The sequence below is a fragment of the Anomalospiza imberbis genome, unplaced genomic scaffold (assembly GCF_031753505.1).
Source record: "Anomalospiza imberbis isolate Cuckoo-Finch-1a 21T00152 unplaced genomic scaffold, ASM3175350v1 scaffold_57, whole genome shotgun sequence".
Lineage (NCBI taxonomy): Eukaryota > Metazoa > Chordata > Aves > Passeriformes > Viduidae > Anomalospiza > Anomalospiza imberbis.
In genome coordinates this window covers 6,402-78,009 of record NW_027100181.1, presented here as the reverse complement: position 1 = coordinate 78,009, position 71,608 = coordinate 6,402, and the positions used below count along the sequence as shown (strand labels likewise).

The 71,608-nt window shown below is 46.2% G+C and overlaps 1 protein-coding gene across 1 annotated transcript; it reads right to left on the bottom strand.

Moving 5' to 3' along the window:
• Positions 1-33,400: 33,400 nt before the first annotated feature.
• On the bottom strand, positions 33,401-55,204 carry LOC137467293 (leucyl-cystinyl aminopeptidase-like; the record flags this gene model as incomplete). Its single annotated transcript, XM_068178789.1, has 11 exons — positions 33,401-34,078; positions 34,930-35,011; positions 35,995-36,135; positions 36,964-37,125; positions 37,816-38,000; positions 39,374-39,534; positions 40,591-40,769; positions 41,472-41,558; positions 44,085-44,245; positions 45,372-45,503; positions 55,073-55,204. Coding segments are annotated over 11 exons (1,554 nt in total), but the record flags the coding sequence as incomplete, so codon positions are not given.
• Positions 55,205-71,608: the final 16,404 nt, after the last annotated feature.

Below are 71,608 nucleotides of genomic sequence, written 5' to 3'. Positions count from 1 at the left end.
GCCTCCTTACCTGATGATGACCTCCCGCACGGTACGCTGCAACTACTCTCAGATACTGCTGTCACTCTGACAAAATCTGCTCCCATTCTTCTGCTTGGGAAGCTTGCTAGCAGCTGAAAATGACGGGTTCCAGGCTGCATAGTCTCTCGTGCTTCTTGTCCAGATTATCCCCTTGGCATTTGATCACGAACTGCACCAAAACCTCACGATGCCTTTTGCTTGATGGAAGCTTTGCCTAAGGGAGCAGTGAGCAGTGCTGAGCTGCATTTGATGGAATAATCCTTGGAAATAGTAGAGTTAGATAAAAGTCTGTCTTCCGCATCGCCTGTAGAGCTGGTGTCAGTGCTCAGAGAAGCAAAGGGTGCTTTTGCTGATGGAGTTGCTCCTAATTCCATCAGCCAATGAAATCAGGGGCCAAGGCAAGAGCCTTTGCATATTGGACTGGCTATGGCTGCCTCGGGCTTTGGGTTCTTTTAGTAGGGGCAGGAAAGGTATCTGCCACCCTCGGGCAGGGAGTAAAGAGCCACTGGAGAGCGGAGCTTGTCCGGTGGGGTCTGTGTGAGCAGTTTGGGGTGTGAAAGAGGCAGGTAGAGCGTGGCATTTCCTTCTGCTCTAGGTTCAACAGCTGATAAGCACCAGGGGCAGCCCGAAGCTGCAGAACCCCAGGCAACAGTCCGCTTGGTTGCGAGACTTTCTGCACTGCTGCCTGGAGACGGACGAGGACAGGCGCTGGTCTGCCCAGGAACTTCTGCAGGTAAAAGGCAAAGCGGCTGCCGGATGCGCCAGCCACCCACTGCCAGGGGCTCCTCATCTGCTCAAGTCCAAGGCCTCGGATGGGCCCCGCTCCTAAGAATCTCCAGTCTGGGGGGCTTTTCAAAGGAAAAGAGAGGAGAATCCTGGCCTAGGATGGGTTGGAAGGAGCCTTTCAAGGTCACCTAGACCAAATCTCCTTCAGCTGAAGACATCTGAATTAATGGATTTGTGGGATTGGGAGCCATGTTGGCCCCATGTAGCAAGGTCCTGGATGTGGAGACAGAGGTGCACAGAATGCCCTCCTTTCTGTATCTTTCTTGTTGCCAGAGAAAGCCTGTTTCAGCCTGGGAGGTAAGTAGAAATTAATTTCTTCTTTTTCTCTTTGGGCAGCATCCGTTTGTAACCTCCGCCGAGCCGACCTCCAGCCTGACGCCTCTGATCGTGGCAACGCAGCAGTTTATGGCCGAGAGGAGATACTAGCCCTGGAAGAGGCCGTAGTTGTTTATTCTAGTTCCTAGTTCCTAGTTTCTAGCTCGTAGTTTGTAGTTTGTTTAGACTGATAGTGGAAATAAATAGGATAATAAATAAAACCTTCACTGTGTTGGAAGCTTCCCTTTGTTCTCACCCTGTCATTAAGGTCTAAATTTGCTTCGGAATGGTCAGGTGTTTCTTAAATGTGGGAAGAGCCATAGATGGGGTTTGTGGCATGGATTGGAAGCGGGCAGAAGTCTTGTGGCTTTGTTGCCGCCAGGCACAACCTGTTGTGGAGAGACAGGCTTGCAGCTGTGACTAGAGGAGCAGAGTGGGGCAAAACGGAGCAGAGCAGTGGTGTCACTGCTGGGGTTGCTGCTGTGGCTGTGGTTGCGCTGCAGCTCTTGGGAAAGGTTGGGAGTGTCTGTGTTGCTGTGGGCAGAGGGGGAGGGAGCCTGGCTTCTCCACAGGCTCAGGCACAGGTGAGTGTCCAGTGGGAAGGCGAGTTCTGCCACGGGAACTAAGGCCTACATGAGGGAGTGAAAACTGGTGCAGTTTGGATCTGCGTGAGCCACTGTGGAGGCCTGTGGGCCTGCTGGGGGACTTCTTGGGTCTATGCTCTGGAAGAACGTCCCCTAGACTTTAACCTTTCCCATGGACTCCTGTTTTTTGTCTCAATGTACGTTTGATACCTTATTAGTGATATCCAGTGATCATATAGGGATTATTGAAAATCATTTACTTTGCGATGTTTGGTGGTAATTGAGGGTATATTTGACGATCACTTAAATTTAAATTTTAGTTGCACAATATTTAACCGATTTCCTTTCCCAGTTCTCGTATTCCATCCCCCGCTTCCCTGAACCCACTATCCCTGAGAAGGACAGGACTGGAGATGGAACCTGCTCAAGAGCACAGGCCAGCCACCAGCCATCTGCCATCTCCCCTCCTTTTCTGTGCCCTTGCCAGGACGGTAGCGGCCATGCCTCCCCGGATTCTACCCTAACCCACTTTGCAACAGCCCCCAACCCTGCTCCCGCTTTCCTATTGTATTAGCAGTCCCCGATTTTTGTTGTAATTCATGTTTCAGAGATTACGGACGTAGGCGACCCCCAGAAGCCAGTCGACCCAGTTATTTTATTTATTTAGGCAGGAGAGCCGGCAGCCTCCGTACAGCCGGAGGAAGGGCTCTGTTGCCCCCACAGGAGACCCGTGCCCAGCCCCGCCGTAAGGTCCCCCACAGGCTAGTCCCCCACAAAACCTCTCCTTTTGATTTGTGTAGTTGGTGAAGGGCACCAGGGGAGGGTGCCACCACAAGTCCTTTTGATTTTCTGTTCTCTTTTGTTTTGTGGGTAAGTGAGGGGGAATGAAGTGACGGAGAGCTGCCTGGGACTCGGGCCCTCAGAAGTGAGGGGAAATGAAAATTGGATTTACTTATTGTTTAGTTATGCTCCGCAATATCAACCCGCCTGTTTCTTTAATTCTCAAGTTTAGTTAATGTCTATCAAGTATTGTGTTGTTTTTAGTTAGAACAAGGTTATTATTTTTACTACGATTGTTAGACCTTTCATTTTAAATAAAACCAAAAAGGGGGCAGTTGTGGGAGCTTGTCCTGGAGGGGATGGGCCATGCAGTGGCCACACATCAGACAATCAACGACCAACACGAAGACTCGGGAGAAGAGAAGCCACAACGGATGACACCCAGAGAACTTATGGTGAGCATATCATGAAGAGTAAAGGACTCTGGGACTGACTGGGAGTGGCCATGCAGATCAACAGCCGGTGATTGGCCAGAAGGCTTCTGGAACTTGCCATGAAAGACTATATAGATGTATGTATATCTCTATCTCTATCTCTATCTCTATCTCTATCTCTATCTCTACTTATAGCTGAATCTATAGCTATAGCTATCGCTATAGCTATCTATATCTATGTAATCTATATCTCTATCTCTATCTCTATCTCTATCATCTATATCTATATCTATATCTATATCTGTCTACCTGTGTTGACCTCACTTTGGCATCTTCTGAAGCAGCCTCTTTATGTTTTGTTTTGCACCCTTGTTTGTGCCCTTTTATTTATGAAATATCTTCAGTTTTGGCACTTCAGTTGTACCCGTCTCTTCTCTGTTGCTCTGCCATGGAGCACACCACAGTTATGCTGCCGAGACCGGAGAGTTTCCCCTCGCGCCCCACGGATGCCCGGGGTGTTGTTGCTGATTCTTCTCTGGCCGCCCCACTGCTAGCTGGGTCGTGTGGGGCAGAGAAGGGAACCGGCACCCAGAGAGGGATCATTTCAGTGCCTTTCAGAAAATGACAGCAGAGCAACCTTTCTCAATAAAGCCATCTGAAATGACTTCATTGTCCTAGTAGTCTGGATTGTCTCAGGGCTGGGGATCAAAGATATAACAAAACTCAAGAGGCTCCAACCTCCCCAGCATCTCATTTCAGTCAAGGCTGCTGACCAAATACCTTCCTGACTTTACCTAATGCTTCAGTGGTTCTCAAACCCAAACTCTTTCTTTCTTCTTGTCTTCCGTCAGCTTTACCACTTATGCCTTCTTGGTCTACAGCTGGAGAGAGTTTTCCAGCTGCCACCTCTGCTCCTCTGTCAGCCCCTTTTCCTCCTACTTCCAGGAAGCTCCCTTCCTTCCTTCCAGGGGCCACCCACAGTTCCACATGCCTTTCTTGTGCACAATCATGCTCTACACACCACCTACCATTATTACACCTACTTGCCTTGGTGGAGTAATTTTGTGCTTTGCTCTCAGGAGACGGGAAGAGGTCTAAAAATTTGCCTAAGATAAATGTAGGGAGGAATTGTCTCTCCCCACTGTGGCAACCAGAGAGAAGATACAAAACTTTTAAAATATTGCTTGCAACAAACGTATCTAAAACCTATGCACGTAAATGTCTTAAAAGGTAGCAAGATAAAAACATGTAAACACTCAATGCGGTGAAGAAGAGCAATTCTTCAGTCCTGTCACCACTTCATCTTTCCGTGAAACACCTCTAGGAGGAGAAAACTCAGTCCCATTTGAACCTGCTTCAGACCGAGGAACTATCCCCTTGGTATTCTTTTGTCTTCTCTGCCACAGAAAGTTTTGGTGATCCTTTCATTAAACCAACAAAAAAAGCCTGTAAAAAGAAACTGAGAAGACATCAAGAAAGCAACAATCGCCAATAAGCCTTATTTGGCAAAAGTTATCTTATTTAAATTATCCACTGCCGTAACAATACTGATGAGGATTCTTAGCACCATGTAGGCAAACCGAAGTTAGAGGAGCCAACCATCCTTTTGAGACCTTTTCAGTTTTAGGTAACATGGGCTTTTGGTCGGATCTACACGTTCTGTTCCATTCTATTTTGCAAATTTAGACTGCAGTCCATAAGCCAAAATTTCTTTTCCACGGGTCAGGTAGTATTTGTTCTAGGTGTGTGATGTTAGAGTGGTCCTCAGGGAAAAGGACATGGCTCTCTTTTCTTTCTTGTTCTCTTACCCCTCTGGCACTCAAAGCCATACTTGCTATTATAGACACTAGGTACAAGCTCCTGCTAGCATGGTTAACTAATTCAGGAGCAAACAGCCATGCTGCCATACTAGGGACATTGCTCTGGAAATGGGCAGAAAGATAAACCATGGAATGCTTTTCACTTCAGAAATGTTCCATTGCAGCTTTATCTGCAGCGGAGTTCCATTTACTGTACTGTCCAGTACAATTCCGTGCCTCCAGAGCTAACGTTAAGCACATAATTTGGGAGTCTCGAGCTGTAAATCTCACAGCCCTGGCATCAAAAGTCCTTTCGCTTCTGGTGAAGCGGCTCTGTATTCCAGGTCTGGACATACACCCAGTCTCCTGCCTGGTGAGGATATACTTGAACATTCAGGGTTATTAGTGAGACCAAAACAACCAACTTGCATGAGGAGAAAAGCATTTTCTCCTAAGGATTCTCCTACAGAGTCTCTAGTGGCAGCATTTCGGCCTCCAGCCTCTGGTGGCAGACAAGGCTCAATACCCACTGCTGCCAGAAGGAGACGCTGCAGGAGCAGTCTGCAAAGCTTCTTTAAGAATACAAGGAAACGGACTCTCCATTTAGTCCCCATTTTATTTCCAGAAAGCCTCTTAGGATGGCTGAATTCACCACCCTCTCGCAACCCAATTTTGGAGGTGGTCCCGAGATTTTGTTTTCTTAATCTTGATCCTTAAGTTTTGAACTAAATTACAATAACCCAGAAGAAGGGAAACGGGACATCAGCTGTTTCTCATGCATTGCTTGGGGCTTCTCCCCCGCTCCAAGGGGTCCAAACTCTTCACGCAACAGATTGTTCCCCGGGCAAAAGACCAGGGCTTTTCACCATGCGCTTCTTTCCCAAAAGGATTTATTTCATTCCCCCCCGCCCCCCGCCCCCATTAGCAAAATTCTCAAAACATTCTCCATTTCTCTTTCTTTGGGATCATTGCTAATTTTCCCGTGTAATTCAACCACTTCTGTTGCAGAGGGAGGTACCACTACCCTACACTGCCTCCTGATAAGCAAATTGCTTCTTTATCAGCAGGCAGGGCTTGGGATGAGAAGGAGGGAAGAAGATTGGCTTTGCTGAGTCGAACCTCGCCTCCAGAGAGCGGAGGAAGGTGACATCATCTTCGGGGCACCCCCCTCTGTATGTTTTAGGGGCGGGCGGAGTTTAGGCTGAAGGGCAGCGTTTGACTCGGAGGCATTAAACCCCTCGCAAGGGCTGCGGGGGTAACCTTGCAGTCAGGGAGGCCTGGCTGTTCCTCGAGTCTAGAAAACGCTGGTTCCAGGCCTTCCCCAGCCGTGTTCAGTTGCAAGTCTAAAGCTCTTTGGCTTTGGACCAGCGCGTTTAACTGGCTTCTCAGGTTTTGGGGGCTGGCTTCATCCCTGCATTCACTTCCTGCTCCGGCGGCCTGAGGCTGGCTAAGGCTCTAAGGCAATTTGCAACTGATTCAGCTCCTTTTCTAGCTGTTGGCAACTTACAGCTCTCTGAGTCAAATCTCCATGCATATGGATACCAGGCATGGTCCTTTCCTGGGATTTTAAATTTTTCTTCTACCAAAATTCATGTTTTCTCCACAAGTAACTATGGATGGTGCTGGCTTTTCTCAGTCTCCATCTCTCTTTAGGGCTGGACAAGCTTTATATATAAGCTTTTAGCAGGTCTGCCAGTGGAGAGCAGTTGAGATCAGCTTCTGCGTGGGATTCTATTACTTTTCTGCCAGAAAATAGCAGCTTTGACTGCAAATTTATTTCTCCTTTATTATGTCATGAGCAGTTACTGCTGTATAAAATGGCCATGTCACCTCAAGAACAGCCTGCTCATTGTGCCAGTTAAAATGTAAGGCCCCAAAAACGTTGCTCTATGGGACACTTTAAAAGGACTTAAACTTGTTCACGTACTCGGACGTAGAAAAGCAGGAGAAATACTGACAAGACGTTCTCAAGAGGTCGGAATGACAAAAATAATCTTCACTGGCAACTTCTGAAAATCAGAGGACTTTGGCAGAAAATTTAGAGCGGGATTCAATCCACATGAAACATTCCATCAAGCATTAACTTAGCCCATTCAACTTCACAAACTCCAAGCCTGTTAGATTTTAAGTTACTCAAAAATCTGAGAGGATGGAATTGGAAGAATAAAGGGGAAGAGAGAAGGAGAGAAAATACCTAGAAAAGAACCAACATAGCTACCAATCCTGGTTCCAGTGGTGTTCAGCTGATAGAATTCCAAGAGGAGGTAGGGCCAAGACATGTGGTTGCCATGTCTCGGGAGTTAAATACCCTTTGGCTTTCCTGGGGCCTTCCCCAACATGGGGCTCCCACTCACCTGGCCTTTTAGGAGCTGAGTTAGGGGTTCCAGACACAGGTGTGGAGCATTGCCTCTGCTGTGCCAGGGATCAGCGGCCACTGCTGGGCTGGGATACAGGCCTGGCAGTGTGGGGTGGGCAGAGTAGGGCAACACCTCACCAGAGCAAGGCTTGGTCTGCCCCTTTCCCCGCATACAAGCACCTGAAAGGTTTTGAGCCAGCAATCTCTAGCCTCTCACCACAAGGTTTCCGGGTTCCTGTGCTTCTTGGCTGTCAAGACTCCAAAGATTTGTGGCTGGATATTAAGAAACCTGCACTTTTATTATCTTTATCCAAAAGAGGCAGCATGAGGCTTGTTTGTTCTTTCTAAGACCTTCCCTCCTTTCTGTGTCCTCATCCTGAGATAGTCCTTGTAACGCCTCTCCTCTCTCCCCTTCTCCACGACAATGGAGGGGAACAACGGAAAAACCAATCTATGAGAGGCAAAAAATGTTAGAGTTACAATGTAGTAAGGAAAAAAAAAAAAAAAAAAAAGCAGTATACAACAAGAAGAAGAAAATTGTGCAAAAGAGGTAATGGCTTAAGCGACAAAGGTGAAGTGTCACATGGGGCGCCTGGAACAAAGACAAGATGGCGAGGGCTTACAGAATGATTCTGATGGTAGATGGGGGCTGCTGGTGCTGCCTGGAGCAGCTGTGGACCTGCAGTGGCAGTTTCCTGCTCCCTCTCTGCAGCAGTGATGGTGGCAGCGGCGATGGTGACGGGTGTCTCTCCCTGCAGAGCTCTGTTTGGTACTGCCGCTACCATCAGTCCGCCATGCTGGGCGTGTGCATGGGAATCAGCTCTGCCGCTTCACTGCCTCTTCCTCCCACCCTGCTGGGCTCCGTTTGGCTTGGCTGGGCTCCCTTTTGGCTTGGCTGAACTCACTTGGTATCAGTGTCACCACTCTGGGTTGCCTTGTTCTGCTGGAGCGGAAATACAGTCCCAGATGCCACCCTGGCCCTGATGGTTTCAGCCATGTGTCAGAGCTGTCACTTCTGTGCCACCCATCTCAGCCCCGTGTCCTAAGAAATACTGTGGAAGGACAAAACTGGGGGGGCTGGGGCTGGGGGGGGGAAACGGTGGTGGTGCTTTGGTGCCAAGGCCTCTGTGCTAGAGGGAGCCAGACAGAAGGATCCCCCTTGCATTTCCGGTCATGGCATTTCCCTGCTGAAATCCTACTATGGCTATGATGTACAATGTTTGGAAGAAATAGTGCTGAAAGATCCATGACCTCGTCTCTGTAGCTAGGAGAAAGCTCTAAATGCAATTAAAGCAGTGCTTCTCCTTGTTTGCTGCTTTCAAGAGCTGAGGAAGGTCCAGGTGGAACATTATTGGCCAGAAGCATTGGTGGCCAAAGACCACTAGCGTGGTTCCTCACCTCCTGGTCCCTTCTCAGTGCTCAGCTTCTCGGTGTGGGCTACAGGGGCTTAGTGTGTTCTTGGAGTTACTCTTAGATGCCTTGAGCAGCAGGTTCTGGACTAGGAGGGCTTTTTGTGTTGCTTTGTAGCAGAGGAGAGCTTTGCAGGCTTTTTTTGGCCTGAGCTGTAGAGAAGGCCTGGTTCTATGCATGAATTCACAAACCAGCCTAGGGTGGCTGCTATTGTGATGTCAGCGGCCACATCCCAGCGTTGTCAAGGCAAAGTTGCTGTGCCGAGGCCTGGAAGGGCTCAGTGCGCAGAGCAGCTCTGTGGCACGCTCGCTGCAGGCGGAACCTGCTGATCGCCGAGGTCTCTGCCAGCAGGACTCTTGAGTATTTTTGTTTCTTCCCCACAGGCGTTGTCTGGTGCAGACTTGAGCAGCACTGCTCGAGCCATGGAGAGGGTGTGTGCTGCAGTTTGCACGGCTTTCTCCTTGGCTTATTCTGGGTACTTTTTCACCCACCTGGCACGTAAGTGGACTGTTTTGTTCAGTGCGGCATATGGAAACCAAAATGCCACCAAGAGGCCTTTAGTTGGGTAAAGCTGCTGTCAACAGCTGCAGCTAAGAAGGGGGTGTCTCTAGCCAGTGGGGCGTGGGGCAGCATTTGTAATGTAGCCTGCAGGGGTTCCGCTCCTCCCGTGGCATAGCCTGTGGCAATGGAGTCTGCAATCTCCCCAGTTTGCTGGCTCAAGCAAGACAACTTCCAAGATAGGAAGACTGGGAGAGCTTGACAGGAGTCCTTGTGAAAGCTGTGCGCTGCTCTCCAGGACTGAGGGAAAGTCCCTCAGTTCAAGTCTTCTTGTCTGCATTCCCTCATCCCAGGACGTGCCTGTGGAACTTGACACTTCCTGCGTGCTAGAAGAGCCATTTGTTCTGTGATGAAACCACAGACTCAGCTTGGAAAAGGCCTCTGAGATAGACATTTCAGAGGAGTTCTTGTGTGCTGCTGAACCCAGGAGCTGTTCCTGTGCTGTGTCACCACAGAACTGCCACCATGGTTAAGGGGGACTTGGGCAAAGCTATTTTGGGGAAAGGCTTTCAGTAAGCCCATGGCAATTGCTGCATGCAATCTCTTCAGAAAACTGAAGTACAGGAAAGAGAGGAGCTGTAGCTCCTGCTGGATGGGGTGGGGCAGAAGCTGTAATGCCTAGTACAGAACCACTCGGACTTTCTCAGTCTCAAGTTTCTATGGGTTGAGTGGCCAAAGAGGACAGAAGGTAGACACGAGGCAGTGGTTTGTGCTGTTGTCTTGCTTGCTGTGTGACACAAGGCTTGCTGCTGGAGTGACGTAGTGAAAACAGAATGATCTGTCTTTGGGTTGGTGACTTTCTGGTAGGCTTGCCCAGCACAGGCAGTTTTCTTACAGCATCTGGTTCTTTTTCCCTTGTGTGTTGCAGGTCACGTCACCCGTGCCTGGAGAGAATCCGGTCCTTGGGTGAGTGGGAAAGGAGCCTTTGGCGTTGGTAGCATTTGACAATTGTGGAGCAAGCTGTGAGCTGGGCCTGTTGCAGTCCAGCGCCAGCCTGCTTGGATGAATGGAAGTACAGTGCAGGCTCTTCGCAGAAGCAGCCGCAGCAGCAGCAGCAGTAGCAGCTGCAGGAGGAGTTGGATCCCGGGCTGTTTCCTCCAGTTCCTTTTCAGAGCTTTTAAGCAGCTGAAAGTGGGGTTGCTTGGTGCTTTAAGCCATGATGGAATTTCTCCTGTAGAAGAGAGTGCAGTCCCATCGAATTGGCCCATTCTACTTGAGTTTGAACAACTTAGAATGCCATTTCTGTGCAGATGATTTCTCCTTAGTGCATCTGGCTCTAGAGCTGAATATAAAGAAGGTTACCAGTCCCTCACACTGCTGTCTGTCTGCAGAGCCCAAAACCAACCTGTGAGCCTCCTCTGGCTGCACGTCTTCCTGAAGAAGAGGCCGAAGGGGAGGAAGATTCCCACCAAAGTGCACCTGCTGCCACTGCAGGGCCTGAGCATCCAGCATCAGTAAGTGGCACCTCTGGGTAGTCCTGTGGCTGGAACAAAGCATAGCTGCAAGTTTCTGGTCAGACAGCACCTCCCGTGCCTGGCTGAAGATGCTGAGGGCTGGAATCCTTCCAGCTCTTCCAGAGCACTTCCCCCAGCCTGTGAGGCCTGGAAAAGGGGTGTGGAACTTGGACGCTTAGGCATCGCTTTCCTACTGTTCTGACAGGGGCTGTGAATTTGTCTTAGCCAGAGACAAGAGGTAGCATTAGGATGTCTTGGGATGCTCCTGGGGTACAAGTGAAGCCCTTTGTGCCCAGTGGCTGTGCAGGCTCCTTGTCCCCAGTGAAGAGAGCAGTGCAAAGATGCAGTTCACAGCCTTGCAGGATATGGGGAGACACTGTCCCCAGGAGGGACCAGGCCCTCCCCACAGAACAGCTAAAGTCAGTCAGTAGCTAAAGGAACAGCTGAGTTGCAGCGGGGCCTGTAGCTGAATATACCGAAGGTTCTGAATGACAGGTTCTTTCCTGACCCTCATGCTGCTGTCTGCCCACAGAGCACAGGGGCAGCGTCAGCACCTGCTCTGGCTGCCTCTGCACCCGAGGAAGAGGCTGAAGAGGAGGAATCCGCTGCCAATGAACCTGCCCCTGCTGTCAGCCTGCGGCCTGAGCAGCCCACGTCAGTAAGTGCCTGTTTTGGCTAGCAGTGTCTTTGGTGTCATTTTGTCCATCATGTAAAAGCAGCCTTTGGATTTTGCGCCTTGAGCTGGAGAAGTGGGCTGCGAAAGCTGAGAGGTGAAGAGCCCTGGGTGTGGCCAGCAGCGTCTTCCTAGGAGCTTGCATTTGAAATGGGATCGGAGGGGCACCTCCGACGTGCAGGCATGTTTGTGACCCAAATGAATTTCTTGTCCCAGAGCTCCACCTCCTGTGTCCTGGTACCTGCACGAGCTGCAGCTGAAGGCCCTGAAGAAGCCTCCAGTCCCCAAGCTGGAAACTCAAGCCTGAGCAGCTCGTGCACCTGGAGCACGACTAGTTCCTCTGGCAGCAGCTGGAGCACGACTGGTTCCTCTGGCAGCAGAGAGCAGCTGGGAGAGAGGACAGAGGACAAGTGCCTGGCCATGCTGAGTATGTGCTTTGTGATCCTTGTCCGCCGGAGCAGTGCCTTGTGTGTGCGCGTGTCAGCAAGAGCTGTCCCACCTCCTGCTCCTCCTCAGCTGAGTGCCAGGTCCTGTGGCCTCCACACAGGACCTGCTGTTGTGCTTTGAGGTGGTGAGGGGTCCCTGGGGTGTTGCTCCTGCCTCTGAGGGCAGCTGGGCCTGGTTTGGCTTTGCCTGAGCTTCCCTCTATGCCAAAAAGAAAACAGAGGTTGTTTCTGGCTGAGCAGGAGGCTGTGACCTAGCGAATGAGTAGGCCTCAAGGAGCTCCTGTGGGGCCCAGCTCCTGTGGGGCACAGCCAAGGTCATCTTCAGAACTTAGCCTGGCCTAAAGGCTGAGGGACCTCATTCCTGAGGCCCATCACAGTAGGGTATAACATAAGCTGCTGCTCTTGAAAGGCAGAGGGGCATTGTTTAGGCAAAGTCCTGCTTAAAGCTGGAGATCTCGGCTCTGCTGGAAGCACTTTGCAATATTCTTCCTGTTCTGGAAAGGGCAGCTGTTGATAAGAATTGATTCCAGAACCCAAGATGCCTTGGATGTTTGCAAGGATGAAAGCTTTTGTTGAATGTCACAGAGTGTTCATGGCCAAGAACAGAAAGGTTTTGTTTTTCCTGCTGCCCTTAATGTTTGTAGACAACAATCACTTCTCCTGGTTGCAGTTTTCTGATCCCTGTCTCCTCTGACTGTTTCTCGATGTGCTTAGATTTTAGTGTAGACTTCTAGTTTTGGGCAGGCCATCTGTGCTGCAGGGCTGCTTGTCTTGCTGCTGTTGTTTTTGAGGTGGTGGTGGTGGTGGTGGTGGTTTTGGTTGTGGTGGTGGTGGTGTTTCCCAGCTGACTGAGTTGAAAGGGCAGAGTGTCCCAGACAGTGGGGCTGTCTTTCTGATCTGCTGCAGGGTGGGACCTCTTCTGAAGTGAACATCTTTCCTTGGGATTTTTACAGAGATGCTGGTGAGCGAGGGAGATCCTGAGGCTAAGTACACAGAACTGGAAACGATTGGCAAAGGGTGAGTGCAGCCACAGCTCCTTCTTCACAGCGGGGGGCGGTGCATTTTGCTGGTGTCACACCTCCCCAGAGTGACAGCAGGCAAGCTCCAAAGCTGTTCAGACACTGCGTTAAGATGATGCCTGATGATCTCTAAGTACTGGTCAGCATTTATAGCTGAAGTGGCCAGAAAAGTAGAGCCCTTCCTGTGTCTGGTGCACCAAAGAGAAGCAGCTGCCAATGGCTCTGGACCCAGAACACAGCCGTCTAAGGATCCTCTATTTTGAGTACTTCTCCATTTGTGTGCGCAACAGTGGAAGCCTTTGCCTGCTCCGGCTGTGGCTGCAGGCTGTGGCTGGACACTATTTTCCTTGGAAGCTGGAGAAAGGATCTGTGTCTGGAGGCTTTCCTCCAATGGCTCTTACATGGCTTCAGACTTCTCAGAAGGCCTCAGTGGTGGTGCTTGAATTTGGCAGATAGACTCCAAGGAGAGGTGGGAGAAGGCCGAACCGGCATGTGCCTGGAAAAATCCCACACATGCACAGATACAGAAAGAGAAAAGGGAGAAAAGACCCAGACGAGAATCTGTCGTGTTCCATTTACTCTTTGCCCCGGGACTTTTTTTCCGCGGTTGGACCGCGGTGTCCTGCACTTGCAGGGACTAAAGGACTTCTTCTTTCTCTGCTGCTCTTTTGTTTCTAGGGGTTTTGGCACGGTGTGCATGGCAGTGGAGACTGCCACAGGAGAAGAGGTAAGCGTCAAGCAGCGCCACAGCTTCTGCAGTGCTGTTTTAGGACGGCATTTTATCTGTCATGTCTGCAAGGGTTTGCTTTGTTCTTGTGCAATGGAGAATGCCAGTGGTTGCTGGAGTAATGATCAAGCCCCCCAGAAGTGCCAAAGGTTTCCCAGCAGTTTTGCTCCATTCTTACCGGCACAAAATGGCTTCCTGCTTGCAAGGGGTGTGTGAATGAAAATGGGGATGATAAAGTAAGGCCCTGGGGGAAGACTGTGGGCACAGCCTGTGTTGTTAGAGCTTTGCGGTGGAGAGCTTAGACCATGTTTCTCCCAGGTTTACAAGGCAAAGAGTATCTGGCTCTTTGTCCTGGGAGGTGCCCAAGCAAGCGGTCTGATGTCCAGCCACAAGGCGGTTTGGCCCAGCCCAGCTCCATCATCCCATAATCACTGTCTCCGTCTTCCCCTTGTGGTCCTGCGCCACAGACTTTGGTTCACGGTTTTCCATGTCGTTGTAGGTGGCCATAAAGAAAATTAGTCTCCTGGAAGAGAGCAGCAGTGAACTGTGCCTGAATGAAATCCAGGTCATGCGTGGCAATAAGAACGCCAATCTTGTGACCTTTCTAGACAGGTGAGTGGTTCTGCTGTTCTGCCATGAAAGGTCATCCACATCCTGCAAGGCAGCGGTTCAACCGCTGGCAGAGGATGGAGCTGACAGAGGATGGAGCTGTTAATTCCTGTTTCTGGACTGATCGACAGTGTCTTGGGAGGAGATTGCATTGGGGCTGCATTAATCTTTGCTGGCATACCTAGTTTGACGTGTGCTTTCAAAGAGCGGACTTGGCCCTGTCTTTCTTGAGCCAACAGCCTCAAAGTTCCTGTCCTCTCTCCACATTGTTTTGTTTGGTTTGGCATTTGATTTTTTTTCCCACGGGTCTTATGTGCTGACAAAACACTGTAGATTGAGTTCAAGCCCTGGAGAGCATAGCCAATGATTATTGACTTCCTCCTGTCTTCTTCTGAGAGAGACACAGGAAGGAGAATCCATCAGGAAGTGCACGCATTCATCTCCAGGCTGTTGTTTCCTCCCTTCAGCTACCTGGTGGACGAGGAAGTCTGGCTGGTGATGGAGTACATGGATGGAGGTTCTTTACACGATGTCATTAGGGAGATTCGTATGGCAGAAGGAGAGATAGCAGCTGTCTCTCGGGAGGTAAGGGATGGTGCTTGTGCTTCCCACGGCTTGGTCGGGATGGTCCTTCCAAATGGGTGATAAGGAGAGGAGAGATTTCACCTTCCGAGCTTCCTTTCTGCCTTTCTCTTATAACTGGCAGTAGCAAGAGCATCGGAAGTGCCTGCCAGTGTCCCTGCCCTTCTTCTAGGGTGTTTGTCTTTGCCTCTCTAAACACTTGCCTGGAGCCTGTGTGCGCTGCGTTCCTTCCCATTCCTTCTGCATTCCTTCCTAAGAGCAAAGGTGCTGCTGGCACCATGTCAAGCAAGTGGCAAAGACAAAGAGATACTCGCAGGACTCTCACAGAGCTCAGCCTGAAAGGAGAGCCTGGCAGCCAACGTGGTGTTGGCAAAAGCAGCCACTGTTGTCTGGCTGGAGAGAGTACAGCCACGGCAGCAGTGCTCCTTGAGTCTGTGTTTGCAGGACACTGGCCAGAGGAACAATTGCCCTTTCTCTTTCAAAAGCAAACACACCCGCACTTAGAAAAGCACTGCTGTCCTCGTGTTGGAGCAGCAGGCTCTGCTGCCTTTGCCAGCAGCCTGTCTTGCCATGGCTCACCATCCCCCAGGAAGTCAGCCTTGCAGATGTGCCACTTCCCTGCTTGTGGGACGAAATCCACTTAGGCTCGTGTTGCTTTTTCCTCTCTCAGTGCCTGCAAGGCCTGGATTTCCTTCACTCCAAGCAAGTGATCCACCGAGACGTCAAAAGCCACAACATTCTCCTGGGCTTGGACGGATCTGTCAAGTTGGGTGGGTGTTGTTGGCCAGGCTCAGCCGTGGCGGGCTGCGGTGTGGGGCTGCCTTTGGGTGACTGCCGGTTCCCTGATGCCCGTGGCAGTGCAGGCTGCCCTGCTGTGAGCGCAGAGCACAGCCACAAGGCGCAGGGAGGTGTTGCTGGGAAGAAGGGGTAGGGGGTGCCTTTGGCTTGTGTGTGATCCTTCCCAAGCAAGGCAGTTGCAGTCTAATAGCTTCAGGGGACTAAAAGCCACTGCCTGAAACTGGGGGCTTTTGCTAAGTGGCCAATTCCGTATTTCCTCGGCTGCAGGCCTGAGGAATGGCAGCAGGGCCCCTTTGCAGCTGGGATTCCACACTGCCTTCTTGGACATTGGTACCGTGGGGAATTCTTTTGTTGGCTTCCCTAATTCACGCTGGCTTGATCAGAATGGTTTTTTTCTCCTCAGCTGACTTTGGCCTTTCTGCTCAGCTCACCGCTGAGCAGAGCAAACGGAGATCGGCTGTTGGGACAACTTACTGGATGGCGCCAGAAATTTTCAGCAGGAAGCCCTATGGCCCCAAAGTGGACATCTGGTCCTTTGGCATTGTGGGGATGGAGATGGTGGAAGGAGCGCCTCCTTACCTGATGATGACCTCCCGCACGGTACGCTGCAACTACTCTCAGATACTGCTGTCACTCGGACAAAATCTGCTCCCATTCTTCTGCTTGGGAAGCTTGCTAGCAGCTGAAAATGACGGGTTCCAGGCTGCATAGTCTCTCGTGCTTCTTGTCCAGATTATCCCCTTGGCATTTGATCACGAACTGCACCAAAACCTCACGATGCCTTTTGCTTGATGGAAGCTTTGCCTAAGGGAGCAGTGAGCAGTGCTGAGCTGCATTTGATGGAATAATCCTTGGAAATAGTAGAGTTAGATAAAAGTCTGTCTTCCGCATCGCCTGTAGAGCTGGTGTCAGTGCTCAGAGAAGCAAAGGGTGCTTTTGCTGATGGAGTTGCTCCTAATTCCATCAGCCAATGAAATCAGGGGCCAAGGCAAGAGCCTTTGCATATTGGACTGGCTATGGCTGCCTCGGGCTTTGGGTTCTTTTAGTAGGGGCAGGAAAGGTATCTGCCACCCTCGGGCAGGGAGTAAAGAGCCACTGGAGAGCGGAGCTTGTCCGGTGGGGTCTGTGTGAGCAGTTTGGGGTGTGAAAGAGGCAGGTAGAGCGTGGCATTTCCTTCTGCTCTAGGTTCAACAGCTGATAAGCACCAGGGGCAGCCCGAAGCTGCAGAACCCCAGGCAACAGTCCGCTTGGTTGCGAGACTTTCTGCACTGCTGCCTGGAGACGGACGAGGACAGGCGCTGGTCTGCCCAGGAACTTCTGCAGGTAAAAGGCAAAGCGGCTGCCGGATGCGCCAGCCACCCACTGCCAGGGGCTCCTCATCTGCTCAAGTCCAAGGCCTCGGATGGGCCCCGCTCCTAAGAATCTCCAGTCTGGGGGGCTTTTCAAAGGAAAAGAGAGGAGAATCCTGGCCTAGGATGGGTTGGAAGGAGCCTTTCAAGGTCACCTAGACCAAATCTCCTTCAGCTGAAGACATCTGAATTAATGGATTTGTGGGATTGGGAGCCATGTTGGCCCCATGTAGCAAGGTCCTGGATGTGGAGACAGAGGTGCACAGAATGCCCTCCTTTCTGTATCTTTCTTGTTGCCAGAGAAAGCCTGTTTCAGCCTGGGAGGTAAGTAGAAATTAATTTCTTCTTTTTCTCTTTGGGCAGCATCCGTTTGTAACCTCCGCCAAGCCGACCTCCAGCCTGACGCCTCTGATCGTGGCAACGCAGCAGTTTATGGCCGAGAGGAGATACTAGCCCTGGAAGAGGCCATAGGTTTTTATTCTAGTTCCTAGTTCCTAGTTTCTAGCTCGTAGTTTGTAGTTTGTTTAGACTGATAGTGGAAATAAATAGGATAATAAATAAAACCTTCACTGTGTTGGAAGCTTCCCTTTGTTCTCACCCTGACATTAAGGTCTGAATTTGCTTCGGAATGATCAGGTGTTTCTTAAATGTGGGAAGAGCCATAGATGGGGTTTGTGGCATGGATTGGAAGCGGGCAGAAGTCTTGTGGCTTTGTTGCCGCCAGGCACAACCTGTTGTGGAGAGACAGGCTTGCAGCTGTGACTAGAGGAGCAGAGTGGGGCAAAACGGAGCAGAGCAGTGGTGTCACTGCTGGGGTTGCTGCTGTGGCTGTGGTTGCGCTGCAGCTCTTGGGAAAGGTTGGGAGTGTCTGTGTTGCTGTGGGCAGAGGGGGAGGGAGCCTGGCTTCTCCACAGGCTCAGGCACAGGTGAGTGTCCAGTGGGAAGGCGAGTTCTGCCACGGGAACTAAGGCCTACATGAGGGAGTGAAAACTGGTGCAGTTTGGATCTGCGTGAGCCAGTGTGGAGGCCTGTGGGCCTGCTAGGGGACTTCTTGGGTCTATGCTCTGGAAGAACGTCCCCTAGACTTTAACCTTTCCCATGGACTCCTGTTTTTTGTCTCAATGTACGTTTGATACCTTATTAGTGATATCCAGTGATCATATAGGGATTATTGAAAATCATTTACTTTGCGATGTTTGGTGGTAATTGAGGGTATATTTGATGATCACTTAAATTTAAATTTTAGTTGCACAATATTTAACCGATTTCCTTTCCCAGTTCTCGTATTCCATCCCCCGCTTCCCTGAACCCACTATCCCTGAGAAGGACAGGACTGGAGATGGAACCTGCTCAAGAGCACAGGCCAGCCACCAGCCATCTGCCATCTCCCCTCCTTTTCTGTGCCCTTGCCAGGACGGTAGCGGCCATGCCTCCCCGGATTCTACCCTAACCCACTTTGCGACAGCCCCCAACCCTGCTCCCGCTTTCCTATTGTATTAGCAGTCCCCGATTTTTGTTGTAATTCATGTTTCAGAGATTACGGACGTAGGCGACCCCCAGAAGCCAGTCGACCCAGTTATTTTATTTATTTAGGCAGGAGAGCCGGCAGCCTCCGTACAGCCGGAGGAAGGGCTCTGTTGCCCCCACAGGAGACCCGTGCCCAGCCCCGCCGTAAGGTCCCCCACAGGCTAGTCCCCCACAAAACCTCTCCTTCTGATTTGTGTGGTTGGTGAAGGGCACCAGGGGAGGGTGCCACCACAAGTCCTTTTGATTTTCTGTTCTCTTTTGTTTTGTGGGTAAGTGAGGGGGAATGAAGTGACGGAGAGCTGCCTGGGACTCGGGCCCTCAGAAGTGAGGGGAAATGAAAAGTGGATTTACTTATTGTTTAGTTATGCTCCGCAATATCAACCCGCCTGTTTCTTTAATTCTCAAGTTTAGTTAATGTCTATCAAGTATTGTGTTGTTTTTAGTTAGAACAAGGTTATTATTTTTACTATGATTGTTAGACCTTTCATTTTAAATAAAACCAAAAGGGGGCAGTTGTGGGAGCTTGTGCTGGAGGGGATGGGCCATGAAGTGGCCACACATCAGACAATCAACGACCAACACGAAGACTCAGGAGAAGAGAAGCCACAACGGTTGACACCCAGAGAACTTATGGTGAGCATATCATGAAGAGTAAAGGACTCTGGGACGGACTGGGAGTGGCCATGCAGATCAACAGCCGGTGATTGGCCAGAAGGCTTCTGGAACTTGCCATGAAAGACTATATAAATGTATGTATATATATATGTATTTTTATATCTGTATTTATATATTTCTTAGTATATCTATCTCTATCTCTATCTATCTCTATCTATAAGCTATATCTGTCTACCTGTGTTGACCTCACTTTGGCACCTTCTGAAGCAGCCTCTTTTATGTTTTGTTTTGCACCCTTGTTTGTGCCCTTTTATTTATGAAATATCTTCAGTTTTGGCACTTCAGTTGTACCCGTCTCTTCTCTGTTGCTCTGCCATGGAGCACACCACAGTTATGCTGCCGAGACCGGAGAGTTTCCCCTCGCGCCCCACGGATGCCCGGGGTGTTGTTGCTGATTCTTCTCTGGCCGCCCCACTGCTAGCTGGGTCGGAGATCACCAGCGGCCAGATGTGCACGATGCAACAAGCCACGGCGTCTCTCCGCTCAGTTCTGTGAGATGTAGCTGTCTTTTTGATAGAATTAAGAGGGGACAAAGTCTTTGAAGCAAAAAGTATTTGTTGATGTCAAAGAATCAGCTGAGTTGGGGGTGTGTCTCTCCTCTGAGAGGCACACACACACACTTTGTTGAAATGGCAACTTTTTACTACCCTTTTGCAGCCAGGGTGGTCCCTGTTACCTTTCCGATTGGTTGGGTACTCAGGAACTTAAACTCTCTCCCGACCACCTACCCTTCCCCTAGAACCTCCTTTTCCCTCTCCTCTCATCTTTCTCCCTTACTTGGCTGCATCTTCAACCATGCTTCTTTTTTTTGGTTCTGGACAATTGTCAGGGTCTGTCCGAAAATCCCTCCTGTTTGCCTCACGACTGTCTCCAAGGACTGGGACCCTAGACCCTGAAAGTAGCTCTAGCCTGGCTGAGGTGGAAAGTCTGACAAGCCTTAAGGACTGGTATGCAATGCCATGGGAACTCAGTGCGAGAACAATGGACTGGTCATGGTGGACTGAGTCCTAATCAGTTCGTCCTGTACCTTCGGTCCTGTACTCTTGGTCCTACACTGACGTGACGGCTACAACTGGTTCCCAAAACAATGAGTCCACACCCACCATGTAGCCAGGAGAGCTGCGGCTTTGGCCAGATGCCACCTGCTTTGAGGAACCCTATAAAAGACTCAAGGAGTTTTGAGGACTTTGTCCGGACCCCACCTGGAGAAGACAGCCTATGAGCATCTCGTCAAGCTCCGAGGGCCTCGTCTCTTCAGACTGGTAGCTATAATCCCCTTCCCCTCTTTCTCTATCTTTCACTCTATCTCTTTATTTCTCTCCCACTATCGCAGTTGTTGGCACTAAATAAAAGTGCATTTTTGTTTAAGCAAAGTGTTGTGTCCCCTGCTGTGTCTTTTGTGCTTTGAGATCTCCAAAAAGAACCTATCAGGGACCCTGCATGCATTTGCGGACCCTGACAACAATACTTAACAGGTGCGAGGAGCAGATCAAACAAACCCATCTAAACCATAGAAAACAGAATAGACAACAGAATTAACATTTTTCCTTCGCTTACTCCATATTCCTCCTTGACTGAAGCAAAATGCTTTTCTTTTTTTTTTTTTTTGCCATGTCTCATGGCACCCACCACAACTGAAGAAGGCACCAGACAGAGCTCCCCTGGGGTCACGCTGCATGAGAGGTTAGAAGGAGGCACAGCCAGGACAGGTGACCCAAACTGGCCAAAGAGATATTGCAGACCCTCTGACATCCTGCTCAGTATTCCAAGCTGTGTGCAAGAAGGAGGAAGGAGAGGATGTTTGGAGTGATGGCATTTGTCCTCCCAAGTCACTGTGAGGTGTGAGGTGGCCCTGCTGTCCTGGAGATGCAAAACACCTGCCTACCCATGGGAAATGGTGAATGAGTTCTTTGGGGCTTTTTGCTTGTGTGTGTAGCTTCTGCATTCCCTATGCAACTGAATTATTCTCCACCTGTGAGTTTTCCAGCTTTTACCCTTGCAATTGTCTGCCCAGTCCATCCTGCGGGTGGGTCATTGAGCGAGAATGACTGTGTGTGGTGCTTGGTTGCTGGCTGGGATTAAACCACAACATGAGAAATAGAGAAAAAGTGGTTTAAATGCAAGAGGAGGGAGAATGAAGCTTCCAAATTTTGGAATGGTGGTGGTTTTTCTGTTTTCCTAAGCCTTCCTTCCTATGGCCTGTCCAGCACCTGATGTGTGGTCTCTCTCACAGCTTCAAATTTGGCTGGGACTGGCCCAAATGGGCCCTCTGCTTTCCTCCTACCAGCACTTTGTGAGTTGTCTCACAGTGTGTTGGGGTGGGAATCCTTAAAATCCAAAGGTTTTGGGAAAGCTGCAAAAGGCAGGCCTCACAGACAGCAGAACTGCGATTAGAGCTAAGCAGTAGCCATAAGATCTGTCAGCAGAAAAATCATATAAGGAGTAGAAGAGTAAGGACAAATAGAACAATGCTCTGTGTATTAAACAGAATAACTCCCTAAGTTACAGAAAAGTGTATCTAGCGAGATGTTAGGAAATTCTAAGCTTAATGATGGAGCTCTGTGCAATGCATCTTAAGGCTTACAAGCAGGTATTGTATTTGAAATAAGCCAGCATTGTTTTAACCAAAGCTACATGTGCTTGCAGTGGTTGTGTAGAACTACTGTCAGTAGGCTTTGCTTGGTGTGATTGGTCAAAAAGTTTTTAAAGGAAGCTGTAACATTAAGTTCTTGGACAGCTGCCGGGGATGTGAACTGCAGGCATCTTCCCATTGTCGTAACTATGTAATGACACTGATGCTGGAAAATAAACAGCTCGAGACGCACCCCTCAGCAGTCCCGTCCCATCCGTGATTTCTACATTGTCCCCCAGCCGGCGATAGGATGCCAGGTGGGAGTCCCTCCCTGGGAGCCGGTGGAGCAGGAACTGGCCTCGGGGCTGTTGTCCTCCTTTCCAGCAGCATGGGAGCACAGCAGCCTCTTGGCCTCCTCACTGCATTGGCCCACAATGAAACTGACAGTGCCATCAACCAGCTGTTCTGTGTATTCCTTCAGGAGAGGCTGCAGCGTCGGGACCATGACCTCCCCATCTGGACCGCAGAGGCACGGGGCATACAAGATGCTGTTCTCTGCTCTCAATGCCAGCCACCCCTGGGACCCATACATTGCCTCCAGCCCCTGGCGCAGTCAGGGCAGCATAGGGTCAAGAACATGTTCTTCTTTTTGGAAAAGTTCTGCCCAGTCCCTGGGCAGCAGGCTACCCACAGCCTCTGTCCCTGCGGGCCTCGGCTCAGCCGGGGAGGGTGTTCCTTGCACAGGACCTGCTCCGGGGCGCTGGCAGCTGTTTCCATCCAGGAGGCCAAGAGATCTTTCTGCCTGGCTGCTGGTCTCTGGTGATTCTCCCTGGGGTGTGATGACACACTCTAGGTATTTTTGTTCCTGCAGAGAAAACCTGGGGGACTCTATCAATCTTCTGCAGAGTGGGCACTCTGGTTTCTTCTCTGCCCAACGCAGGATGCAGCCCATGCAGAACTCATGGCCACAGGGTATCACATAAGCGACACCCTCTTGCTCATCATGACAAATGGGGCAGCTCCACTCTGTCCCCATGGCTTTGTCTGTTCTCCATGGCAAGTTCAGGGAGTCCTGAGAAGCTGCTCCCCATCACAGGCACTACCAAAGAATCTCACACACTGCAACAAAACGGAGAAACCTTGGTCCCTTGCTGTCCCAAGGAGGAGATGAAGAAATACCCAATCCCCTGGAGAAGGATGCCCTCCTGACTCTTCAAGCCCTAGTGCCCTTCTCACTACCACTCTGGAGAGACTCAGCCCTCCAGATCTTACAGGCATGCTTGACAGGCTGTGTCTTTTCTGAGAGCCTGGGAAGGTGGTCTCTGGCAGCTGAAAGTATGTAGGATTGAGACACCTGTCTGTCATAAATAGATAGTGGGAATTAAGTGGTTCAATACCTTTGAGGTCCTGGATTTTTAATTAAATCTCAGGGCTGGAGGCTGGATTTTTCCTTTCTTTCTATATTTTTTGTTGTAAGATCACTCTTGAACGAGCAAATGTTCTTAATTGAATGCAGTTTTTGTAACAGGGAGGTTCTCTTCTTACAAAGTAAACACTGTGGACAAAAATCCAATGTGGCCCTACAAGGCCCTACGCACATCAGCTGGGTATGCTGGTCAAGCACCACCTGTGCAGGTGATCTCTAGTGAAGACTAGAATGAAGGCTTTGCTCCCTGCTCACGGATCTCAGGGGCTCTGAGAACCTGTGCACCCTTGATGACCAGAGCTGCATAAAATATTGTAGGAGACTTAAAGAGCACAATTGCCTTAAACACCAATCACAGAATCACAGAATCAACTAGGTTGGGAAAAACCTGAGATCATTGAGTCCAACCTATGACCAAAGATCACCTTGTCAACCAGATCACAGCACTAAGAGCCATGTCCAGTCTTTCCTTAAACACCTCCAGGGACAGTGACTCCACCACCTCCCTGGGAAGTCTATTCCGATGCCCAAAATCACCCTTTCTGTGAAGATTTTTTCCTAATGTCTAGCCTAAACCTCCCCAGTGCAGCTGAAGACTTTGTCTTCTTCTGTTGCTGGTTGCCTGATGGAAGAGACTCACCCCCACCTGGCTACACCCTCCTTTCAGGGAGTTGCTATGGGTTGATAATGTCACCCCTGAGCCTTCTCTTCTCCAGGCTAAACAACCCCAGCTCCCTCAGCTGCTCCGCATAGGACCTGTGTCCCAGACCACTCACCATACTTATTGCCCTCCTCTGGACACATATGAGCATCTCAACATCCTTCCTAAACTGAGAGTCCCAGAACTGGACACAGCACTCAAGGTGTGGCCTCACCAGTGCTGAGTACAGGGGAAGAATCACTGCCCCGGTCCTGCTGGCCACACCATTCCTGATACAGGCCAGGATGCTGTTGGCCCTCTTGGCCACCAGGCCATACTGCTGGCTCATGTTCAATCACCTGCTGACGAGCACCCTCAGGTCCCTTTCTGCCTGGGCACTGCCCAGCCACTCTGTCCCCAGCCTGTGGTGCTGCAGAGGGTTGTTGTGACTCAAGGGAAGGACCCGGCACCTGGACTTGTTAAACCTCATATCACTGGACTTAGCCCATCTACCCAGCCTGTCCAGGTCCCTCTGCAGAGCCTTCCTACCCTCTAAGAGATCAATACTTTCATCCAATTTGGTGTCATCTAGATTTGCTGATGGTGGACTCAGTCCACTCAGACTATTAATAAAGGCATTCAGCAGGACTGGCCCCAGCGCTGAGCCCTGGGGGGCTCCACTGGTGAATGCCCACCAAGTGGATGTGACACAATTCACTTCCACTCTCTGTGCCTGGCTATGCAGCCAGTTTCTAACCCAGCAAAGAGTGCTCCTGTCCAAGCCGTGGGCTGCCAGCTTTTCCAGGAGTGTCCTATGGGGAGATGGTGTCAAAGGCATTGCTGAAGGTCGAGTAGACAACATCCACAGCCTTCCCCTCATCCACCAGGTGGGTTATCTGGTTATAAAAGGAGATCAGATTGGTTAAGCACAACCTGCCGCTCCTAAATCCATGCTGGCTGGGTCTGATCCCTCAGCTGTCCTGTAGGTGCTGTGTCACCACATTGAAGGTGATCTGTGCCATAGCCTTACTAGGCACCAAGGTCAGGCTGACAGGCCTGCAGTTTCCTGTGTGCTCCTTAAGGCCCTTCTTATGGATGAGCATCACATTGGCCAACCCAGTCATCTGGCACCTCCCTGGTTACTCAGGACTGATGGTAAATGACGGAAAGCATCTTGGCAAGGTCTTCTGCCATCCCCCTCATCAACCTAGGATGGATCCTCTGCGGTCTCATAGACTTGACAGCATCTAAGTGGCTCAGCAGGTCTCTAACTGCTTCCTCCTGGATGACAGGGGAGGCTATTCTGTTTCCTGTCCCCATCTACCAGCTCAGGAGGCCAGTTGTCCTGAGGACAGCCTGTCCAATTGTTGAAAACTGAAGCAAAGAAGACGTTAGGTACCGCAGCCTTTTCCTCATCTTTGCTAACTGTATTCCCCCCTTGTCCAATAAAGAATGGAGGTTCTCCTTGCCCCTCCAAGATGTGTTAAGTTCACCAAAGGACTTTGCCCACCGTGGCAAATTCTCCAAAGAGGCAACTGCTCATCTGTGATGACTGAAGCTTCCCCGCTCTGAACATGTCTCTGTGAAACTGGGAAAGAGTTAACCCACTTGAGATGAACGTGAGATAAGATTGTCTGGGTGCTTTCTCAGACTAGTGGGAGGAAAACAGATACTGGAAGAGATCTGATACTGGACAGAAAGAATCCACAGAGAAAGCCAACCCAGCAACTGTGCTGAAAATCAACTCTGCGTGTAGCCAATGAGCGTTAATTCCTTTGTTTGCTAAAATGTAGAAAGAGTGAAAAGTTTTGAACACCTTGGGAACCACATCAGCAAGAAGACCAGGGTGAAGAGAGATGCAACAGGATGCTTTCTGGATCCAGGTGTGGTGATAGTTTTTCTTAAATTGTCTTGCTCTTTCTCTCCCTCTGGCCCTCCTTTTCTTTTTCTTTCCTATTCCTCCTCCTCTTTCCTATTTCTGTCTATCTATTTCACACTGACTGTTAAATAAAATCCATACTATTGACTTTGGCACATGGTGTTGTCTGCATCTTAATTCAGGTAGAGGCGTCTGTCAGTAATTGGATCATAACAGATGTGCTGACACAACAGATTGCTGCTGTGAGAGGGTGAGAGGTGCAGCTGATCCTTGGCCCAGGGACTGGCACTGGAGAAGGCAGGTGCAGCTCTTATCTTCCCTGGAGTGTTTGTGCATTGGTGTTACATTCCACCCCTATGTGGAAGGGAGCAAACAAGATTTGTAGATGTTCACAGGTGAAAAAGAATGGCAAAAATCAAAAGGGTCCAAAAAAACCTTACAAGTATTTATTAACAAACTACACACTCAGCATGGCAATTGGTGTGTGTTTTGCCACTATCTTCTCACAGTAAGTGAAACAAAGAATAAAAGTATAGAGGGAAGAAGGGAAAAAGAAATCAGGTAGGAGAGGAAAGAAGTTTGTGGTCCTTGGTCCAGCATTGATCCAGCCAACAGGTGTCCAGGGTCTTGAGAGGATGCCACCCAGCCTCTGTGGCGGTACATTTTTACAGGTAAGTTTTCCCCATTACGGGATTAGGTTCCTCACTCTTCATACAAATGAGTTAGCATGTGCAGCCCAGTATTCTGGACCTTTCTGGAAATGGGCGGGGGGGGGGGGGGGGGGGCTTTGTGGGTTTTTTGGTGGTTTTGATTCTCCCTCTATTGGTCTTGCTTGCTCCTTAACCCCACTCCTACACTTAAGTTGTCCTTTATGTTGTGTGGTCACCGTGGACTGGAACAGGAAATTCAGCTCCAGAATGGTGCTGCGTTACCTTCGTATGTGCCCTTTCCAGGCTCATCCTGTTATAACTTGGCTGCTTGATGGCTGTTGGTGTTCAGGGCATAGCAATGTGTTAACTCTTTACTGCCTAGGTTTCTACATTGGTAAAAAAACCCAGTCACCATCTGATAGGGACAAAAATCATCCTTAGGGCAGAGAAGGGCTTCACATTCCTTATGACAGGGCAACATCTGCACCCTTTTTTCCCCCTTTCTCTTGTTTTCCTAGTGTTGTGTTTCTTGCGCTTGTTGTTATTACAGACTTAAGGTGCCAGATGCTACTTTTCCACTGTAGATATATTAATATCTGTAGGGAAGGCATTGATCTGTACAAAAGGGAATGTGAAGCCAAATTCTTCCTAGATGAGGGTGAAGGGTTCCGTGAGTTGAGGGCTGCTTGGGCAATGATCAAGCCAGGAGGATTTTATAAAATTTGGATGGAGAATATTCTCAGAGCAGAAAATACAGTCTGTTGGTTTTTTATTTATTTATTTATTTATTTATTTATTTATTTTTGGCTTACAATTTAAAATTTAATTCAGTTTAATGAAATTCAAATTAATATAACTCAGAAGGAACGGGTTGTGGTCCACTATAGCCTGAACTGCTGGTGGTCCATTCTGCCGTTCAAAATAATTTTTTCTTTAGGTACCGCAAGATATCCTTCAGCAGATTAAAGAATTGCAGCAGCTTTTCAGGTGGGAATGGACAGGGTTGTGTTGGTCTTGGATTTACTGTCTGCAGGGGGGCTGCGGTATAGGTTGGCGCTGGTGCTGGTGCTGGAGTAACTGCTGGTGCTGGCCTTTTTCCCATTGTGGTCCAGATCCAGTTGTAATAGTACTGAGTGGAGCTGGAGACTGCAGGCCGTTTAGGTCTGGCACAGCCTACTCCCCAGCTGGTCACACCGATTTGCCAGAAAAAGCCAGCACGCTTATCTTGGCAGACAAGAGGCCCTCCACTGTCACCCTGAAGCAGAACAGAGAGGATTAAGGTGCTTTTGCATGCCCCTGTCAGAAGTTAGTTGGCTCTTTTACTCTCCCAGCCCCTGCCAGAACTGGATTCCTGGCAGAGCAAGGCTCTGTTCAAGTTCTGGGACCTGCAGAACCTTGACACCCTTGGGAGCAGGTGGGGGCCTGTAAGGTGAGACTCTCTGTCTCCCCTGCATGTGGATGGTTCAGGGTTGGCATCTGGACCTCAGTGAGCAAGGACACACAGATGGGAAAGGGGGTGGAAGCTCCAGCAGTGGTGCCGAGCTGGGGCTTTGAGAGCAACTGACCAGGGAAAGCAGATGCTGGGCTGTGCTTGGGTGGTGTGATGGGGCTGCCCACACTGCTGGGGGCTGGGGCTCTCATAGCACGCTCCTACCTGGCAGGTGCCAACACCGCCTTGCCCAGCACACACGTGGAAGTCATAGATGTTCCCTTGCAGCCACTCGCTACTGTTGCAGAGCTGCTTATCGACAACTTGGACCTTGGCCTGCTGCAGGACATCTCTACCTGATGCTGTGAGCAGGGAAAGGAATGAGTTCCCAGCAGCTCCTTGCCTATTCTTCTGGCCTGTCTCTGTGTTGAAGTCCTTCCCTAGGGCTTAGCTCTGCCTCTAGAGAGCTGCTGGATTGCTGTGTCACTGCCAGACAGCATTGGGCAGCAGGCCAGACCCATCTCTCCAGAGGCACATGTCCCATAGCCCAACTATCATTTTGCCTCTGCTGTCAGGAAGCCCCAGCCATCCCTCCCTTGTGTGTCAGCCTTGCCCTCAGGGCACAGGTCCTTTGTGGGAACTCACATTTGACAATTCTGTCTCCCCAGCCAGCAACGTAACAGTTTTTCAGCTCCGATACTTTCACCGAAGGACCAGGCAGGCAGGCAGTCTGAATGGAAGACCTACACCGGACTGGCCGGTCCAATTCCAGCAAGGCGATGTCGTTATACCCGAGTTCAGGAGTATATTTCTCGTGAACGATCAGCCGCTTAATCCGGCGCACTTCCACACCAGGGCCTGACTGGCCCAACGAGGTGGCCCCAAGCACGATGGCCCACTCGCTGAGGGGACTGGAAGGCAGATGGAGAGAGGGGTGAGAGGGAGTAGAATCATGTGCTGTGACAGACCAGCACTTCCCTGCCTTCTGCTTCCTGAGGCAGCAGAGAGGAAAACAGGACTACAGAGAGTGAAAGTAGACTCAAGATAAGTTAAGCTGGAGGCTGCTAGGAAGCAGTGGCATGAGCCCAGTCTTCTCCCTGAGCAGTCTCTCAGCTGGGCCCTGCAATGTCAAGGCACTAGGCACACTGCAAGGAAACGGGATGGGGAGAGCATGCACTGGTGGTATGGGGATATCCCTGTACCTAGGTCCTCCTTACTTTGTGATGTTGAGAAAGCAGTGGGCAGCTGTGAGGAGCCACTGCGCACTGACAAGGGTCCCTCCGCAGACATGCACAGATACCGGTGGGTTCCAGTAGCGACGGACACTGGCGATGCCTGCCCAGGCTCCAGTTCCTGGCATGACATCTGTGCCACCCACCACACGTGTTGAGCCGAAGGTAGCACCCATGGGCCGGAGCCCACAGGTCTGTCTGTAAGCAGAAGGTCATTACTGTCCTGTGAGAAGGCTTCCACAAGGCTTTGGTTGCAAAGCCAGCAGGGACAGGAAACTGCCTGGGGTGTGCATATGTCGGCCTGTTTCTGCTTGAGCCCCGTAGACAAGTGGTGCCAGCCACCTGGGTACTGGTGATGAACTGAGACTCCTGCCTAGGGCTTTGGAAACCGGTATGGATACAGGCGGCAAGTGGGCATCCTCAGGGAACCCCCTAAGCCTTAGCCTGGCTCCCCTCAGGTCAAGCCTGGGGCTACTTACCCACAGGTGCCATGTGCAGGCCTGCACAGAGCCAGAAGGATGAGGATGTACAGGAAAATCATTGTGGTCAGACACAGAAGTCAGCTGCAAGGAGAGAAGGCCTGTCACCTTCAGTGCAGCTGCCAACGTAGTGCCCACAGAATCTGCACTGCCACAGTGCCCTTGCTCCTGGAGCTGATGTCACAGAGGGACTGGTTCCATGTTCTGGGCATGGTGTTGGCCTCTGTAGGTGGGGGGAAGGGCAACACAGAACCACAGAAAGGTCTGGATTGGAAGGGCAACACAGAACCACAGAAAGGTCTGGATTGCAAAGTACCTTAAGGATCGACTAGTTTCAAACCCCAGCCATGCACATGGATGCCTTCCACTACACCAGGTTGCTGAGAGTCCCACCCAAGCTGGCCTCAAATGGTAACAGGAATGGGGCATCCACAGCTTCTCTGGGCAGGCAACTTGTGCCAGTACTTTGACAATGATACAAGATTTTACTTGTCATCAAAAAATCCTACAGAATTTGCAGCAACAACAATTAAAAGCAACACACATTCTGATTTTTAAAAACAATTTGTGAAATTGTTTTCACTTGCTTTGCTTGAGACAGAAAAATCAACTAAACAAACTTTAACTCAAGGCCTTAAAAAAAAGTCTCAATGCCTAAGCTCTTTTGGTGTTGTTTAGAAACTATGCCAAATTCTAATTAAAAGTCATGTTCCTTCAAGAAGCCAGAGCCCCTTTACAGTTGAGCCTGTTTATTTAGTCGTTTCCACTGGACTGCTGAACAGCTTACCCCTATTTCGAGAGGTACAGCAGAGGCTGTGCATTGGACTGCCATTTCAGTTACTGCCAATAAGCTCCTCTCTTTGATTACCACATTCCATTTTTCTTAGCTTTCCTTTGATGAAGTTCAGGGAAGACCAATGAGAGAGAAGGTTCCTGCCAAGATATCCAGAGTCCAGTTTCAAGTTCCCTAGTGTGCTGTACAGCACATACACAGATGGATCATGTGTCAGAAGCCTAAGACACTGCATTTCCAGCTGCTGTCCCCAAGAGCTGGAAGCCCCTAGGACCTGTCTTCCCTTAGTCCACTACTCCCTTGTCCTCCTCTTCAAGTGGGCAGTTCCAGCCCTTTGGAGGGACCTTTTCCCTTTGGGCTTGACTTGCCTGCCCACAGCTGCATTTTGCAAATCCCAGCTCAGGGAGGCCTTGGCTCACACAGCAGAATGAGGGGGACTGCACACATGGCTATCTGTGAAAATAGGCCACTATATTTCTACAGCAACATGAACTTTGCCAGCAAAGGCAGTCTGCCTTGCACCAGGTCTTAAGACATTTCAGTCTTCATCCATTCCCAATACACTCAAAAAAAGGAGAATTATATTTAAGCATTTCTCATGGAAGGAGGAATTGACTCCAGTACAACTTAATAATAGGACTGGAGACTCCCTAACAGAAAAACAATTTTAAAACCTCTACAACTGACATAACAAAAGTATGCATATGCGACAAATGGTAAAATGAAAAAAAAACTTCCCCAATTTTCCAGATTTTCTTGGTACACTTTCCTGTCTCAGCTCTATGTTATTGCTTCATAGTTGTCATTAAAACATTTTAATAGAATAGTGAACATTTTTAGAATTCCAGAGCAGAAATGAAAAGGAAGATGGGATCCTCTTCCGTGGTTTTGATTTTAAAGTTTTAAAGACATGATACTGTGACCAGGAATGAAATAAAACACAAGTGAGGGGACAGCAGAGATAGAAAGGTGGAAGTTTACTATTGTCTTCTAATTTAATTTAAGAAGTGACTAGGAAGAGAAAGATGGCATATATACATACACACACATACATACACACACACATATACATACACAAAAATATTCAAAGATGGAAATAGTATTTCTGTAGAATTTGAAAGATTTAAAGTAAAGGAGGAATCAAAGTAATAACACATAACAGTATAAAAACTCCAAGAATATACTTAATTGCAATTCTCATTCCATAATTTAACAGTTCTAAATCTGCTTGCATGAATCAACAGAAGATACACTGGTAGTGAAATGAAAAGATAAAAAAGTATGTTTACTCTTGCATGTAGTGTATATATATATATATATATATATATAACTCCAAAATGGCTTTTTTTCATCACTTCTGAAAGACACAGGTTGCACTGCAGGTATTGCATCTTTATAGTGTTGCACATTAGTGTTTTAGCTCCTATTCTTCAAAAGATATTGAGGATCTGTCTCACAAGATTTTTTACAATAGTAGAAAAACAAATCATTAAAATGTAAATTAGAAGCTTTCCTAAAACTAATGCCATAGAGAATAAGCCATGATGACAGATTACACTGTGATTTGCAAGTTATCAGGCAATGAAAGACCAGAAGCTTACAAAAAATGCAGTGACTGACTAATCTATCAACTGCAAATCCTCTGCAACAAGTGGTGAAATTGAAAGGCAGTAGTCAAAAGAGCACAAATCAGTATCAGTCTAACAGATGAACTAACCTGAAAAAAATACAGTTCTGTGCAGCTGGTCAGAGACCAATACCACAAAATCAGTTATAGTTTGACAATTAATGATGAGTGTCGTGGTTTGACATGGAAGTGATTTTTTTTTTTTCAGGAAGTTGGGTCAAACCAATCAGTGGTCAAGTTTGGATATTGGCACCTGAAGTGACCACTGAAGATAGGGATACGCCTCTGAGAACACAGGGGGTTAAAAGCAAGAACTCCCAAGAGCTCGCTCTCTTTGGTTCCAGTCAAGGTGCTGTGCAGACCTCCCCTGCCCAGCCATGGGGCTGGGTGGGGGAGGGGAAGCCATGAGGCCTGGTCGAGGTGAGCCGAGGGGTAGAAGGACTGGAACCGAGCCAGCTCCTGTGGACGGAAGGGTGGAGAGAAGCGGAGATGTCTTTGTCATTCCCCCCCCCAGAGGGAAGAGATAGAGAGTCCGGACGGCACCTGTAACTTTGCCGGCGCGGAGGAGAAGGAGGGGGGGGGGGAAGGCGCCCAGCCTTGGCCTTGGGAATCGGCTGCTGGGCAGAGATATCAGCTGTCCAGGGAGTCTGAGCTTTTAACCCTTTCCTGAGAAATGAAGGCTTTGTAAAATATTACTCCTCCTTGATTTGAAGTAGAAGAGAGACAGTCTGGGATCCGAGATGATGGAAGAAGAAATTCTCGAGTCGGAAGGAGATGATGGAGTGGCTTGTGGCTGGACTTCTCTTGTTAGCCATAGACTGAACCAAATTCTCCTAACAGAAGCTGCAATTAGGGTGGTGCGTTGGTGTGCCAGGAGACCTGTTTCAGTGATTACCAGCAGAGGAGTAGAGAGAAGGTGTGGAGAAGCCTTCTATCTTCAAGGAAGAAGAAGAGGAGAAGAAGACCTCTGTTCTTGGACCCTCAGCCCCAGGGGAAAATGGGGGGGACTGTAGTCCCAAAATGAGAAACTGAACTGTTGTCTCTTTTGGTCCATGGCAAAGCATCCTTAAAGGAGCCCTATGAGCAGTCTGTCCATGCACGGTGGTGAGAGCACTGTGACATGGAAAGGAGAGTTTCACCATGGCAAATTTCCTCCGGGCAGTTGCCATGTGTGACATGGAAACACAAGGGTGGCAACTGTGTTTCCTGGGGGGGGTCTGTGGCACAGGAGAGACTCCTGTCTCCCTTGAAAGACTGAGTATTTGAATATCTGAAGGGGAGCAACTTGATCAGGATCCTGGGTGGTGTCTCACTGTTAGGTTTGTTTAGAAATTAGGTGGGAGGAGGAGGGGTGTTTTGGAAAGTCTTCATCCAGGATTTAGTGTTTGTAGTTTTTTTCTAGTAGTAGTAGTTTAATAAAGTTCTTTCTTTGTTACTAAGATGGGCCTGCTCTGCTCTGTTCCTGATCACATCTCACAGCAATTATTTAAAAAAGTATATTTTCATGGGGGCGCTGGCATCGTGCCAGTGTCAAACCATGACAATGAGATTCTCAAAACTATCTGATAAATTCAGAGTACAAGTACCAAAGTCACACCACTGTTTCTGGAAATCCCACCTCTAAAACACTTGGTTTTGCTATCTGTTTTTTCTTTTCTGTATTACCATTCAGCCACTTTTATATATCAAATTGTATACGATTAGCATAAGATTTTTTTAACATGTAATTTCTAAAGAACACCATGAAAATAAAAAAATCCAAACTTAAATCAAATTGGAATTGTATTTATTTTGCCTCTTGAACTCGATAACATTCACTTCTGCTTACATATCTGAAATATAATTCTGTTTCACAACAGCTTCTATATCTACAAATGTGGAAACCACATACAGTTTTGCATTAAGAAAAAATCTACTGCTCAGTGAGCAGTTTGCAAAGAAGTAACAGCTCATGGTAACTCTTTCTTACCTGTATTAACCCACTTACCTGTATTAACGCACCAGTATTAACCCACTGCCAAGAAACGATAACACAACTCCAAAGGAAAGGGCTTAAGTTTCAAATATAAAATTATATTTAATCATTTGTGCAGATGTTTAGTCTATAGATGAAAACAGTTTCAGGGTAAATACTTACATATTGCTGAAAATGCTTCAAGGAAAATAAAAATTTATCTGAGACATGCCCTGAGCTATCTAGATTCCTTGATAGTGCAATGCTGCAGTGATGCCTGGTTTCACCCTGGCTTTTGCAAATGAAACACAGTAACTGCTCACAGAGCTCCTAAATGGCTGACACAGCACAGTATTATATGCACTACAGCAGTTCTTGTAGCTTTGCCAAGTTTCTCTCCATCCACTGGATATTGAGCTGAATTGTGTCAATTGCCGCTTTTACGCAATGCAGTTGAGAACTCTCCTCTGATTTTGACTCAAAAAATGACTTGACCTGCATAGCAAGAATAAAGAAAGAAAAAGAAAATCTTAATTAAAATCAACATTAGCCAGAAAAATAGGTTCAGCAGCAAAGGTTATACACACGTTGCAGGAAATCCGTTTTTGAGAACTGTTTGTATCTACGCAGTAAACAAACCTCTCCAAGGAGTTCCCAAAATGCAAGGAAAGCATTTTCATGGATACAGCAGCAATAACTCATTTGGTTTCAATATGTCATTTCACCAATAAACAGACACTCATTTACCATATCACAAAGCCTGCAGAGGATGCAGAGCTCTGGAAAAGGAGTCCTATTCTGTGACAAAGAATTGGTTGTTGCAAGCAATCCTCTTCAGCATTCTGGAACAGCCCCCACACCCAATCATCTTTATAACTGTCAATGGTAACACTTAAACTATTATAAACGAAACCATTAACACCTATCTCTACCAAATTATATGAATGAAAACATTAGACTAAACCGTAAAGAAGCCTTTTTAGGGAAGACAACAGAGCTTTCTAAAAGCTAGTAAACAACTCTTGGCTGATACTCAACTTCCACAATAACTCTTCGGGATTGATGACAGAAAAAAACCAGCAAAAAGCAATTTTTATGGCACAGTATCACATTTCAGAGATGCAGAACATGTATCTCATTTACAAAATCTAGAACAAAATTACATATAAATCAAGTCATTATTTTGTGAGACTGTGTGTTCCAGTGTACAGGAACTGTACATATACTCTCAACAGGGTGTCAAGGATATAAATAAGACGTGAACGTGTATTTTCCTCATCCTTCAACTAAATGAAAACAACACTGGCACTAGAAAATACCCCTTTCCGGTAGATAGTGCCACCAACCTCAAGCAGATGTGCCTTCGTTGCAAACTGAGAAGTTGACCAGGTAATGATATTCTGAATAGTATAGGAGCCTAGGTGAAACCTGTAAGACAAACAAATAATTTTCAGCTAGGAGACACTTTAGGATGCAGTTTTGGTGTATGTATCCATTCTTTTCTATTTTTGCTACTTTTTTGTTTAGTAGTTCAAAAATATTAAAAGCACTTAAATGCAATACCTTACATTATAATTACATCCCTTATTTTTCTAAAGAAATATATGTTCTTAGAAATCCAAGCCTCTGGCTCCCTATTCCCTCTAAAATGTAATATTAGAGAGAAAAGCCATGGAAAATTTTCAAACTATCACAGATCAAACAGTAAAGAACTGAGGACACCACACAGTGAATATCAAGATCTGTATTTGTGGTACCTATGTGTTCTAAAGCTCTACCAGAATTGAATTTGCAACCAAGTTTTCTTTCAAGTGAGGTAACTCTGTAATACTGGTTTATGAAGAGCTTGCTAGAGCAGAAGTTTTCATAGAGGAGAAACTTCTAAAGCAGCATGAAACTATTTAAAATCAAAACTGGGATTTAGAAACAGAGATTTCTAGTACTGCTGGCTTTTTGAAAACTTGGGGGGGCAGCTTTCCTGCTGGATACACTTCAAGGACAGTGAAAGATAACATATTTCTGAAGCAAGTGTATATTTTGGTTACTTGGTTTTAGGAGTGCTGTGGCAATTCAGAAAATATAAATGCTGAATTATTTCCCTGGATGTCCTTTTGAAACCATTTGATTCACATCAATATCTTGCAACTGAACCAATCATCTTAGAGACAGCAACCTTTCAAGAGAAATTAAGATCAAGATTGTTTAGAATTACTCTGGGGCTCTAGGACACTTGTTCAGAGTTCAAATTTTATGTAGCAAGTTGTATTTGTAAACTCTAATTTTAAAACATGATTTAGAATTTTAATATGAATCTTATATGAACGCTCCTATTTATTGTCTTGTTTGAAACAAAGAAACAGGTGCTTTTGCCACAGTGAGTTTGAAAGTTTCAGCTGCATCAAAAGCCTTACTTTCGTGTAAGCTTTTCCCAGTTTTCTTTGACGAAGTCCCAGGCCAGCAAATACCCAGGCAAACTCTGGCCAACGGTTGCTATGATATGTGAAAGCTCCTGTGACCTGATGATTTCTCCTTCAAGACTGTTCTGCATTAGCCTAGGAGACAAAGCATATGCAAAGAGACAGGAAAAAAACATCATTCCTATGTTCACATGGGTTTCCTGACAGTCCTCAATTAGATGGAAAAGATGATATAATACATCAAGCAAACAAATTCTGGCACATGGAAGAAATCAATGTTACATTTTATTACAACAACTGTATTTACTTAGCTTTAATTTCCAGAAGTCAGAATGACCTTAGCTCTAATCCAGGTACCTAAATTTTTACTGGCGTTGGAAAAGATCAAGTAAATTCTAATAACTTGTAAAAGAAAAACAACAGATTGAAGATGTAAGAGATGGAAGCTGAAGACTAAATTAGCAGGACAAGTTTGTGTTCTCCATGAAGTATTAAGATTTAGTCTACAGAGAGGAACATAATGTAAAGTCAAATTTTCACCCAAAGAAAGAAATGAAAAAAAGAAGAGGAAAAAAACCCAAACAAAATTATACTTCAACTAGTTATTATTTTGATTATATATATCAATCTTTTAAGATTCTATAGACCAGCTTACAATTTTGCTATCTGCACTGAAAAATCTGAAATTTTGTGTTACCAGTACTGCAAAAGCCTGTAAGTTCAATTATTTTCTCTTTATGCATATCCAGAATTTGGTTTTTTGTGCTGCTCTGTTACGTAAGTTATTTTTAAGTGAAAAATATAAGGTTCTTTGTGTGTATGGAAGCCTGTGCAAAACATTTGGATGGATTTTCTTTAGCAATCAGAAATTTTTTCAGCAATAGAAAAAAAGAAATGCGCTTTTCCAAGAAGATTTTATCACTTGTAATTTACACAGCATACAACGTCTCGATTCCTTCATACCAGATCAGCTTTCTGGCATCTTCTGTGCTGGCCAAGGCTTCAATCATTTTGCTCTTCTCTGCTTTGGAAACTGAAGAGAAATACATCTTCAGGAGGAATTCCCAGCCATCATCAGACTTGGCTCCAACTGCAAATATGGCTTTCATAACATCACTAGACAGACTACAAGGAAAAATAAAAACAACAAAACAAATAAACATAACGGGGTACAAAAATGCTCACCTGACGAAATAAGAAAGAATTCACAAAATTAAAATATTCACTTGAAGGAGATGCCTCTTTTTGGAGCAATTTGATTCTATAGCAATTGTTAAAATTTGGCATTACTGAACTCATGCCAATCTAATACTTTAGGTCACTAGGAAAAAGCAAATCATTTAGCCACATGAAAACAAAGTAAATTGTACACAAAATTGAGAATTTTCTATAGCTCAAAATGCACATGAATACACAGCAGAATGAGTGCTGCTTGATAAAAACACGTGCTTTGGCCTTGCCACTAAGTAATCTTTTTTCAGCATGCAGCTCAGGGAATTCAGATGAAAAAAAAATTAAGGCTGGTTTTGCAGTTAAACTAAATGAGACTGGAGACAAAGCCTAGCAGAGTCATCCTCTCATTGTGAAACAGCAATTACCTCTACATGTGGAACAGTTAAAGACAGAATCACATTCTTTATCAATACCAAGTCGGTGGTGGTGGTGTGGTGGTTTTTTTTTTTTTTTTTTTGGTTTTTTGGGTTTTTTTTTTTGATTGTTCTGTTTGCTGTTGGGGGGATTTTCCCAAGTACAATGGTGGCAATGTAACAGGAAAGCAGATGGGTAAAAGAAGTGGAAGCTCAGTTTCTGTGGTACCTTATTGTTCCATTAGACTTCATCCATGTCTCAAACATCTTAGCAGCAGTTGTTCTACAGTCTCCTATATCATGGGTGCAGGCAAAAGCCAGCAGTGTTGACCGGAGCTCTCGTTCAGACAAGGTCCCATCATCTGTCCAGTGCTGTTGATCCATTTTATCTCCAAGCAAGTGCTCTATCCTATGCTAAAGGAGGAAAAAGTTACTAGCAATAGCTAGTAATCCTTCCAAGAGGATTTTCTATATATAAAATTAGTTTAAAGTAAGAAAAATAAATAAAAGGTTGAGCTTTCAAACTATAGAAGCTAAACACAGTAGTTTTTCATCTATTTATTCTAACTTACACATCCTATTTCTTAACTGCAGAAAAAAGTATTAGATACCACATAAATCTGAAAGGTGGGCCAGGTTACATCTTAAACTGCACATGGAAACTGAAGACCCCTCTTTGAGTCATGCCTCAAACTTGTTTGTAATCAGCTTACAATCACAAAGTACTGTAACTTCTGTATGTTTAACTGCTTTTAACTTCACCAAGTCACAGTAAATACACCTTCATTTAGCACAAAGATATCACTTTTGTATGTCTATAGGCTGAACACCCTTCAGTTTTGTAGTTCCGTAGCTTGCCAAAACCACAGCAGGATGCCTGATCAGCTATCGTATCTCAGCTGAAAATTCTGAACTTAAATAAAACTGCATAGACACTGCATTGCAAACCAGAGCTTGGGCTGTTTATAGCAGATACATAACAACTTTGGGTAAATTAAAATACTGCTTTTTTTTCCTTATGTTTCCTTAAGCATTCACTAGTTATCCTTTCCTAGCATAAAGAAAAACCATGTTATTTTATCTAATCATTTAATAGTTTCCTTATAGACTAAATCCCTTTACTGATTTACACTGCGAAGCAGCAAAGGTCATTTTAAACCAGTAGATGATTATGGAGAAGAAACTCTATAATAAGAAGGTAAACACAGAAGTGAAAGACATATGCTCATCAAGAACTGAACCTACAATATTGATTTCACTGTCAAGTCTTTGTATTACTAGTATTACTCTATTACACAACTGGCACAGGACAATGACAACCATCCTTGTGTTTCTATTTCTACAGAAAACAGTTCCGTTTTTTTCTCTTGTCTCTCTATAAAGCAATTAGATCCACGATCTCTAGCCACTCTAACTTTTGAAAATAACGTTCCTGCGCAAGAAAAGTACATGGAATCTGTTTAATTACATATTTCTACTGACCTGTATGGCACTTTAAGATAGCCCCAGACACCACTGCACCACACTCCCTACAAAACATTTTGGGGCATATGGGTATGGTATGGAAACAGAGGAAGGAGAGGGGAAGAAGCTGGTCCAAAAAATGTAGCATTTTGGTAAGAGACCATTAGAAAAAGCTGGCAAGACTGGCAACTCTCTAGAGTCCCCATCAAACTTAGTGAATTTAATGAGTATGTTCAGCAGTCAACATGTAAAAAGAGAATGTAACTATAAAGAACATTATAGCTAATTATTTAAAATTATAATTTATGAAAACTAAGACATACCATGACTCGTGCTGCCAGCTGTTGTTCACCCTTTTTGTCTAAAAGGCTGTATATAAGACTCAGCTGAAACAAAGCTTGAGTAAGTGGTGCAGTGCTGTTCTCTTTGTTGAGGTAATCAATCAACTCAAAGGCCTTTTCCAGAGACTCTCTTCCTAGACTAGGGGTCAAATAACACAAACATTAAAATAGACTACAAAACAAAGGCACTCTCTGAAACAAATCAGAAGTGATGCTTTCCATTACACTAACAGAGAGATAAGTGAATAGAGGGGATGACATAAGAAACAATTTACATGTAGAAATTTTCATATTTTAACTTCAGCAAGATTACAACAAAGCAACAATGGCCACTAACATGCCTCCAGTTAATAAAAATTGAAAATGGGTAAGGAAGTGTAGCAAGGATGTCTGAAAATATTTATCATAAATAAGGGTACTCAGATAGAATAGCAGTTTCTGAAGAGACGATCTATAAAGTTCCACCTCGCCTGCTTCTGATTGTGGTGGTGAAACATGTGAGAGGGCACCAGCAAAAATTTAAGAGGGAAATAGCTTACTTTTCTACAGTGGAGCACTAGAGTACAGGAAAACAGCAGGCAGATCACTGGGCACTAAATAAAACAGGGTCTTCCAGAAATGGAAACTATCATGTGGCTCTCTGTGATCCAAACAAATAGATGATGCTATAAAGAAGAGGGAAATAACATCTAGAGCATCAGTGAACTGTTGCCCTGATTTTGAAAAGTGTTAAGTTTTCTTTTATAGCTCTTTGGAAAGTTTTAAAGTTCTCATAAAACTTCTTTAGCCTTCTGATAATGTTTATATATTTGAGAGTCAGAGTTCCCACAAAATTTCATGTATAAATAGAATAGTTTACATATTTCTCTGTGGGTGGAGAGAAATGATTGATTGATCTTTGGACCAGTATGGCTGGAGAGGTGGTAATTCCATCCTCCAATCCACAGTCACCTTTGGAATTATATAAATATCAGATGTTTGAATAAAACTTACTCTTTTTCTCTTTTGAACTTACCAAGTTTCTGTGTACTCATTTTGTGTCCAATAGTGACAGTGAACAGTTCCAACAAGGCTATTGAAGACTGAATTAAACTTCCTCTAAAGCAGCTGTCTCTAGAAACTAAATCTGATCTTCTCAGACTTGGAAAAAACTTGAAACACATATTAAATATCTTTCCCAGTACAGAAGTCTTATCGTGCAAGGTTGAAGATACTGTTGATCAAATTTGCTCCGTCTTTAGGACTCAGAGCAGTGTGGTTTTTTTTCAAGAGATCAATCAGTGTTTTCCAGTCTTCAGTATAGTGTACTATGTAATAGCCATTCATGTCCACATTGAATTTTATCCATTCCACCTCTTCTGGAAGTTCAGTGACAGCCAGTGGACAGACAATATGTTATCAGCTGAAACAAACATTTAACAACTGTTTGTTCAAATCAAAGTCTACAAAGTAGACTAGTACCAGAGAGACAGTAAATTCTTTCCCACTACTTCCCCCCACAATGACAAAGGAAAAGTCAGCACGAAGGTTTTGAAAGACAGCTCAAAAATTCCAGGTTGTACTTCTTCATCCTTCTTCCTACATCTGATTGAATGAACATTAACACAGTCCGCCCCAAGTTGCACCAGTAAATTTTTCTCCTTTTGTCCTGTTGTTCTTTCAAACAGCCCCATCTACTGTTCCAAATACAATATTTTTCCACACAATCAAATAAAATAAAGATTTCAGTGAAAAGTTACTTCCTAACATTTCAGCAAACTGGCAGATTGACTTTCACATAATTTGCTCTCTAAAGAACATATGAGAGATTGTGTGTATGCACTGTGATGAAAAGCATGGCTTTTACAAATTTCAAACTTGTGATTCTGTTCCAGTTGCTGTCATGTATTTATACACACAATGCTACAGGGAACCAGCTCTGTGATGATGACAACGCCAGCAGTGCTCTGCTCCGGAGCTCTGAAATTACTGTGTACCCTGTATGTCTTCAGCTTCACATCTTACTCAAGGGTGCTCTCAGAAAAATCATGGATCTGTAACCCTAAATTAACTTGCTACAAAAGCTTTTAGTTACATACCTGACTTCTGATCCAGTAAATATGCATTAGTGCAATGGGTGAAGTTGCACCTATTTGTTATGTAAGTGAGAGGAATATGCCACAGGTAACTGCAAAGGAAAACAAATGTTTACTAACATGTTCTATACATATTATCTCCCTTGAATGGTTTGTTTTAATTTAAGCACTTTTGTACACCAATAATACTAGAATCACTGAATGCTGTGTAGAATAATAAAGTATAAATCTCACTTCTATAATCAGAATATGATGAAAGAACACATGAACAGAATGCACAGAAATTGTTTTTTTAAATCCCATCATGTTGAGAAATGAGTAAATTTTATAGAACAGACTGGATTCAAAAAGACCTTTTAAGGTCATCTCTTTCAGGTCCCCTGCAATGAGCAGGAACATCTTCAACTAGATCGTGTTGCTCAGAGTCCTATTCAACCTGGCCCTGAATGCTTTCAGGGATGGTGCATCGACCACCTCTCTGGGCCACCAGTGCCACTGTTTTACTATCCTTATTGTAAAAACACTATTCCTTATATCTAGTCTAAATCTACCCTTTTTTATTTTAAAACCATTATTCTTTGTCCTATCACAACAGGACCTGCTAAAAAGTCTGTCCCCATCTTTCCTTTAAGTACTTGAAAGAATGTAGTAAGGTCTCCCCAGAGCCTTTTGTTCTCCAGGGTGAACAGCCCAAACTGTCTGTCTGTCCTTGTATAGGAGAGGTGTTATGTCCATGATTGTTTTTGTGAACCTACTCTGGACTCACTCCAACAGTTCCATGTCCTTCCTGTGCTGGGACCCCAGAGCTGGATGCAGGGTTCCAGGTGGGCTCTCACCAGAGCAGAGCAGAGGGGCAGAATCCCCTTCCTCCCCTGCTGCCCACGCTGCTTTGAATGCAGCCCAAGATACAGCTGGAATTCTGGGCTGTGAATGCACACTGCTGGCCTGTGTCCAGTACCCTGACTCTTCCCAAGTCCTCCTTTGCAAGGCTGCTCTCGATTTGTTCATCCCCCAGCCTGTGTTGACACCAGAAGCTGGCCTGACCAAGGGCCCACTGCTCAAGCTTACCCAGATTACTCCGGATGGCATCCCTTCCGCCAGGCACACCAACTGCACCACTCAGCTTGGTGTCATCTACAAATTCTCTGCAGGAGCACTTGATCCCACTGTGTACATCACCGATGAAGAACTTAAACTGCACTAGTCCCTAATGGACTCTACTTTTCCTAGTACTTCTTTCCCAGTTCCAGCATGCTAGGTAGCTAGTCCAAAATCATACAGACAGTAAATCTCTGGCTGCATCAGAAGTTCATCCAGTATGATTTTTACCTGAGTCCAACATTGTTTATCTGATCTTTTACAAGTTTTAGCTAAAATTAAAAAGTTATCCAAGTACAAGACTCAAATTCCAAATCATGGCATAGAAACCACAATTCATGGTGTACCACAAAGACTTTCTTAAGTGAACTGGAAGCTGGAAGAACAAATGCTAAGGAGGCTCGTCATGATTATAAGGACTTGGCTATTTAGAGAAAAACATAAATCTGAGTGGGATGAAGGAAGCTGCACACATAAATCCGATTTTGACAGGGATCTCCTCTATGTATGACTCACATAGAGTGCTCTCTTTCTAAACCTTTCATACATGCCCCAAACTTACATCAACTAGAAACAGAAACTACTTAGCTTCAAAATCCTTCCCTTCTTCTCTTACCTTTCAACCTCACATTGCTTTTCTTTCTCCGCATAACAAAAGTAAAACAGAGCCCTCTAAATTCCTACATTTCAAGAGACAAATTTCTTTCACAGACCTAATTTTCAGCAAGGTGATGCAATGGACTTAGCTCCTGTTAAACTTCAAACAAATGAATAAAACCAGCAAAATATCAAACGAATTCACACTTACATGTTTTTGTTAGAAGACACTGTTGAGGGTCATATGGTAAGTTACATGTGCAGTTAACAAAATTTTAAAACTACCAACTGCCACATCTTTACTTCTCCAGTATTTGCATATGTATTTCCTTTTAGGTTTTGGTACAATAGATATTGCCTCTGTTGCACATTCAGTCATTTGTTGTCAGGTAGTAGTGTCATCTTAAAATTTTGAAGCCAAGAAAGCATTGATGCTAGCTTCTCTACCTTCTTGTAGTAAAGCCCAAGTTATACAACTGAATTTTGGAAGTAAGAAGCAGAGGCTTTAAAGTAGAATACATGCATCTGTAACTTCTGTGAAACTTCTGCAGCCTGCCTTTCTTCAGAGTCTTGTTAAACACACAAAACTTTCTCAAATGTAAAGAAACCTTTACTTATGAGATCTGCCTTTTGGTATTGAAAACCAACTCATGATGTCAAGCTTAAAAGCTTCAGGAAAAGGATGCATGAAAGAAATTCAGGTTACAAAGGGTGTCACCGATTTTTACCACTTGCTTCAGTGGAAACAGACATGGGCCTTCAGGCAGACACTAGATGTGTGAATTTCTGTGCCAAATTCCTTTGAAGGTATTACCTACCTTCAAAGGAAACACTAAAAGGCCTGAATACAAGTCAGAAAGGTGTACAAGCTTTAAGACAGCAGCTTGTTTTTAATGGATAAAAGGTATTAAGAAGGTAATAACCTTGCATCGGATGTCCAGTTTTCTGGTTCCACACGATACAAAAATTTCTCTTGTTGTACTGAAATAATCTTGCCCTTTCGGACAACAGTGACTAAAGGAAATCCTTTATGCACAATCCAAGTCTTCATCATTTTTTTTACATCTAGCGTTCCATTAGTAATCTGTAAAAACAATAATAACATAAAAAGCAAATGGAGAACACTTCCTTCTTATGTCACTAAACAAGTAGTTGCACAATTTTGCATCTGTAAACAATCACTTTGACAATAAACTTGCAAATTTCCTCCACTCTCTGGGCCTGGCCATCCAGCCAGCTCTTAACCCAACGAAGAGTCCACCTGCCCAGGCCATGAGCTGCCACCTTTTCCAGGAAAATGTTGTGGGAGACAGTATCAAAGGCTTCGCTGAAGGTCAAGGAGACAACATCCACAGCTTTTCCCTCATCCACCAGGTGGGTCACCTGGTCATAAAAGGAGACTAGGTTGGTCAGGCAGGACTTCTTCTTCCTAAATCCATGCTGGCTGGGTCTGATTCCCTGGTTGTCCTGTATGTGCCCTGTAATGGTACTAAAGATGATCTGCTCCATGACCTGCCTTGGCACTCAGTTCAGACTGATAGACCTGTAGCTCTCAGGACCCTCAGTCCTTCCCCTGTCCTTCCTGCTGTCTGTCTCTCCACCCTCCTTTCCCTGGCCTCTCTGATTCCCACAGCCTTGCTGACACTAGCCCTTACTCTCTTCTATCTGAGCCCTTGCTTTATTGACTGCTTCACACCCATTTTAAAATTAGACACAGCCTAACGCCTTCCTTATAATTTGAGAACTGCCTGTACAGTCTGCTTTTCTAGAATTTCATCACACTTGTTAAAACAAAAGCTACCACAAAGTTACACTAGTTGAGAGTAACCCAAGACCTCTGTGAGGTTGGGTATAGCTATTCCTTGAAAATAAAATTTATCCTGAATTTTATTACTTTCGTTCCAGTCTTAACACACTACCCATGTAATTCTAGATAGGATATGTCCATTCTGGATGGACATGCAGGGCAGTACATACTCACTCACAGTGCTTTCTTGGGATGATATGCGATGTAGCCCAAGAAGCTTCAGTAATCTCCCTATCTATATGAGAGAATTTTGGGATAGGATGAGCAAAAAATTGAGAGTATTTACCTGCAGTCCATTATCCTATTTTTTTTAATAAACAAGGAAATAAATGAAACCTATGACACTCTTAGAGAAGTGGAGGGGAAAAAAAAAAGGAAAGAACAGTGTGTCCAAGATGGATACCTCATTCATGGTGTCCCACAGGTCATCACTCTGGGCAGTTCCATAGTTGTGATTATGCAGGTATACCTCAATGCCAGCCTGAAAAACATCCTTAGTGAGATAATGCTTCAGCATCAAAAGAAGTGAAGCCCCCTATAAGGAGAAAAAAAAAATAGAAAATGAATCAATAAATTGAAGTTACCAAACTTTTTTAAGCCTATGTGTATTATAGCTCTTTCACAGTACAGGAGTTAGTCAGAAACTAGCAGATTTTATTCCAAATAATATCCTTCAAATAATTACCTTTACACTCAGTTTCCTTGGAAAAATATTATTTTACTATTTCATAAACTCCAAATACAGTTACAGAAAAGGCTAATGTAGTTTGAAAATTTTTCCCAGCTGCTTTGGAAAAAAAATATTTTAAAGGCTCAAATTACAATTACAAAATGGACTAGTAGAATTTGACACTTTTTCCAATCAACACGATCTGAAAAATATTGCATTCTTATTGATATGTCTCTGCTGGCTGCCATTTTTCATTATCAATACTCATCCGTATGGTACAGAACTGCACTTGTGAGTCAGTGTTTAACAATCATATGATGTGCACTTATATCAAAAACCTAAAAACACAGGAAAAAACATGAGATACGCTTGGTAGGCTGGAATTGACTGCAGAAGAACAAGTATGTTTTCTTGAGTTTAAATACAGCCATATCTTGCAAAGAAAAAAAAAAAGTAGTAACTGAGTAGTTTTAGTATCAAAGGGGTTGTGAATGTTTCTATGTGAAAGCCACCAATAAGTAAATTGCCTGAAGACTTGCATACTGTAGAAGTGAATGCAGAGGAGCAGTCATAGATCAAGAATAGTTTAAAGGTGCACTTTGTATTTTTGGGAAAGAAACAAGGAGGAGAAGATTTTAGAGAGACAATGCATTGTTCTCATACATTTCAATCTCAGGTTCTGGAATTTGAGTAACATCTTATCTGAAACTGAAGGCTGCCTGGTTATTCACTAGTCACCGAACATCAGGAATAGCCCTTACTACAGTTTTTAATAATATGGCCACAATCTCCTCTCCTGTATGCACCCATACTTCACCTACAGCTCTGCTCCTTTGTTTTGCCTACTGTCATATCCTTCCAGGTGGATCTTGAACCACCTATGGGTGTTAGGCTTATGGACAGTCTGCAAAACAGTCAGACTAAAAATAATATTGTACAATTATTTCTATTCAAGACAGTACAATGCAGAGGTCACCTACTAATCTGCGTCAGTTGGTAGTCCAATAAAACAAATTATGTTGTACAATTCAGTAACAGACAATCCTTTGCTTATTTGGGACTACACTGCAGTGTCTTCTCATGTGAATTGCCAAGAACTCTACCTAAGCTATAGAGTAGTGGAATACAAGAACTTCAGGCATAAATGAAAAGCTATGTAATGAAATCCTCTGAAACACAGAAAGCAGCTAGTGAAAACACTATTTCTGACAATGTGCAAAAAACCTCTTTTGGTCAGCTCTCAAAGGTGCAGGCTAGTACAATTCTATTCAAAATGTGCATAATTAGTAGCAATGAAGTAATAAAATAATTCTCCAAATATAATGTGATACTGAGGCGTCCCGGACCTAGGTCCCACAGGGAAACCCGCCGGTCGCTGGTCTACAGGAGCCCCAGATGACTAAAGCTCGAATCCACCAAATAGACGGGTCGGCACACGGAGCGCTGCAGTTCTCAGAGGTTTATTCAAGGCAGGAAAAGACAGGAAAAAGTAAAAGGAGCAAAGGGAGACAACCTTTTGAGAGGGGAGCTACCCTGAGTGCCTGAACTCCGAGGTCTGGGTGACCAGAGCCCTCAGAGCCCCCCCACCACGAAGGAGGGGATAGGGGTTATATCCGGGAGAGAGGAGGTGGGGTCGGGGTACATACATCCAATAGGGTAAGATCTTGTGGGAGGGATAGGGATAGTACGAACCAATGGGAGATAAGGGAAGGAGTGGTTACAAGGAGGGAACCAATAACAGAACTTAGAACAAAGAACCTTCCAGAACCTGGGATGGTACTATTGCTTAACTGACATTAACTGGGGAGGGTACACCAAATGATGGACATAGGGAACGGTGGGAATCTTATTACCATGCCCCTACACCACAGTAGTTTCCCATGGTAATCCCGGTAGATCTCTTCCGAGACCTCCTTCCACATCTCCCCCCTTGTTATTAACTAAATAAACATTTCCGATAGTCTTTTCAATAGTCTTCTTAAAGAAAATTAAAGCAAGATGGATAATAAAAATTATAAGACAAACCCAGGCAAGTCCTTTTAATATTGCGGCCACCCATCCTGGGATGCCCCATTGGGCAAGAATCTTGTTGATTGGGTCCACGGCTTGAGCCTCTGTCTTAATGTCTTTTATCTGTGTCTGGATCTCCTTTATGTGGGCTTGAATTGATGTGCTTCTTGAAGACAAATTAAAGCAGCATAGTCCTTCAAAGTCTTCACAGCTGTGACCATGGGTGAGTAGCAGGAAATCAGTTGCCGCTCGATTTTGTAGGGTGGCATGCCTGGTGGTTTCTTCATCCGCTAATAGGTCGGAGAGTGCGGCGGATGTAGCGTTGGCCTGTTTACTCAGCCAACACCCCAAATGAGAGAGTTCTCCTAGAGCTTTCGCTGCTGCGTACCAAGGCAGAAAAATGGATGCTGCAACTCTTTTTGCTTTATTCCAATTATAAATTTGGGAATCACAGTTTGGATCAAATTCTGTGTAAGATCTTTTTTGGCGAGGCAATTGTTTTTCATTTTTACAATTTATAATTTGGGTTTTGTTGGGGGTTAGTGTAGTCAACTGGCCAAGGCTGCAGGGACCTCCTTTGATCTTGGACGGGATCCCTGCCCACACCCTGTCACCACAAATGAGAAAGACTCCCTTCGGAAGCACTCTGGGAATTGAAGAGGACTTAGATACCATGTTACTAGTGTAATTGCACCAATTTGCAGCGTTATATTTCCTATCATGAGGAGAGACATCATTTTTGTTAATATTGTGTGAGCCCGCTGGATGGAATTTGGCTATTTCTGTCCAATCTTGTGTGGGCTGATAGGAGAACCTCACACAGAACATAGCTTTTGTGGAGCCTATTAAGTCCAATTCCTGAGGCTCCTGTGGTGCATGTGGCAATATCCTTGTCTACTCATCCCAGGTGTCCACAGGATTGGGTCTTTTACCTGCATAAGGATAGTCATTAGGTGACAGGGGTATTCCTACCAAGCAAGTGGAGAGCGGATTGTCCACATTACCCATGGCCAAGCAAAAATTGTCCTGTTGTAGGGACTTTGCAAGTGTGATCCAGATGTTTTCTCTTGGTTGTGGTACCATCCAGCTTCTAGCCATTTGGACCCAAATAGGAAGAATGAAGGTAATGACAGCAGCCATCTGGGAGGACATATCCTGTGTGGTTCTGGTATAATAACAAAAGAAAGTCAATTAATGAAGTTCCACATAAGTTCCCTGTTCCCACTTCTTCCCATCCTTTTAGGATTTTATAAAAAGTAAAAACCCATTATTTGTGGGAGAGGGTGGAGGTTCGAGGGAAATGGTAAGAGGGAAAGGAAGGGTAAATTGGAAGGGAAGGTACAGCAGATATATGGTTATCGGGAATGGGGAAGCAGCGGCGGGTGATTAATACTCGGGATACGAGATTGGGTGGTGTGGTATTCTTCTTTTTCCGACGCCTCCACGCGACGGAAGAGTCAGGTTGGTGAGGTTCTGGAGCATGTTCTGGCATAGCATCTTCTTCTACAGCGGCGTCCAGGTATGGTTTGACAAACTTCCCGGGAATCCATTTCGGACCCTGCTCTGTAGAAACACATGCCCTCTTCCACAAGTTAACAGCGGATATGGCCCCATGATTTTTCGGGACTCTGGGTCCTTAATAAGGACTGGAGGCCTTTCCTTCAATACCGCGCGGGTGTTATTGTGGAAGTGCCTCAGTATGGGAGGATTTGGCTCCTTTTCCGAGCAATTAAGATAGTTGTAAACATATATTGCCTTGCACAACCTTTCTACTGGGGTCATCAGCAGGGTATGATCATGTTGCTGTTCTAAGAGCTTCTTGATCTCTTTATGGGTCCTTTCTATAATAGACTGACCGGTGGGGTTATGTGGAATGCCTGTAATATGGGCAATTCCCCACTGCTGCGCAAACTTTTGGAAGTTTTTAGACATATATCCTGGCCCGTTGTCTGTCTTTATATTTTTTGGCACGCCAAGAGTAGCGAAAGCCATAGAAAAGTGCTTGATTATATCTTTAGCCTTTTCACCCGTATGTAAAGAGGCGAACACCGCTCCAGAAAAGGTATCCATCGACGTGTGAATATATTTTAGACGTCCAAAAGGAGCGTAATGGGTGACATCTGTTTGCCACAACTCTAACGCACCTAATCCTCGGGGATTAACTCCCATCGCCAGAGATGGAAGGGCAAAGGACTGGCAATTAGGGCATGTGGCAATAATCGCTCTAGCTTGTTCTTTGGATATTTTAAATTGTCGAGAAAGTGCTGGTGCATTCTGATGATAAAAGGCATGGCTGAGCCGTGCCTGCTGAAAGACATCAGGTAGGTTAGGGGTAGCCGGTGATATTTGTGCTGACATAGCCAGAAGATCTGCTCTCCGATTGCCCTCTGCAATGAAGCCTGGCAAATCCGTGTGTGAACGGACATGCATCACATGGTAAGGTTGCTCTCTTTGGGAGATTAGCCAAATCAATTCAGAGAGCAAGCTGAATAGAATTTTGTTGTCAACTTCTTTTAAAAGTGCGTGTTCTGCTCTTTCTACTATCCCAGCAACATAGGCCGAATCAGTGACCAAATTAAAAGGCTGTTGAAATTTTTTGAATGTTCTCACAACCGCATAGAGTTCTGCGATCTGGGGGGAACCCTTGACTGTCTGGACGTCAGACTCCCACTTCTGACTATCCGGGTCCTTCCAGGTGATCACTGATTTATGGGATCGACCTGATCCATCCGTGAACACTGTGAGAGCATTTTTAATAGGAGTTTTACTTTTCCAGATCTTTGGAGCCAAATGCAATGCATCTTTGAATAATTTATGTTTCGAATAGTGAATTGAGATTTGTCCGGGATAGCTATCAAGGGCAATTTGAATGTTTTCATTTGTTTGTAATATAGTCTCCAATTGATCTAGATTGAATGGAATGTAGATGCACGCCGGATCACACCCTGCGAGGGTTCGGAGGCGAGACCTAGCCTTCATTATTAACTTCGCCATCAACTCGGGTGGAGTTGAGATGGTTTTGTTTGGCTGATGTGGAAGGAACATCCACTCGATGATTATAAGTGGGTCCTTCTGTGTAGAGTCCCACTGAAATAAAAGACCATGGAAATTGGGACACTTACCCAGAATGCAGAAGTTTATTGGAAGGCACCGGACTACTCAGTGCGCCTGACGGGACTTCATCGCATCCACCACTCGGTCTAAGGCTCTCCGGGCGTCCGATGTCAGTGGATGAGGTGAAGCTAGATCGCCGTCCCCTTTGAGAAGGTTGAAGAGAGGTGCTAGCTCCTCCGTGGTGAGTCCTAGTAGTGGCCGGATCCATGTGATGGTCCCGCAGATCTGTTGGATGTCTCGTAAGGTCTGAGGGTCTTCTCGAATAGAAAGAGTCTGTGGTGTTATGGTCCTTCCAGTTATTAAGTATCCCAAATATTTCCATGGCACAGTCATTTGAATTTTATCTTGGGCTATTTGAAGCCCTGCATTTGTAATAGCCTGTATTGTCTTTGTAAGTGCTGCTTTAAGACAAGTGTCAGTGGCAGCACATATTAGAACATCATCCATATAATGTAATATGATGGCTTCAGGAAAGGTTTTTCTGACAGGCGAGAGGACCTGTGCAACACAAGTTTGGCAGATCATAGGAGAATTTTTCATTCCCTGAGGCAAAGTGGTCCACTGATACCTCTTATATGGTTCTCCGCGGTTGATGGATGGTACGGAGAAAGCAAACCTGGGAGCATCTCTTGGGAACAGAGGGATATTAAAAAAGCAGTCTTTAATGTCGACGACTGCGAGCTGCCAATCTCTTGGGAGCATAGAGGGAGAGGGGAGACCAGGCTGAAGGGGACCCATGTCTTCAAGGACCTCGTTAACCTTACGCAGGTCCTGGAGCAGGCGCCACCGGTCTTTTCCAGGTTTCTTTATTACAAAGACTGGCGTGTTCCAGGGACTGGTGGAAGGTGTTAAATGTCCCAAACGCACCTGCTCCTCAACTGAACTTTGAAGCGCTTTTAATTTTTCTATAGGAAGGGGCCACTGATCCACCCACACCGGCGTATCGGATTTCCACTCTAAAGGTGGGGTGGTGCGCTCTGCAGTGGCCCATACTAAAAATCCCATTTAGGGTCCGGAATATCAAGTCTGGCTCCCCACTGAGATAGAACATCTCTCCCCAACAACATGATTTCTGATGTAACTACAAAGGGTCTAACCGTGGCAATTTGACCCTGGGGTCCCTCTATGGTTACCAGATGCTTGCTCCTTCTAGAGTTGACAGCTCCCCCCACTCCAGAGATTGTGCCACAAGGGGACACTTACTCCCAGTTGCGGGGCCACTTTGACTGAGGGAGGATGGTGACATCAGCTCCTGTGTCTGCCATCACCTTCAGGGAGATGGACTTTCCCTGAAAAGAAACAACAGATTTAATTAAAGGTCTCTCTTTGCATATGTTTTGTGTTAGAAACACATATGGATGGTGTTCTTCGTTACAGTCCAAATCCTGAGGGTCTAAAATATAGAGCAATGCAAAGGGTGATCCTTTGCACAATGAAAAAGGAGGATTAGTGCAGGTGACTGATACTGTAATTTTATTACCTGGGTCTATGCACACTACCTCAGGTAGAATAGTCAGTTCCTCCGGGGTGTGTTGGCTGTCTCCTAACAACAGGATGGTCATAGGTCGTTGATCATACGGCGGCGGCAGGAACCCTGCGGGCACACGTACCAGGTCCTCATCTGGAAACATGATGTGGATGGAGCTGGTGAGGACCTGATGCAGATCTTGATCTAGGCAGTTTGTTCTGTGGAAGTAACGGAGGCCGTCCTCATGGCTGCGCCGGTCCGCAGAAATGTACCGGGTGGGCAATGGTTCTCCTGAATGGTGGGGAGACCTGGGCGCTATGATGGGCCATTTGTTGTCCTCGCGCGGCCCCTCGTCGCGCTTTGCTGCCCGTTTCCCAGCCGATGGTGCCAATGCTGATGAGGGTTCCTGTAACTGGATCTAGGATACTGAATGTTAACCGGGAAGGGGTGCTCCACCTGCCAATGAGGGCAGTCCGCCCACATATGACCCAACTGGCCACATTTAAAACATCTGATATTATTCAGATTGACCATTGCTTCTCCAATTCCTTTACTAACGGCTAATGCCACCGTATGTTCAATAGATGCTGCCTTAGAGAACACCTTTACCATTTGGGAGATGGTAGGTTAAGGGTCTTGAGGCAATGCTCGGAGCACCTTTTTAGTTTCTGTGTTTGCGTTGGACATAGCCATTTTACGAAGCAGTTCGTCCCTGGCTTCCATGTTGTCTATTTGTCTTTCTATGGCCTCTCTCAACCGGTCTATGAACCTTATAAAAGTTTCTTCTGGGCCTTGTATAATGGATGCAAAGCTTTGGAGAGGGGTATTCCCATCAGGGATCTTAAGAAGCGCTGTTTTGGCAGCGTCCCTGATCTCATCCGGCAGTGTGTTAGGTAACAAAATTTGATCTTGTGGGCTGCCGAACTCTCCCTCTCCCGCCAGGGCGTCGACTCCTTCAGCCCCTTCTCCCAAAAGTGCTGACAGTTCATACTTTTTGAGAAGCGGTTTTAAAAGCTTCTTCCAGTGAATCTCCCATAAAAGGAGTTCCGTAGGGGAGAAGAGTGCTTTGGCTATGTATCTTAGATCATGCTGGATTAATGTATGTCCCGCAAACGTGAGGTCTAATACGTTCTTAAAAAATGGCGAATTGCGCCCATAGTCTTTTGCCGCTTTCCTAAGTTCTTTTACCTCCACATAAGGTAGCTGTTCCCACCTAGGCTCCTTCCCCTTTTTTAAAATTACTGGTGCCGCAAACGTCCCTAGATCTCTAGCGAGATCCAGGTCCCCATCCCAAATGGCCTCCTCCCTGATCTGGGCCCAGCCCCCCCCCAGGCGTGATGATAGGTCGGGGGTCATCACTGTCCTCATCCTCATCGGAGGATGAAGCAGGATGGGCTAGAGCACGGAGCTTCTCTCTTACTGGTGAGTCCCGGTGACGGGAGACTCGGCAGGCCAAGATGGCCTGCTTCTGGCAGAGCCTACTTCCGGTTCTGGTAGTGTGGGAACCAGAAGTGGGAGGAGAGGAAGTGTGGCCTGATCCACCCCCCAGGGCGTGGCCTTCTGGTGGTTCTGACCCAACCACCAGGGGCCCACCCAGGGGTGTGGTCTGGGAAGCAGGAGGGGAGGGTCCCGATGACATGGGCGTCAACGCAATGATGGAGGAGGGACCCGACGGGGGAGGGAGTGATGGCGAAGTGACGGGAACTCGAGTGAGGGGGAAAGCGCCATTTTGTGGTGTTTGATGACCAACCATGTGGCCGTCGTCATTTTGTGTAATACAATCACTATTTATACAACTGGGATTAAAACTGGGGTCAGGGGTTTTCAGATTGAGGAGAGTGGCAAGAGTCGTTTTGGGGTGGCCAGTCCCAGAACGAAAAGAGGACAGAGTGGGATGGGAAGCAGCAGGGGGACGGCAGCAACCCTGTGCCTCTTGGCAGGATCTGTCTCCCAACCCACTCTTAGGGGAAGTGGGGTGAGGATTGGGGAGGGAGGAACGAGGGGTAGGAGAACCAGGGACCCAACTTTCCCTTTCTGGTTTATATAACTTAAAAATAGAATCATATATAGGAAAAAAACGTCCCACTCTAAAATTCCCCTTTACTTGTAAATCATATATATGTTTCCCAACTTTTCCCCAGAATAAAATAGAAGAAGCATCTCCCTGGGTAACATCGGGGAAATGGTCGAAAATAAAATTAACAAAAGCTTTCAACTCCCTCTTTTTAAAGGAAACATCCCCCAGCACAAAGGCAGACTTAACTTGGACATAAAAATCCCGTCTAACCGGAGAGAGGCGATTACCCATTTTCTCTCTCGGTATGAATTCCCCCTTGAAACAAATGAAAATGAAAAAGGAAGAGCCTGGTCAAAAGCAACAGGCAGCCTCGGCTGCACACTCACCACACAGAAGGACATCGGAGGACACAGGCGAGAGGAAAGGTGTTCCGAGGGAACTAGGGAGAGCATAACATTGAACTATTACTTTGTTGTTTTGTTTTTACTCTTTTTAAAATCACTTGTTACAGTCTGCTACCAGAAGAATATATGCCTAGCTGGTTATGTTGCTTCATCTATTGGTTTCCCTCCTACAACTATATTTTGTGCTCAAGCGTTCAACAAGATGGTAAGTAAGGCAACAAATACATATACATAATATTTTCCTAATTAAATGCTACATATATGCTCAAAAACATTATTGAGAAATCCTGCATTGTTTGAGTTGGGTGTAAATAACCTCCAAAGGTTTGTCAATACATGCCTATTCACTTGTGATCCACATTCATAGTTTCAATAGCTAATGTATCACTTTCCAAATATTTTGGAATATTTTTACAGTTACCTTGATATAAGAAAGAGCATCAAACATTTCTTCAATTTGCTCTGAAGACTGAACAGCAGAAGAGACTGGATGTGAAGAATTCAAAGCATCCTTCATCATAGCCTTGTAAATTAAAGTAAGGAAATCTTCATCCTAGAAGAGAAACATTTTTAACTATTTAGGAAGCTGATATTGTACATGTTAAGCAGAAAAGTAAAAGTGGTCTCTCCTTTGCTCCTCCATTGCTATGGGCAGCAAAAGAATTGTCAGGATATTATTTATAAAAGCTACTATCTCCCTGCCAGATTTTAGCAGTGGAATCTCATTTTTGAGTTTGCACCATTATACAGACCCTTAAGCCCCTGTCTCAGGCAAGAGTGTCAATGGCACTTGACAAAAATGCACCTTCTAAAGAAGTGTGTGTCAAATTTCATATTAAATTTCACCGCTGTTTTCATTTACAGGAGGCAGGGAATACAAAAATATTACTTTAATGTGCTTTAAGCATGAAGTTTAGAGAAATTATTCATTACAGAAATGTTTGGGAGAATGTAAACAGCACCTTATCTAGTGAATACCAAAATCTCTTACTTCTTTTTTTCTAGAATGAGGATATTTGAATTTAATACACTGGTACCAGAACAAGAAAACGCCAAACACTGAAAAGAAGCTGATCATATCAGTATTTGTCCCTTTCATTTCATCAAGGCAAGCAAACAATTCTCTATACAGTAGAGAGTTAAAAAAACCCCAAAAATTAACAACAACAACCCCAACAATTAACAACAAAACAAATCCACAAAACCCCTCTGTTAAATACAATGCAAATAACTGTTAAAGTTTAAAATATTAAGGCTATTCTTGAATGGAGAATTCTGGGTGGTGTCTTTTATTTTCACCAAAACACATTCTGGGACTATCAAACAATGAAATGAGATATTTGTCAAGGCAGCTTGTCAGACAGCTTTTAGAATGAAGTACACAGATGTTAGATGTGTCCTTGTTAAATAAGGACACTACTTTTGTGTCCCACCCTCAGCGCATGTGCACCCAACAAGCAGAATGGCTACATACTTTTGGTGACAATCCAACTGAACAACCAAACTAGGTCAAATGAAGAAGTTTTGAAACATCCAGTGCTGTAAAAGAATTCTACTGGACCAGGTTAGCAACTCAAGTTTCTTAATACTAATAAGAGTGATTTAAGAACTCACAGTTCTTCAGAATGCTGAGAAGAACACTATCTATCAGGCAGGAAACAGTCAGTATAAATCAGGTGTTTAATCCCATGACTAAGGCAAAGCACATGAACACTCCTAGAAGTTGATTTCAGGGCTCAGGTATGTCCTCTCCTTGGAGACATCTCTATCCAGAATACAAAATTATTCTCTCCACTACCCTCTACATTTAATTCCACTAACCTTTGTTTATCTGCCTGTCATTCTCAGTGACAAGAAAGTTTTATAGCAGTAGCTGATATCCTTTCATTGGAAAAGAGAGGCCAAATTTGAACCTATCACGTTTTCCAGTGTCTGAAAAGCTAGGTCACTTAGTACCTGAGTGAGTTAATAAATAATCATACATTATTATATCAGAAAGATTTTATCCTTCAGCCATGTATGTAAACAGATGTGCCTGTCGGAGCAGTGCTTTGTATTAAGTGTAACTCAATGCTATCAGAATCCTTTGTGGTGGACCATTTGATATTTTTATGCTAGGTCTGCTCATTTGTGAAATACAAACTGATTCAGACACAAGCAAGTACCACAATGATTGGAAGACAGAAGTTACTTCATGTAGGGAAAGAAAACAAAGGGAACTTATAACAAAGACTATTTAGTTAGGAAAAAAAAAAGACTATTCAGTCAAGGCAGAAGAGATATAACAAAGTTTTAAAAAATGTAGCAGGTGTAACAAGTAGCAGGTGCACAGCATTTTGCAGGAAGAACTATTATATAAGCATTTATCTTTGAGAGAAAAGTCTGATGTTGCTATTAGCGAATTGATCACAAATATTATTGGATAGCAATTTTATTACCAATTATACTATTGGCTTTCCAGGCTCACGCTATTCTAACCCAATGGTGGAAATATTATAAAAGCTATGTACACTTTTAATAGACGCCTGTGGTTATACCACAACCGGGGACTGTGTTTCTTTCATATGCTTGCAAATGGCTCCTTGAACCTACATACAATCTCCTTAGGCAATCCTGGACCAGCAGTGCATCCCGACTGTACCAATGGTGAGCCTCAAGGATCATTGAGGACGTCCCTTCATTGCTGACTAAAAAAAAGGTTAGCAGTGCGGTCAGGTAATTCTCTCATGAAATGGACAACAATATCTCTAAACTAGAAGCCTTCCATAAAGACTGCTTATTATGTATAGCAAAGGAGCATAATCTTAAAATTCAGGAAAATAAAGTAATACAACTTCTTCTATGGGAGAAAACTAACTGTTGCTGGTACCCCCGTAAAGGCTCCTATGACCGCAATCACTAGAAGCGAGTGGAAGATGCTCTAGAAGCACATCAAACACATATGCCTGATATTAACTCAGATGAATTTATAACATGGAAAATTATATACTCTGCATTGCAAGTTTTTCATAATTCTGAAGACATAGTACTCCCAGCTATACATTCTCCCCGCACCCACAGCAATGCTTTCATGTTCTAATTCACTTGTTTTGCATGTGGATGGGACCATTAGGGAGGAAAAAGAAAGCAAACGTGTAGAAAAAAGCTGAAATTCGTAGTCTAAAAGACCATTGCAACAGCTGAAAAATATGGCTGCAGCACCATCTACTGACACAAAAGGGCCAAAACAGCCCTTCGTGACTGATCGTGAATTTTCTCTGCTCCCTGAGCCAAAAGACTTTTAGATATCTATAGAAAAACAGCTTTGCTTCAAGGGGATGTTGAATTGCTTCATCCTTTGCCTGTAGTTTATCAAGGCAATGAGCAACTTTCCTATGAAATGGTTAAAGAACCAAGAAAATCTATGAAAGTGAATGGCTTGCAATCTTTCTCTACCTTTAGACTCCTAGAAGCTATTGCAGAGAGCTGTGTTATGTTACCTGCTGACTGGAAAGCTTTATTTAAGTCAATTAGGACAGCAGCACAATATTTTATATGGTGGACAGTTGTACTTCACAGTACAATGGGCTTTGTGAAGATCAAGTGCGGGCTAACATAGACACTGCTAATGCTGCGATAACAAAGGATCATTTGACAGGGACTGGACATCAGACCATAATAAAAGAATAGTTAGGGATGCCTCCAGAAACATATAACCAAGCAAAGGAGCTGGTTATAAGAACTTCAAAAAAAGAGTGATGGATGTTAATAAGACTGAACCTGGCTTCTCTACTATAAGGCAGGGACATCAAGAGCCCTACATTACTTTTATTGATCGTTTGCAAACAGCTGTGATAAGGCAAACTGATTTACCAGATACAGCTGAAGTTTTACTCAAATCCTCAGCTTATGAAAATACTAATCCTGAGTGCTGCAAGGCACTTGACCTGGTTAAACACAAACCTGATGTTTCCTTACATGACTCTATCATAGCTTGTGCACATGTTGGTACAGAACAAAACCAAGCAGGTTTACTATCAACAGCCTTAGTTCAACAGCTACAGGTTGCTAGGGCAACAGCCAAATGTTTTGACTGTGGAGAAGAAGGTCATGTGAAAAAGTATTGCTCAAAGAATAAATAACAAAGGGAACAAAAACCCTAATAAACCGTGCCCTAGATGCAAGAAAGGTTACCATTGGAGCAGTTAATGCCATTCCAAGTATGACAAAATGGCAAACCTCTGCCACAGCAGGGAAACTCAAAGACAGGTTCAGAATCCTTTGTCTCCCAGCAGAACAGGATCCAGCTGCAGCTCAAGCTCAAGGAACATCAGGGGGACCCCAGGCATCGCTGGGGTGGACTTGGCAGTTTCCACCAAAACCACAATAAATGGCACATTGGTTCACCTTATACCTACAGGTTTAAATTGACCGTTTCCTTTTAAATGTCATGCATTGTTACTTGGGAGATCATCATCATCTAAAAGTGGACTTTCTGTTTTACCAGGAATCATCAACTCTGATTCTAGGGGGGAAATAAAAATCATGGCTTGGACTCCTAACCCACGTTGTATTATTCCAGCAAGATCATGCATTGCTCAATCCATCCCACTTCCTATATTGCCAGATGGATACCATCTGTCAATGCTGACAGGGGCACTGGAGGTTTTGGGAGCACAGGCACTCCTCGCGTTTACTGGTCTAAATTTACTTCAGTGCAGCAACCTTTTCTAGCCTGTGTTTTAGATGGCAAGTCTTCCACAGGATTAAGATACCAGAGCCGACAAAACCATCATCAGTGAATGTGAATGGCCACCGACCTGGCCCTTCACAACACCATCAGCGATGGTCACAGGCAATGGAGGTCAGCAGATGTCACAGGATGTCAGCAGTCAGCTAAGGAACTCCTGGTATATGGGCCAGAAGGGAAACAAGCACAGCTAAAACCACATGTGCTTTCTACTACTGCACACTGTGGGGAAGAGATTTGTTATCACAGTGGGGACTGACACTGAAAACAAATTTTTAAAAGGAGCCTCTGATATGCAGCCAAGACTTAAACTCAGGTGGAAAATTAACACCCCTCTGTGGGTGGATCAGTGGCCCCTCAGAGGGAACAACTGCAACAGAACAAAAGCTGGTCAAAACAATTGGGTCTGGCAAATATAGTTCCTTCTACAAGCTTGTGGAACACCCCAATAATTGTGATTCCAAAAAAAGACTGGCAAATTGAGACTCAGATGGGCCCCTCTCCTAAGAATCCCCAGTCTGGGGGCTTTTCAAAGGAAAAGAGAGGAGAATCCTGGCCTAGGATGGGTTGGAAGGAGCCTTTCAAGGTCACCTAGACCAAATCTCCTTCAGCTGAAGACATCTGAATTAATGGATTTGTGGGATTGGGAGCCATGTTGGCCCCATGTAGCAAGGTCCTGGATGTGGAGACAGAGGTGCACAGAATGCCCTCCTTTCTGTATCTTTCTTGTTGCCAGAGAAAGCCTGTTTCAGCCTGGGAGGTAAGTAGAAATTAATTTCTTCTTTTTCTCTTTGGGCAGCATCCGTTTGTAACCTCCGCCGAGCCGACCTCCAGCCTGACGCCTCTGATCGTGGCAACGCAGCAGTTTATGGCCGAGAGGAGATACTAGCCCTGGAAGAGGCCATAGTTGTTTATTCTAGTTCCTAGTTCCTAGTTTCTAGCTCGTAGTTTGTAGTTTGTTTAGACTGATAGTGGAAATAAATAGGATAATAAATAAAACCTTCACTGTGTTGGAAGCTTCCCTTTGTTCTCACCCTGTCATTAAGGTCTAAATTTGCTTCGGAATGGTCAGGTGTTTCTTAAATGTGGGAAGAGCCATAGATGGGGTTTGTGGCATGGATTGGAAGCGGGCAGAAGTCTTGTGGCTTTGTTGCCGCCAGGCACAACCTGTTGTGGAGAGACAGGCTTGCAGCTGTGACTAGAGGAGCAGAGTGGGGCAAAACGGAGCAGAGCAGTGGTGTCACTGCTGGGGTTGCTGCTGTGGCTGTGGTTGCGCTGCAGCTCTTGGGAAAGGTTGGGAGTGTCTGTGTTGCTGTGGGCAGAGGGGGAGGGAGCCTGGCTTCTCCACAGGCTCAGGCACAGGTGAGTGTCCAGTGGGAAGGCGAGTTCTGCCACGGGAACTAAGGCCTACATGAGGGAGTGAAAACTGGTGCAGTTTGGATCTGCGTGAGCCAGTGTGGAGGCCTGTGGGCCTGCTGGGGGACTTCTTGGGTCTATGCTCTGGAAGAACGTCCCCTAGACTTTAACCTTTCCCATGGACTCCTGTTTTTTGTCTCAATGTACATTTGATACCTTATTAGTGATATCCAGTGATCGTATAGGGATTATTGAAAATCATTTACTTTGCGATGTTTGGTGATAATTGAGGGTATATTTGACGATCACTTAAATTTAAATTTTAGTTGCACAATATTTAACCGATTTCCTTTCCCAGTTCTCGTATTCCATCCCCCGCTTCCCTGAACCCACTATCCCTGAGAAGGACAGGACTGGAGATGGAACCTGCTCAAGAGCACAGGCCAGCCACCAGCCATCTGCCATCTCCCCTCCTTTTCTGTGCCCTTGCCAGGACGGTAGCGGCCATGCCTCCCCGGATTCTACCCTAACCCACTTTGCGACAGCCCCCAACCCTGCTCCCGCTTTCCTATTGTATTAGCAGTCCCCGATTTTTGTTGTAATTCATGTTTCAGAGATTACGGACGTAGGCGACCCCCAGAAGCCAGTCGACCCAGTTATTTTATTTATTTAGGCAGGAGAGCCGGCACCCTCCGTACAGCCGGAGGAAGGGCTCTGTTGCCCCCACAGGAGACCCGTGCCCAGCCCCGCCGTAAGGTCCCCCACAGGCTAGTCCCCCACAAAACCTCTCCTTTTGATTTGTGTGGTTGGTGAAGGGCACCAGGGGAGGGTGCCACCACAAGTCCTTTTGATTTTCTGTTCTCTTTTGTTTTGTGGGTAAGTGAGGGGGAATGAAGTGACGGAGAGCTGCCTGGGACTCGGGCCCTCAGAAGTGAGGGGAAATGAAAATTGGATTTACTTATTGTTTAGTTATGCTCCGCAATATCAACCCGCCTGTTTCTTTAATTCTCAAGTTTAGTTAATGTCTATCAAGTATTGTGTTGTTTTTAGTTAGAACAAGGTTATTATTTTTACTACGATTGTTAGACCTTTCATTTTAAATAAAACCAAAAGGGGGCAGTTTTGGGAGCTTGTGCTGGAGGGGATGGGCCATGCAGTGGCCACACATCAGACAATCAACGACCAACACGAAGACTCGGGAGAAGAGAAGCCACAACGGATGACACCCAGAGAACTTATGGTGAGCATATCATGAAGAGTAAAGGACTCTGGGACTGACTGGGAGTGGCCATGCAGATCAACAGCCGGTGATTGGCCAGAAGGCTTCTGGAACTTGCCATGAAAGACTATATAGATGTATGTATATCTCTATCTCTATCTCTATCTCTATCTCTATCTCTATCTCTACTTATAGCTGAATCTATAGCTATAGCTATCGCTATAGCTATCTATATCTATGTAATCTATATCTCTATCTCTATATCTCTATCTCTATCTCTATCTCTATCTCTATCATCTATATCTATATCTATATCTATATCTGTCTACCTGTGTTGACCTCACTTTGGCATCTTCTGAAGCAGCCTCTTTATGTTTTGTTTTGCACCCTTGTTTGTGCCCTTTTATTTATGAAATATCTTCAGTTTTGGCACTTCAGTTGTACCCGTCTCTTCTCTGTTGCTCTGCCATGGAGCACACCACGGTTATGCTGCCGAGACCGGAGAGTTTCCCCTCGCGCCCCACGGATGCCCGGGGTGTTGTTGCTGATTCTTCTCTGGCCGCCCCACTGCTAGCTGGGTCGTGTGGGGCAGAGAAGGGAACCGGCACCCAGAGAGGGATCATTTCAGTGCCTTTCAGAAAATGACAGCAGAGCAACCTTTCTCAATAAAGCCATCTGAAATGACTTCATTGTCCTAGTAGTCTGGATTGTCTCAGGGCTGGGGGTCAAAGATATAACAAAACTCAAGAGGCTCCAACCTCCCCAGCATCTCATTTCAGTCAAGGCTGCCGACCAAATACCTTCCTGACTTTACCTAACGCTTCAGTGGTTCTCAAACCCAAACTCTTTCTTTCTTCTTGTCTTCCGTCAGCTTTACCACTTATGCCTTCTTGGTCTACAGCTGGAGAGAGTTTTCCAGCTGCCACCTCTGCTCCTCTGTCAGCCCCTTTTCCTCCTACTTCCAGGAAGCTCCCTTCCTTCCTTCCAGGGGCCACCCACAGTTCCACATGCCTTTCTTGTGCACAATCATGCTCTACACACCACCTACCATTATTACACCTACTTGCCTTGGTGGAGTAATTTTGTGCTTTGCTCTCAGGAGACGGGAAGAGGTCTAAAAATTTGCCTAAGATAAATGTAGGGAGGAATTGTCTCTCCCCACTGTGGCAACCAGAGAGAAGATACAAAACTTTTAAAATACTGCTTGCAACAAACGCATCTAAAACCTATGCACGTAAATGTCTTAAAAGGTAGCAAGATAAAAACATGTAAACACTCAATGCGGTGAAGAAGAGCAATTCTTCAGTCCTGTCACCACTTCATCTTTCCGTGAAACACCTCTAGGAGGAGAAAACTCAGTCCCATTTGGACCTGCTTCAGACCGAGGAACTATCCCCTTGGTATTCTTTTGTCTTCTCTGCCACAGAAAGTTTTGGTGATCCTTTCATTAAACCAACAAAAAAAGCCTGTAAAAAGAAACTGAGAAGACATCAAGAAAGCAACAATCGCCAATAAGCCTTATTTGGCAAAAGTTATCTTATTTAAATTATCCACTGCCGTAACAATACTGATGAGGATTCTTAGCACCATGTAGGCAAACCAAAGTTAGAGTGGCCAACCATCCTTTTGAGACCTTTTCAGTTTTAGGTGACATGGGCTTTTGGTCGGATCTACACGTTCTGTTCCATTCTATTTTGCAAATTTAGACTGCAGTCCATAAGCCAAAATTTCTTTTCCACGGGTCAGGTAGTATTTGTTCTAGGTGTGTGATGTTAGAGTGGTCCTCAGGGAAAAGGACATGGCTCTCTTTTCTTTCTTGTTCTCTTACCCCTCTGGCACTCAAAGCCATACTTGCTATTATAGACACTAGGTACAAGCTCCTGCTAGCATGGTTAACTAATTCAGGAGCAAACAGCCATGCTGCCATACTAGGGACATTGCTCTGGAAATGGGCAGAAAGATAAACCATGGAATGCTTTTCACTTCAGAAATGTTCCATTGCAGCTTTATCTGCAGCGGAGTTCCATTTACTGTACTGTCCAGTACAATTCCGTGCCTCCAGAGCTAACGTTAAGCACATAATTTGGGAGTCTCGAGCTGTAAATCTCACAGCCCTGGCATCAAAAGTCCTTTCGCTTCTGGTGAAGCGGCTCTGTATTCCAGGTCTGGACATACACCCAGTCTCCTGCCTGGTGAGGATATACTTGAACATTCAGGGTTATTAGTGAGACCAAAACAACCAACTTGCATGAGGAGAAAAGCATTTTCTCCTAAGGATTCTCCTACAGAGTCTCTAGTGGCAGCATTTCGGCCTCCAGCCTCTGGTGGCAGACAAGGCTCAATACCCACTGCTGCCAGAAGAAGACGCTGCAGGAGCAGTCTGCAAAGCTTCTTTAAGAATACAAGGAAACGGACTCTCCATTTAGTCCCCATTTTATTTCCAGAAAGCCTCTTAGGATGGCTGAATTCACCACCCTCTCGCAACCCAATTTTGGAGGTGGTCCCGAGATTTTGTTTTCTTAATCTTGATCCTTAAGTTTTGAACTAAATTACAATAACCCAGAAGAAGGGAAACGGGACATCAGCTGTTTCTCATGCATTGCTTGGGGCTTCTCCCCCGCTCCAAGGGGTCCAAACTCTTCACGCAACAGATTGTTCCCCGGGCAAAAGACCAGGGCTTTTCACCATGCGCTTCTTTCCCAAAAGGATTTATTTCATTCCCCCCCGCCCCCCGCCCCCATTAGCAAAATTCTCAAAACATTCTCCATTTCTCTTTCTTTGGGATCAATGCTAATTTTCCCGTGTAATTCAACCACTTCTGTTGCAGAGGGAGGTACCACTACCCTACACTGCCTCCTGATAAGCAAATTGCTTCTTTATCAGCAGGCAGGGCTTGGGATGAGAAGGAGGGAAGAAGATTGGCTTTGCTGAGTCGAACCTCGCCTCCAGAGAGCGGAGGAAGGTGACATCATCTTCGGGGCACCCCCCTCTGTATGTTTTAGGGGCGGGCGGAGTTTAGGCTGAAGGGCAGCGTTTGACTCGGAGGCATTAAACCCCTCGCAAGGGCTGCGGGGGTAACCTTGCAGTCAGGGAGGCCTGGCTGTTCCTCGAGTCTAGAAAACGCTGGTTCCAGGCCTTCCCCAGCCGTGTTCAGTTGCAAGTCTAAAGCTCTTTGGCTTTGGACCAGCGCGTTTAACTGGCTTCTCAGGTTTTGGGGGCTGGCTTCATCCCTGCATTCACTTCCTGCTCTGGCGGCCTGAGGCTGGCTATTGTTTCAGGCTCTAAGGCAATTTGCAACTGATTCAGCTCCTTTTCTAGCTGTTGGCAACTTACAGCTCTCTGAGTCAAATCTCCATGCATATGGATACCAGGCATGGTCCTTTCCTGGGATTTTAAATTTTTCTTCTACCAAAATTCATGTTTTCTCCACAAGTAACTGCGGATGGTGCTGGCTTTTCTCAGTCTCCATCTCTCTTTAGGGCTGGACAAGCTTTATATATAAGCTTTTAGCAGGTCTGCCAGTGGAGAGCAGTTGAGATCAGCTTCTGCGTGGGATTCTATTACTTTTCTGCCAGAAAATAGCAGCTTTGACTGCAAATTTATTTCTCCTTTATTATGTCATGAGCAGTTACTGCTGTATAAAATGGCCATGTCACCTCAAGAACAGCCTGCTCATTGTGCCAGTTAAAATGTAAGGCCCCAAAAACGTTGCTCTATGGGACACTTTAAAAGGACTTAAACTTGTTCACGTACTCGGACGTAGAAAAGCAGGAGAAATACTGACAAGACGTTCTCAAGAGGTCGGAATGACAAAAATAATCTTCACTGGCAACTTCTGAAAATCAGAGAACTTTGGCAAAAAATTTAGAGCGGGATTCAATCCACATGAAACATTCCATCAAGCATTAACTTAGCCCATTCAACTTCACAAACTCCAAGCCTGTTAGATTTTAAGTTACTCAAAAATCTGAGAGGATGGAATTGGAAGAATAAAGGGGAAGAGAGAAGGAGAGAAAATACCTAGAAAAGAACCAACATAGCTACCAATCCTGGTTCCAGTGGTGTTCAGCTGATAGAATTCCAAGAGGAGGTAGGGCCAAGACATGTGGTTGCCATGTCTCGGGAGTTAAATACCCTTTGGCTTTCCTGGGGCCTTCCCCAACATGGGGCTCCCACTCACCCGGCCTTTTAGGAGCTGAGTTAGGGGTTCCAGACACAGGTGTGGAGCGTTGCCTCTGCTGTGCCAGGGATCAGCGGCCACTGCTGGGCTGGGATACAGGCCTGGCAGTGTGGGGTGGGCAGAGTAGGGCATCACCTCACCAGAGCAAGGCTTGGTCTGCCCCTTTCCCCGCATACAAGCACCTGAAATGTTTTGAGCCAGCAATCTCTAGCCTCTCACCACAAGGTTTCCGGGTTCCTGTGCTTCTTGGCTGTCAAGACTCCAAAGATTTGTGGCTGGATATTAAGAAACCTGCACTTTTATTATCTTTATCCAAAAGAGGCAGCATGAGGCTTGTTTGTTCTTTCTAAGACCTTCCCTCCTTTCTGTGTCCTCATCCTGAGATAGTCCTTGTAACGCCTCTCCTCTCTCCCCTTCTCCACGACAATGGAGGGGAACAACGGAAAAACCAATCTATGAGAGGCAAAAAATGTTAGAGTTACAATGTAGTAAGGAAAAAAAAAAAAAAAAAAAGCAGTATACAACAAGAAGAAGAAAATTGTGCAAAAGAGGTAATGGCTTAAGCGACAAAGGTGAAGTGTCACATGGGGCGCCTGGAACAAAGACAAGATGGCGAGGGCTTACAGAATGATTCTGATGGTAGATGGGGGCTGCTGGTGCTGCCTGGAGCAGCTGTGGACCTGCAGTGGCAGTTTCCTGCTCCCTCTCTGCAGCAGTGATGGTGGCAGCGGCGATGGTGACGGGTGTCTCTCCCTGCAGAGCTCTGTTTGGTACTGCCGCTACCATCAGTCCGCCATGCTGGGCGTGTGCATGGGAATCAGCTCTGCCGCTTCACTGCCTCTTCCTCCCACCCTGCTGGGCTCCGTTTGGCTTGGCTGGGCTCCCTTTTGGCTTGGCTGAACTCACTTGGTATCAGTGTCACCACTCTGGGTTGCCTTGTTCTGCTGGAGCGGAAATACAGTCCCAGATGCCACCCTGGCCCTGATGGTTTCAGCCATGTGTCAGAGCTGTCACTTCTGTGCCACCCATCTCAGCCCCGTGTCCTAAGAAATACTGTGGAAGGACAAAACTGGGGGGGCTGGGGCTGGGGGAGGAAACGGTGGTGGTGCTTTGGTGCCAAGGCCTCTGTGCTAGAGGGAGCCAGACAGAAGGATCCCCCTTGCATTTCCAGTCATGGCATTTCCCTGCTGAAATCCTACTATGGCTATGATGTACAATGTTTGGAAGAAATAGTGCTGAAAGATCCATGACCTCGTCTCTGTAGCTAGGAGAAAGCTCTAAATGCAATTAAAGCAGTGCTTCTCCTTGTTTGCTGCTTTCAAGAGCTGAGGAAGGTCCAGGTGGAACATTATTGGCCAGAAGCATTGGTGGCCAAAGACCACTAGCGTGGTTCCTCACCTCCTGGTCCCTTCTCAGTGCTCAGCTTCTCGGTGTGGGCTACAGGGGCTTAGTGTGTTCTTGGAGTTACTCTTAGATGCCTTGAGCAGCAGGTTCTGGACTAGGAGGGCTTTTTGTGTTGCTTTGTAGCAGAGGAGAGCTTTGCAGGCTTTTTTTGGCCTGAGCTGTAGAGAAGGCCTGGTTCTATGCATGAATTCACAAACCAGCCTAGGGTGGCTGCTATTGTGATGTCAGCGGCCGCATCCCAGCGTTGTCAAGGCAAAGTTGCTGTGCCGAGGCCCGGAAGGGCTCAGTGCGCAGAGCAGCTCTGTGGCACGCTCGCTGCAGGCGGAACCTGCTGATCGCCGAGGTCTCTGCCAGCAGGACTCTTGAGTATTTTTGTTTCTTCCCCACAGGCGTTGTCTGGTGCAGACTTGAGCAGCACTGCTCGAGCCATGGAGAGGGTGTGTGCTGCAGTTTGCACGGCTTTCTCCTTGGCTTATTCTGGGTACTTTTTCACCCACCTGGCACGTAAGTGGACTGTTTTGTTCAGTGCGGCATATGGAAACCAAAATGCCACCAAGAGGCCTTTAGTTGGGTAAAGCTGCTGTCAACAGCTGCAGCTAAGAAGGGGGTGTCTCTAGCCAGTGGGGCGTGGGGCAGCATTTGTAATGTAGCCTGCAGGGGTTCCGCTCCTCCCGTGGCATAGCCTGTGGCAATGGAGTCTGCAATCTCCCCAGTTTGCTGGCTCAAGCAAGACAACTTCCAAGATAGGAAGACTGGGAGAGCTTGACAGGAGTCCTTGTGAAAGCTGTGCGCTGCTCTCCAGGACTGAGGGAAAGTCCCTCAGTTCAAGTCTTCTTGTCTGCATTCCCTCATCCCAGGACGTGCCTGTGGAACTTGACACTTCCTGCGTGCTAGAAGAGCCATTTGTTCTGTGATGAAACCACAGACTCAGCTTGGAAAAGGCCTCTGAGATAGACATTTCAGAGGAGTTCTTGTGTGCTGCTGAAGCCAGGAGCTGTTCCTGTGCTGTGTCACCACAGAACTGCCACCATGGTTAAGGGGGACTTGGGCGAAGCTATTTTGGGGAAAGGCTTTCAGTAAGCCCATGGCAATTGCTGCATGCAATCTCTTCAGAAAACTGAAGTACAGGAAAGAGAGGAGCTGTAGCTCCTGCTGGATGGGGTGGGGCAGAAGCTGTAATGCCTAGTACAGAACCACTCGGACTTTCTCAGTCTCAAGTTTCTATGGGTTGAGTGGCCAAAGAGGACAGAAGGTAGACACGAGGCAGTGGTTTGTGCTGTTGTCTTGCTTGCTGTGTGACACAAGGCTTGCTGCTGGAGTGACGTAGTGAAAACAGAATGATCTGTCTTTGGGTTGGTGACTTTCTGGTAGGCTTGCCCAGCACAGGCAGTTTTCTTACAGCATCTGGTTCTTTTTCCCTTGTGTGTTGCAGGTCACGTCACCCGTGCCTGGAGAGAATCCGGTCCTTGGGTGAGTGGGAAAGGAGCCTTTGGCGTTGGTAGCATTTGACAATTGTGGAGCAAGCTGTGAGCTGGGCCTGTTGCAGTCCAGCGCCAGCCTGCTTGGATGAATGGAAGTACAGTGCAGGCTCTTCGCAGAAGCAGCCGCAGCAGCAGCAGCAGTAGCAGCTGCAGGAGGAGTTGGATCCCGGGCTGTTTCCTCCAGTTCCTTTTCAGAGCTTTTAAGCAGCTGAAAGTGGGGTTGCTTGGTGCTTTAAGCCATGATGGAATTTCTCCTGTAGAAGAGAGTGCAGTCCCATCGAATTGGCCCATTCTACTTGAGTTTGAACAACTTAGAATGCCATTTCTGTGCAGATGATTTCTCCTTAGTGCATCTGGCTCTAGAGCTGAATATAAAGAAGGTTACCAGTCCCTCACACTGCTGTCTGTCTGCAGAGCCCAAAACCAACCTCTGAGCCTCCTCTGGCTGCACGTCTTCCTGAAGAAGAGGCCGAAGGGGAGGAAGATTCCCACCAAAGTGCACCTGCTGCCACTGCAGGGCCTGAGCATCCAGCATCAGTAAGTGGCACCTCTGGGTAGTCCTGTGGCTGGAACAAAGCATAGCTGCAAGTTTCTGGTCAGACAGCACCTCCCGTGCCTGGCTGAAGATGCTGAGGGCTGGAATCCTTCCAGCTCTTCCAGAGCACTTCCCCCAGCCTGTGAGGCCTGGAAAAGGGGTGTGGAACTTGGACGCTTAGGCATCGCTTTCCTACTGTTCTGACAGGGGCTGTGAATTTGTCTTAGCCAGAGACAAGAGGTAGCATTAGGATGTCTTGGGATGCTCCTGGGGTACAAGTGAAGCCCTTTGTGCCCAGTGGCTGTGCAGGCTCCTTGTCCCCAGTGAAGAGAGCAGTGCAAAGATGCAGTTCACAGCCTTGCAGGATATGAGGAGACACTGTCCCCAGGAGGGACCAGGCCCTCCCCACAGAACAGCTAAAGTCAGTCAGTAGCTAAAGGAACAGCTGAGTTGCAGCGGGGCCTGTAGCTGAATATACCGAAGGTTCTGAATGACAGGTTCTTTCCTGACCCTCATGCTGCTGTCTGCCCACAGAGCACAGGGGCAGCGTCAGCACCTGCTCTGGCTGCCTCTGCACCCGAGGAAGAGGCTGAAGAGGAGGAATCCGCTGCCAATGAACCTGCCCCTGCTGTCAGCCTGCGGCCTGAGCAGCCCACGTCAGTAAGTGCCTGTTTTGGCTAGCAGTGTCTTTGGTGTCATTTTGTCCATCATGTAAAAGCAGCCTTTGGATTTTGCGCCTTGAGCTGGAGAAGTGGGCTGCGAAAGCTGAGAGGTGAAGAGCCCTGGGTGTGGCCAGCAGCGTCTTCCTAGGAGCTTGCATTTGAAATGGGATCGGAGGGGCACCTCCGACGTGCAGGCATGTTTGTGACCCAAATGAATTTCTTGTCCCAGAGCTCCACCTCCTGTGTCCTGGTACCTGCACGAGCTGCAGCTGAAGGCCCTGAAGAAGCCTCCAGTCCCCAAGCTGGAAACTCAAGCCTGAGCAGCTCGTGCACCTGGAGCACGACTAGTTCCTCTGGCAGCAGCTGGAGCACGACTGGTTCCTCTGGCAGCAGAGAGCAGCTGGGAGAGAGGACAGAGGACAAGTGCCTGGCCATGCTGAGTATGTGCTTTGTGATCCTTGTCCGCCGGAGCAGTGCCTTGTGTGTGCGCGTGTCAGCAAGAGCTGTCCCACCTCCTGCTCCTCCTCAGCTGAGTGCCAGGTCCTGTGGCCTCCACACAGGACCTGCTGTTGTGCTTTGAGGTGGTGAGGGGTCCCTGGGGTGTTGCTCCTGCCTCTGAGGGCAGCTGGGCCTGGTTTGGCTTTGCCTGAGCTTCCCTCTATGCCAAAAAGAAAACAGAGGTTGTTTCTGGCTGAGCAGGAGGCTGTGACCTAGCGAATGAGTAGGCCTCAAGGAGCTCCTGTGGGGCCCAGCTCCTGTGGGGCACGGCCCCAAGGTCATCTTCAGAACTTAGCCTGGCCTAAAGGCTGAGGGATCTCATTCCTGAGGCCCATCACAGTATGGTATAACATAAGCTGCTGCTCTTGAAAGGCAGAGGGGCATTGTTTAGGCAAAGTCCTGCTTAAAGCTGGAGATCTCGGCTCTGCTGGAAGCACTTTGCAATATTCTTCCTGTTCTGGAAAGGGCAGCTGTTGATAAGAATTGATTCCAGAACCCAAGATGCCTTGGATGTTTGCAAGGATGAAAGCTTTTGTTGAATGTCACAGAGTGTTCATGGCCAAGAACAGAAAGGTTTTGTTTTTCCTGCTGCCCTTAATGTTTGTAGACAACAATCACTTCTCCTGGTTGCAGTTTTCTGATCCCTGTCTCCTCTGACTGTTTCTCGATGTGCTTAGATTTTAGTGTAGACTTCTAGTTTTGGGCAGGCCATCTGTGCTGCAGGGCTGCTTGTCTTGCTGCTGTTGTTTTTGAGGTGGTGGTGGTGGTGGTGGTGGTGGTGGTGGTGGTGGTGGTGGTGGTGGTGGTGGTGTTTCCCAGCTGACTGAGTTGAAAGGGCAGAGTGTCCCAGACAGTGGGGCTGCCTTTCTGATCTGCTGCAGGGTGGGACCTCT